Raw genomic sequence first — 65,150 nt, forward strand, 5'->3', positions numbered from 1 at the left:
GGGTGGTTAAGAAGGCAAATGGCGTGGTTGTCTTTATTAGTTGAAACATTGAGTTCAAAAGTCGGGAAGTTGTGTTCCAGCTGTTACGAGCCTGCGGTCGTACTGTGACTGTTTCTTTAAGAGCGCCGGCGTGAGGAGGCGGGACTATGACGTCAGTCACAGGCTGACAGCGCTGACTGTGAACTGAACCATAAGAGAGAGAGAGAGAGCGATCTGCAGACAGGCAGTCGGGAGAGAGAGAGAGAGAGAGAGAGAGAGAGAGAGAGAGAGAGAGAGAGAGAGAGAGGAGAGAGAGAGAGAGAGAGAGAGAGAGAGAGAGAGAGAGAGAGAGAGAGAGAGAGAGAGAGAGAGAGAGAGAGAGAGAGAGAGAGAGAGAGAGAGAGAGAACCACAACGAATGTGTGTGGCTGTCACTTCGTATAATCCATAGGAGTGGAGTTTGGAATATCTTGTGTTAACCCTTGCCTGGGTATGTTGTGTGGTAACCCCTGGAAGACGGTATTCCTGTGACAGGTCACTTTCGCTGATAACTCGTATGTGGACGGATTCAACGGATAAGAACTTCGTCGACGGTTATTTTGAAGTAACCGCCTTTTCTCTACATTTCACTCTGGATCACAAATATCTCTCTCCCATCATTTATTCCGTGGATTTCTGAACTTTCCTTCTTTACCATTTCAAGACTCTAAGCTTTGTTTCCTCAGGCTCGATAGTCTGGGGAATTATATTTACACATATATCCAATTAACACTGTTAACTTTCGTTAACTTACTATGTTATAAGTAGAGACCAATAAAGAGAGTGCTTTTAACATCAAAAACAGACTCCAGTGTGAACTCTATTGCTGCTGGTTCGTTTCTAAAACGTTACAGTTCGTAACACAGTTTTATAAAATTAGTTAGACCACATCTGGAGTGTTTCATACAGTTCTGGTCGCCCCCATTCTCGGAAGGATGTCGGGGCTTTGGAGAGGGCGGGGAAGAGGTTTAGCAGGATCTTGCCTGGATGAGAGAGCGAGAGCTATAACGAGAGGTTGGACGAACACAAAGTACACTGCTGATGCTGTGGTCAAATCAACACGTACATCCACGCTGGACGAACTCAGGAGAGACGAAGGGTCTCGGCCCGATACGTTGTCTGCTCGTTTCGACGGATGCTGCCCGACCTGGTTGGACAAACTTGTGTTGTTTTCTCCAGAGCGGCGCAGGCTGGGGTGAGACTGGATGGACGTTTATAAGATTACGAGAGGAATAGATAGAGTGGACAGACGATATATTTTTCCTGGGGGTTGAAATGTCTAACACATTTAAGGTGAGAGTAGATGTGAGCGGCAAGTTTACTTCTTTCCACAGAGTAGTGGGTAACTGGATCTCTGTCTGGGGTGGGAGACCAAAACCGGTCACGTGATGCAGTTCTCTCCCCCCCCCCACCCCATTAAACCGCAGGAGGGCAACATCGCGCAGCCGTTTCTGAGGCCCCGCCCTACTGATGACGTACCACACCGCGCATGCTCACTGTCTCCGGGTGTTTTCCTTAACGCTCGGTGCTGAAGTCTGCCGGATCCAGAAGGCTTCTCATCTCGTATATCGCGGAGCCGGGGATCTGGATTACTGTGTCCGGGCTGAAGATATAACTTTCCTATTGGTGAGTATTGAGACCGATCCCGAGCAGGGAGGTCCGATGTTGGCCGTGAGCCCCGAACTTGCGGCCAGTTACTCATTTATTTTCCAGTTATCTGGGCTCGTCAAAAATATGTCGACTTCACTTAATCTGCTTTGAACGATTCAAACCAGGAGCCCAGGCTGTCTATTTCCGCAGAATTGAAATGGGAGACCAACCAACAGGTCACGTGAGGCTGCGTGCCGCAGATCCGCCCCGCCCTCCGCTTTGTGACGGAGGATCACGTGGTGTGTTGATAACAAGGTTGACATGAATAATATCAGGAACGATCGGCTTCATGTATGAGGAGCATTTGATGTCTCCGGACCTGTGCTCGATGGAGTTCAGAGGGACGGTGGGGGGTTGTGAGGGCGATGTATGATTAAGTAAACATTCCGAATGCTAAAAAGCCTGGATACAGTGTACATGGAGAGGATGTTTCCATTAGACGGAGAGTCTGTAATCTGACAGCACCGTCTCAGAATAAAAATGCCTCCTGTTAAAATTCAGCTGAGAAAAATCTTTTGGCCAAAAGGTGTCTGAAGTGTGGAATTTGTTGCCGCAGAGTTTGGTAGAGGCTACCGTTTGGGTATATTTATGAGGGAGATTAATACATTAAAGATTGTTAAGTAGCTACAGGGTTACAGGAGGAAGGCAAGAATATGGTGTTGAAATAAAAATCAACCATAGTTGAATGATGGGGCAGATCAGAAGGATTGAATCATCTGAATCTGCTCCTTCTGCCTGACCATGACTGAATGATGGCTCCTTCTGATTCCATATCGTTTTGTGACGTGTGTGGGACAATAAAAGATTGCTCACTGAGATCATTACTGTATATTTGCCTTCAATATTTAAATTTCAGTGAGTTTTGTTCTTAATAACATGAATCTGAAATTTTTGGTTCTCTTTTTTGTTGTTAATATGCTTCATTATCTTTCAATTTAAAGTTAGACCTGCAGTGAGAGATTTATTGGAAGAAAAACCCCAACTGGAGGAAAACCACGACTGATGACGAGGGAGCAGCAACAAGTGAACCAACCCGAGGACTGAGAGCATCAATCAGAGAGAACCCAACTGACTCGGACATTCCAGTGATTCAGTCAGGAGAAATTTTGGTGAGTCTTACTTCCTGTTCTTTAGACATTTCATACCTGTACAGTGGAAGGTAGCAAATAGCTGGAGTGAGGCTGAACATGTCCAGAAGTACCAGTTATGCCTCCGTCAGACCCAGTTGCAATCACTCCAGGTCTGGTAATGTGCATCCAGCAACCCTTTGAAACCACTCCCATTATGTGGAAGTCGAATCTGGATAAAGTCACTGAGAGACTGTATAAGTACAAACTCTTTATTCCAAGCATCGGGCTTACTCAGTTAGTCGCTCAAACAGGAACAGTTGATGACTGTTCCCGCCCAATCCACTAACTGACTAACAATTCCCCTTACACCACTGATATATCCGTCCAGATACCCTCCACACAAGACATGTTGGAGCCAAAGTTATTTACTACATGACAAGCTGGAGCCCCTAAAGACAGATTACAAAACAGTCATAATGGCTTACACACACAGAACAGACTGAAGCTGTCCTATCTCTAGATGTGAATGTGCAAGGAGATAAGCATCCTGAAACCCTAGCTAGCTACCCTCAAGAAGAAATATGGCTCAGCATGGCTTAGCACATCTGTTGATTATCAGCAGTTTCTTTCAGAAAAACAGGCTGCTATTTTTTAACAAAGTGTTAACCCTTTTATGCATTTTATCATTCCCTCCTTTTGATCATTACATGATCAACAAAGCAGTAATTTTTTGCAGGGAAAGCAAATGAGTACAACATTGACTTATCAGTGGGAAAAAAAAACAGTGTACAACAGTATTTATAACAATGATATGGACAACTATTAGGTCATAATGCAATATCCTGTTACATTATTACTGAACATACCTTCAAAGACCACCACTTCGATCCTTCAGTGAACCGATATAAATCATGCCCTGCTTTCTATCTAGTAGCTATCAATCACCTTGGCAGTGTGCTTGGAGAGGGATGTAATGTTAGTAGATTCATCAGGGATATAGGTGCAGCATTCTGTATCAATAATAGCACAGGTGCCCCCTTTCTCAGCTGGGATAAAGTCTACAATTTTGTAGGACTGTTTGCCAGATTGCAATCATTTCAGTAGATATTTCTGTTACTTGGGACTGTGTTTCTGTCAGGGCCCCTGCAGTGTTGTGGCCAGCTCCTCAAGTGCTGTAGGTAAATTGATTGTCTCTCGTGAATTCCTGGCTACACCTTAGGCGAGAAAAGCGATCATCCAAAAGCACTCAATCTGTTATTCCTCTCTGCTGCTGGGCACCTGCAACTAAGACCAGGATTCATGTTTCCCAGTGTAGGAAATTCCATTTGATGGGAACTTGAGATACCATCCCTCAAAACACTGACAGCCACTGTCATCTCTGACTGGACCGCAGTTCCTCACTTCACTTCCCCGGGTGTTATTTGAGAAATCCCAGGCTTAGAGTTCCTCACTCTGGTTGAGCGGAATTACTGACATTGGAACCATAGTTTTACCATGCTGTGAAATTGCAGCACAAACGCAGCAGGCCCCTAGTTCTGCCTGTATGGCATAGGTGTGACAGAGAGACAGAAAGGTGTTAACATGGGGGCCCACGGATATCGTTTGAGCAATAAGGCAAAACACAAAGACCACTATCAACGAATACATTTTCCTTCAGTCTGAGAGAGCCCTTCTACTCAGTTCCTTCTGTAACACATTTTCAGTCTGTTCAATGTGTCCATCGAGATTGCCCCTTCGGTTTCACAGCCGTGGGAGTGGTCAGTAGCACCTGATATGGTCCTGTCCACTGAGGTCAGAGTTTTCCTCAATCACAGTTCTTGATTAGGACAAAATTCCCAAGTTCTATGGTGGGATAGTCACTCCTCTCTGTGGGGTAGTTCACTTCCTTGTAAGCCTGTCATACCTGTGAATGTAATTCTTGGAAAATTTTGGTTAGTTGGCATACATATTTCCCAATCTCTTCCCTTCAGATATGCATATCCAATTTTGCTGGTAGACTTTCTGGGAGCAATGGTACACAAGGCCTTAGTTCCCAGGGTGTCTTCATGGGCCATCTGGAAATGATTTCAGCTGGTGATCAACCCTGTTTTCCCCTGTGGGGTAACCCTCATGTGGAATCAGGCTAATGGTAGGACCTTCAACCAAGTGAGTCCAGTCTCCGCTGTTAGTCTGGCCAGTTTACTCTTCAGAGTGCCATTGGCTCTTTCCACTCTGCCAGCGGCCCGTGGGTGGTGTACACCGTGGAATTGTTGCTTGATATCTAGTTCGTTTGGTACCCCTTCATATACTTTCACCACAAATTGTGGGCCATTGTGAGAGCTCAGCATCTCTGGCAGGCCATACTTGGGAATTATTTCCCATAATAATAACTTCACAACAGACATAGTAGTATTATTGGTAGTTGGAATAGCTTCAATGCATCTACTAAACACATCTATAATATCTAAGCAGTATCTATAGCAATGTACTCTAGGCAATTCAATAAAATCAACTTGTAGACACCTGGCAAGGGACTCGTACCCAGTGTGCAGGGTACAGGTTACCAACCATTCCCCCCTTTCCCGGGTGTGTCAAATCATGTATATGATCGACCAATATTGGTAAAAACTGTGTAGGAACACAAACCTGTCCCGCTGAAGTAATCCAAATAGCTAGGTTGGGTTCTTTCTAGCACCCCATCTGGGACCACAATTTGCGCTGCTGCTCAGAGATGTCCCCATGAAAAGTATGTACCTCCCACATGTCTGGCAAACCTGTTCTGCTTATGACACAGAGGGTTGCCTGATGGGAACCCGAGGAGACTACAACTACTAGGATTGTGCCACACTTTTCGCTGTCTCATCCGCTAAAGCATTGCATTTAGTGACTCAGTCAACATGTGGGTGTGGGCCGCTCATTAAATAACAGCCAAAGCTCGAGGTAGCTGTAGAGCGGTGAGTAAGTTGTTTACAAAGGTGACATTACTAATGGGGTGGCCAGAGGAAGACAGGAATCCCCATGTTCCCAGAGAGCCCCGTAGTCATGTACAATTCCAAATGCATAACGGGAGTCTGTGTAAACGTTCCCACTTTAGTCTGTTGCTGGGATACAGGCACGAGTCAGAGCAAACAGTTCAGCCTTCTGGGCAGAGACAGCTGCTTCAAAAGAGGCCTTCTCAATTACTTCACTGTCCGTCACTATTGTATAGTCAGAATATCGTTTTCCTGCTGGATCCACAAAAGAGCTTCCATCCTCAAGGAACGTTACCTTAGGCTAGAGGGGGTTTTGAGGAAGGGATGGGAGAGTCTGTCCTTCTTTCACGGTGATCCAGACAGGGGGCAGTTGGTGCAGTCAAATTCATTGCCTGAAATTGAGCAGAGATTGTGTGCAATGTCTTGGGTTCAGTCAATTTTAAAAGAGAGTCTTACCAGATGTCCCGTCTTCACCTCAATGTCCTTCCAGTATCGGAGTTGGCCCACGGCCAAGTCTTGCCAGTCTCCCTTGCTGCTGGAGGCTTGTTTCCTCAGGGTGAAGGCAAGGAACTCTGGGCTCTTTGACTTGAACCCAGGGCAAACCCTAACGATGGTACGGGGAGCCACCAGTCCTGTCTGCCACCAAAGGAAATCCGGAACTTCGGCCAGTAATGTGCTGCCCTCTTTTCCTTAATCCTGTCCAATCACCATGACTGGGAACTTCTCTCGCTCGAGGGGTGCATAATATTGGCTTTCCTCAATGAGCACCCCCTAGTGTCATAGCACAGAATCACATGAGGGTCGGCCGCTGACGGAAGGGGTTCAAACGCGGTGGAGTCCAGATTAAGTGCCCACTACTGGGGATTCGGAAACTGGGGAAGCTGTCGTTTGGTCACTGGTCCCAGGGTGATGCCCTTATCTGTGTCTCCACACCTCCTGTCCTCCACAATCAGCTCCTTTGTTTTTGTGATAATGAGGGAGAGTTTGTTTTCTTGATACCAGTCAGATATTGTTCAGACCTCAGACAGAGTCAGCAATCAAATGGTTGAGCATGGTGCGATGAATGTGCTGAGCTGTGTATAGCACAATGCAAGAAGCATTGTAGGAAAGCCAGATGAGCTCAGGACAGGGAATTATGATATTGTGGCCATTATAGGGGCTTGGTTGCACCCAACAGTCTGAGGGATTTAGAGGAACAAATTTGCAGAGCGGTCACAGACCATGCCAAGAAACAAAGGTTGAGATTGTAAGCGATTTTAACTTTCCATATATTGACTGGGACTCCCATACTGTAAAAGGACTAGATGGGGTAAAGTTTGTCAAATGTGCCCTTAATTGGTACGTAAAATTCCCGATGTAGAAGTGTGCAATAAGCTGTTAGGCAATGACCAGGGCTGGTGACAGAAATTAGTGTTCATAATGCCATGAAATTCAAAATAAAGATGAAAAAAGAGAGGTCTGGACCATGGGTTGAGATTCTAAATTGGAGAGAGGTCAATTTTGATGGTATCAGAAAGGATCTGACAAGTGTGGATTGGGACATGCTGTTTTCTGACAAAGGAGTACTTTGTAAGTGGGAGGCCTTCAGAAGTGAAATTTTGAGGGTGTAGAGACTTTATGTGCCTAACAATGTAACAGTTGAAACGTAACTGGTGCAGGGAATCTTGGCTTTCTGGCTATATTGAAGCCCCGGATATTTCGTTCCTTTAAATGCCTCAGACTTTTGGGTGCTACCAAGACTCATTAATCATCATCCATGCCCTGAGCTCATCTGAACATTTTCATTGTCTTCTGTTGGTTTCTCGCTTCCCAATAGCTTTTGCTCTTTTGTTTGCCCTCTCTTTGGCTTTTATGTTGGCTTTAGCTTCTCAATTCAACTATGGTTATGTACTCCTGGTTTCCAATGTTTTCACTTCCTTGGGATATGTCGATCACTCAGCTCCTGAATTGCTCCCAGAAATTCCAGCCATTGCTGCTCCGTTGTCACTCCAACCTTTTCCCTTCCAAACAAGTTTGTCCAGCTTCTCTGTCATAGAATAATGGAGACGTTCAAAATAGAAACAGGCCATTTGGCCCATCTAGTCAATGCCAAAAAAACATTTAAGCTGTCTATTGCAACTAACTGCACCGAGACCATCGCCCTCCATACACCTACCATCCAGGCTTCCATCAAAACCTCTTTGAAATGGCGAAACCGAGCTCGTATTCACCACTTGTGCTGACATGTCATTGCACACTCTCACGACCATTTCAGTAAAGAGCTTTTCCATATGTTCCCATTAAGTTTTCACCTTCCCCACTTACCCATGACCTCTGGTTGCCATCCCACCCAACCTCAGTGGAAAAAGCTGCTTGCATTTACCCTATCTACACCCTCATAATCTTGTATACTTCTGACAATTTCCCAAAGCTATGTACAATGTCCTTGTTTATGTTTAGAGCCTTTTTTTACGTGTATAGGATGATGAGGGGCATTGATCATGTGGATAGGCAGAGGTTTATTCCCAGGGCTGAAATGGCTAACACGAAGGGGCATAGTTTTATGGTGCTTAGAAATAGATACCGAGAGGATGTCAGGGGTAAGATTTTTACCCAGAGAGTGGTGAGTGCGTGGAATGCACTGCAGGCTATTTGTGTGAGAGTATTTCAGTTACAGTGGGGCCAGGAGCCCGTGCTGCTCAGTGGGAAGAGGGAGCAATACCAATGGCGAGAGTCAAACTGAGCCAGGTCACAGATTGGAGATGGGAGAGATGCCCCATTCTTAAAGAGACAGGAAGAGCATCAGAGAGTTCGATGGTCATTCCAGGTACCAGCACTGTGCCCAGTTAGAAGATGATTTCTCTCTCCAACTTGGGTTGAACTTCACTGTAAGAGTGTGTTGCCAGATCACACCGTGACAACTCAAGTGAACTCATATGAAAAGTTGCCCCACACACATTGATGGATTTTGTAAATCTTTTTACAGGCTAAAAACAAGGAATTTATCTACGGGAATTTCGAACACAACATGCCAATTTTGCTGTCTCTGTCCAGATATTTAAGAAGTGGAGCAAGGGATTCACTCGATCATCCTTCCTGCTCAGGCTGTGGGGAGGGATTCACTTGGTCATCTGACCGACTGGCAAAGCGGAAATTTTACACGGGGAGAGGCCGTTCATTTGCTCAGACTGTGAGAATGGATTCAGTGGGTCTTCTCAACTGAATGTACATCAGCAAATTCACACTGGACAAGGCCATTCACCTGTTCTGTGAGTGAGAAGGGATTCAGTCGTCTTCCCACCTGTGGACACACCAGTCAGTTCACACTGGGCAGAGGCTGGTCATCTGCTGAATTTGTGGGGAAGGATTCACTCGGTCATCTGACTTCATGGCTCACCAGCGAGTTCACACTGAGGGGAGGCCGTTCACCTGCTCGGAATGTGGGAAGGGATTCACCTACTCATCCCAACTGAAGATACATCAGCGAATTCACACTGGAGAGAGGCCATTCACCTGCTCAGACTGTGGGAAGGGATTCACACAATTAGCTGGCCTACAAGCACACCAGTCTGTTCACACTGGGGAGAGGCCGTTCACCTGCTCAGACTGTGGGAAGGGATTCACTTCGTCATCTCAACTGAAGGTACATCAGCGAGTTCACACTGGGGAGAGGCCGTTCAACTGCTCAGACTGTGGAAAGGGATTCACACAGTTAGCTAACCTACAAGCACACCAGTCAGTTCACACTGGGGAGAGGCCGTTCTCTTGCTCAGACTGTGGGAAGGGATTCAATTCATCATCTAAACTGAAAGTACATCAGCGAGTTCACACTGGGGAGAGGCCATTCACCTGCTCAGACTGTGGGAAGGGATTCACACAGTTAGCTAACCTACAAGCACACCAGTCAGTTCACACTGGAGAGTGGCCGTTCAACTGCTTAGAATGTGGGAAGGGGTTCATTCGGTCATCTCAACTGAAGGTACATCTGTCAGTTCACTCTGGAGAAAGGCCATTCACCTGCTCAAACTGTGGGAAGGGATTCACTTTGTCATCTCAACTGAAGGTACATCAGCGTGTTCACACTGGGGAGAGGCCGTTCACCTGCTCAGACTGTGGGAAGGGATTCACACAGTTATCTGGCCTGCAAGCACACCAGTCAGTTCACACTGGCGAGAGGCCGTTCAACTGCTCAGACTGTGGTAAGGGATTCACACAGTTATCTAGCCTGCAAGCACACCATTCAGTTCACACTGGTGAGAGGCCATTCACCTGCTCAGTCTGTGGGAAGGGATTCACTCTATCATCTTGCCTACTGACACACCAGTCAGTTCACACTGGAGAGTGGCCATTCACCTGCTCAGACTGTGGGAAGGGATTCACTCGGTCATCTCAACTGAAGGTACATCAGCGAGTTCACACTGGGGAGAGGCCATTCACCTGCTTGGACTGTGGGAAGGGATTCACTTCGTCATCTCAACTGAAAGTACATCAGCGAGTTCACACTGGGGAGAGGCCGTTCACTTGCTCAGACTGTGGGAAGGGATTCATTCAGTTAGCTACTCTACAAGCACACCATTTAGTTCACACTGGGGAGAGGCCATTCAACTGCTCAGACTGTGGGAAGGGATTCACTCGGTCATCTCAATTGAAGGTACATCAGCGAGTACACACTGGGGAGAGGCCATTCACCTGCTCAGACTGTGGGAAGGGATTCACACAGTTAGCTGGCCTACAAGCACACCAGTCAGTTCACACTGGGGAGAGGCCGTTCACCTGCATATTCTGTGGGAAGGGATTCACTCAATCATCTCAATTGAAGGTACATGAGCGAATTCACACAGGTGAGAGGCCATTCACCTGCTCAGACTGTGGGAAGGGATTCACTCGGTCATCTCGCCTACTGACACACCAGTCAGTTCACACTGGAGAGAGACCGTTAACCTCCTGTTAATGTGGGAATGTATTCACTCAGTCATCTAACCTTATGTAACTCTCACTCCGGCTAGCAGCTTAATATAGGGGGTGATAGCCCCCTAGCTCGGCCAAATGTGTGTGGATGCTGCGCCGCGTCCCCTGTTACATATCAATACCCCAAAATAACAAACAGTACACAAGATGTGATTCATAATTCTTACTTTGACTAAAGGGTTAGTAAAGTAAAAAAAAAGGGCCCACTCTCCCCATTTGTGGCTTCTCATCTCTCCACAACAAAAGCCCATGAAATTCTCTCATTCAGACTCACAAGAAAGAACATTTCTGTCATTGGATAGCCCAGCACTACAAAACCCTGTTATCTCTAGTTGTATCCTAAACATTGCTGCTGCAGAGAAACCACTACCTCAGCAGTGAAACATTACAGAGAGGTCATTACATTAGCAGTGAAACCTTACAGTGTGTTACACTTACAACACACTACCGGATTCACACAGGGGAGAAAGTTTCAATAAGCTTCATGCTGGATATTTGTCCATCACCATTGCTGAATGCTATTTTGAGAGTGATTGTAAGTGTTGAACTCTGCAATTATTGCTGCTGCTCACCACACCCAGTTCTGCACCCTGGTCACTGGGCCTGGGAGGAGTTTCTTCTGCTGCATATTCACCTTTAATGGGACTAGATCTGTGACAAATGAATCAGTTCTATCTTAAGCACTGTCTCTGTTACTTAGTGAATTTATAACACACCTAGTGTACAGTAGAGAGTCAACTCAGGCTGGCTGAACCCTGCCAGTGATTCTGTTCCACAACAGATCTTTCAAATCCTCCCCTGTTGTTCACCTCTCACTCTCCCTGGGATGAGGTCCAAATAGTCATCACTCTGTGGGTGAATATGTTTCCCTTGAATTTCTTGCAGACTGAAGAAGTCGAGCTGACTGCAGTTCTGTCTGAGATGTTCTTTGCCCCTCTAATCTCTGGGCTGAGGAAGAATGACATTGGGAGTTAACCTCCTTAATCACGACTCATGTCCACATTATGGGTCACTTTCCCCACTTCTAAAATGTTGTTAGCGAACACCACTGTCCTCTAAAGACTGAAAGCAGAGTGGGAAGTCATCAATTGGATTTTCAATGAAGCTGGGTCAGAAACCAGAGGGAGGTCTGCACAGAGCAGAATTTGGGGCCCTGGACGATGTTCGGGGTGAGAACGTATGATGAGGAGAGGGGATTCAGCAACAGGGCATGTCAACGAATGACATTTGGAAGCAGATTGACAGAGAAAGTAATTAGGTTATCTGACTGATGACACAAACACTACCTGTGGTGAGGTGTTCCACTGGCTGAGGAACATGTGTGTTAGGAATGGTTTTATCTATTGGGGGAGTTGTTCCTGCTTGTTTATCCTGTAATATTATAACCAGATGGATTGACCTATCTGAAATAATGTATTGATGATCATATAATTTGCAAGATTTTGGCTCTAAAACTGGATCAGGCTTGAATTTATGGTGTTTTCATGAGGTGATGGAGGGCATTCATGAGTTTGTATTTTAAAGCAAGATTTTGGTGAAAGATATTTGCCACTTGATTGTACCTGCGTAAGTAATCAGATTGAGTTAAACTGCTGCAGGATCCTAGAATGTGTTGGACTGTGTCTGGTTTCTCTTGGCCTTTTCTGCACTTACTGCTTCGTTTGTTTGTATTTCATGAAGTTTCGATTTGTTTTACTTTTGTTACCCACCTCGTCCTGTATTTCCGCAAGGAACTCCTCTGTTTCTGGGAAGAAGTCTCCAACTCTCAGTCAGGTGCTCGATGCTTCCTTGTCACCATCTCGTCTGCTCAGATCATTGGGATGTCTCCCATGGAGGGTCATACACATTTCACTGGTTAATGTTTTCATCCAGAGTGATGATTTATTTTTCTGAGCCAGCTTGTCATTTAAGTTTTATGGTCTGTATTTCTTATCATAATTGCATATACACACATGGAGTCAGTTCAGTTCCTCCGCCATATCCTTATCTCCATTTACAATTTCTCCAACATCATTTTCTTTCAGTCCTATATCTACCTCACCTGTTTTTTTACTCCTTATATACTTGAAAAAGATTTTAGTATCCTTTTTGATATTATTTGCTATCTTTCTTTCATAGTTCTTCTTTTCTCTATTAATGACCTTACTTTTCTTTCGTAAGTTTTTAAAAAAAACTTCCCAATCCTCTGTCTTCACACTAAGTTTTGCTTCCTTGTATGCCCTCTGCTTTGCTTTTACTTTGGCTTTGACTTCTCTTGTCAGCCACGGTTACATACTTTATCCATTCGAAAACTTAGTTTTCTTTGGAATATATCTGTCTTGCACTTTCCTCACTTCTCGCATAAACTCCAGCCACTGCTGCTCTGCCGTCCTCCCTGCTAGTGTCCCTTTCCAGTCAACCTTGGCCAGTTCCTCTCTCATGCTACTGTAATTTCCTTTACTCCACTGAAATACTGACACATCTGATTTTGGCTTCTCTTTCTCAAATTTCACAGTGTACTCAATCATGTTGTCATCACTAAGGGTTCCTTCACTTCCATCTCTCTAATTACCTCTGTTTCATCACACAATACCCAATCCAGTACAGCCGATCCCCTAGTGGGCTCAACAACAAGCTGTTCTAAAAAGCCATCTCATAGACATTCTAGAAATTCTCTCTCTTGAGATCCAGTGCAGAACTGATTTTCCCAATCCACTCTTCCAGTAGCGATCTGATTTTCCCAATGATTTTCCTTGCTTTTGACCCCCTGTCAAAAGTTCTGCTAATGTGAATAGATCAGCGAGTAAAAGACAACCTGATTTCCAAAAGGCATAAAGTTAGAGATGACACATTTCTTTAATATTTAAGCAAGATTACATTTTTATTTCAATCTATTACAGTTTCAAAATAACAAAAAAAGGAAAAGGGCCAGAAGCAAATGTTTGGGCGCCCTACATTTTCAGTAGCACCCCCTTTGGCAAGTATCACAGCTTGCAGACACTTTTTTTAGCCAGCCAAGAGTCTTTCAATTCTTGTTTGGGCAAATTTCTGGGTTCGGACATTAGTAGCAATGTACTAACTGTGGAAATTACAAACCACAATATTATTAGAATCACAGAGCCAAGCAGCAATGAAACAGGCCTATCAGCCCTTCTAGTCAATGCTGACCTGTTTTTGTTGTTACTGCCCATTTCCAGCTACCTGCATCAGAGCCTCCATACACCTCCCACCCACGTCCTCACCCAAATCCCTCTTTAGTGTCTAAATCAAACCCACATCCTCCACTTCCACTGGCAGCTCATTCCACACTCTCACCAACCTTTTCACCAAAGTGAAGAATTCCCCTTCAGATTCCCTGAAAATAATTCACTTTCACACGGAACTTATGTGAAATGTCAGGATGAGAGAGTGGACGGGGCAGAGAGGGAAGACAGTAAAGGGAGGGGTGGTTGAATGTGGAGAGGGAAACAGAGCGGAGTGTTTATACTTAATATTTTTTGAGAAAAATTAATCGTTTTAACTTGCTGCAAACCTACTCTCCATATCCTGTATATTCTTAACCAGATTACTGATCCAGATGACAAGTAGCAATGGTTGATGTTCAAAGTAAATTTTATTATCAGAGTACATAACTTTTATATAGTCAGATACCACATAAAACCATGAGATATCTTTTCCTACAAGAATACTTAGCAAATCTTTAGAATAGTAACATGATCGATGAAAGATCAAGTAGAGCACAGAATTCAACCAACTATGCAAATCCAAATATAATTAAATATCAATGAATAATGAGAGCAATGGGGTGTAACCCTGAGGAACCTCATTGGGCTCGGGCCTCGAGTCCAATAAACAGCCTCCCACCATCACTCTCTGCTTCCTACCATCAAGACAACTGTGCATCCAGTTAACCAGCTCTCCCTGGACCCCGTGTGATCTAACTTTCGACAGCAACTTACCATGCTGAACCGTATGAAAGAACTCACTGATGCCCATATCGGCCACGATCCTGGGACAGAGATGTCACCGATCAGAGGGCATGGATTTAAGCAGAGGATGAAGTGGTTCAGAGGGATCTGAGGAGGAGATTTCTCACTCAGAGGGTAGCTGAAATCTGGAACTCACTGCCCGAGGTGGTGGTGGAGGCAGGTCCCTTCACAACATTTACGAAGAGGATGAGCATTGAAACTGCCGAGATACAGTCGGCTGTGAACCAAGTGCTGATAAATGGGACCAGTGTAGACAGTGAGTGGATGGTTAGAACAGGTATGGCCGACCAAAGGCCTGTTTCCGTGCTGTTTGATCCACCACTCCGGACATGCTCAATTAACGATGGTGGCACCGCAAGGCATTGATTGCAAAACTCCACACCCCTCTCCAACCTAAAATAATCCATACTGAACCCCTTTGTCACCATTGGAAGTATCTGTTTCTGTCAAGGTAGCATTGAGATTGGTCACTTTTGCTGAATAACTGGCAATTGATGAAGTTCCTGTGTCTTCCATTAATGTTGCTGCCTTACAGCAAAACTAACCCTCTCACAGTCTCACAATCAGTGATTAAATCCCGCATCAAACACTGTGCTTTCAACCCTGCACTTGATCCATCTCACTGAGGTTCTGTAGACACAAACCCTGCTCTCTGCATATGTGATCACATCTCCCCTGCTTCTGACATTTCAAATACCCTCGGAATGGTTTTCTGATTCAGTCTGAAGGTTATGGTACATTCAGCTCATCGTCAGACCTGACAAACCATGTCTTCCCACAGCTGGTTCCACCTGTTGGTGTGTCCTCTTTCCTCCACCTCCAGGGAAGCTGCATCTCCACACAAGCTCCTCACTTGAGACGACTGTCTATACCCGTGACATAGGAAATCACATCTCTGTCACTCTATTCCAGCTGCTACCACCATAAAAGCATAAAAGCCAGGACCAACAGGCTCTGGGACAGCTTCTTTCACCAGGCCATCAGACTGATGAACTGACGCTGACTTGAATGTACTCTATATTACATTGTCTGTTTTAATTATTATAAACTCTTATAAATTACTATGATTGCACGTTGCACATTTAGATGGAGACATACTCCTCATGAATGTATGAAATAGAGTCAATTCAATTCAATTCTTGATTCTGTGCCTGACCTGCTCGCCTCTGGGTATCCTCCGTCAACAAGCTTCTTCCTCAGTCACCTTCTGTGAGTTCACACAAACAAAAAATAAATAAATAAAACGATCTATTAGACAGCTCCTGTACCCCTTTACCCCTGAACATGTTCTTCTGTTAAAACTCTGTCCTGAGCCCCTTACTGATTCCCTTTCCCTTTCAGACTCCCGATATGCCAGCATATCAGAATTCACTGTAAGGACATTTATACCTCACAGGAGGATGTAGAAACCCGTGTCACTGACACACCCTCCCCCTTCCCAATCTGCACTCGCAGCCCATGACGGAGACAGCTGTCCTGGACTCTGGGGCTCTGTAACACATAATCTTGTAACTCATAATCTTGTGAACAGCAAGCTTAGACAGTCATTAATATGAAGAGAGAGTTGTTTCCTGAAAGGACACGCGAGCTAAGCTGTCTGATCCAGTTCACCAGATCATCCCTCGTTTACAACTTAGTTTGTCTTGGTACCCTCCTCCCTCTATCACGGAATGTCCAATCATCCCACTTTCTCGCAACAGAACCCAACACGCTTACAACCCCACTCCCACGCTCCACTGATAACCTCTACCCACACACACGGACAGATCCCCTTCACCCCTTGGAGAACCACAAGGAATTGATCCCACAGCCCGGGCTCGGTCGCAAAGTTAAAACCGGGGCTGAGGAGTGCCTGGAGCCCACAGCCACCCGACAGAGCTTGGGCCAGGCCCTTTCTCACTGCTACCGGCCCCCGATTTACACAAACCCGACATCGGCCCCGGCTCACCGCCGCTCGGAGTTGCGAGGCTTAGTGTCGGCAGCGCGCCTGCGCGTCTCCCTCTGCTCAAGACACTGGCCGGTGGTCCCCACAGCGCCACCACTGGCCGGAGCCGGAGGGACAGTGCAGAGAGCTCGGCCGTTCGGCTGTTTCACGGGGACACGCCGAACTCCCCATCAACTCCATCCAGCTGGAATGTAATGACCAACAAATATAATTCCTGTCAGCGATTAGCCGTCTGAGTGATTCGATGACTTTTAGAGGAAGGGGTATCCATGGTCCACATTGTCAGGCTGTCAGTTTACCAGGATACAAAGACGCTGCCTGAGGAACTTAGTGGGTCGGGCAGCATCTGTGGAGGGAAATGGACCGTCAACATTTCGGGCCGAGACCCTCCCTCTGGACTGAGAGTAGACGGGAAATAGTCAGAGAAAAGAGGAGAGGGGTGGGGATGAGGCAAGAGCCGGGGAGTGAGAGATGGATCCAGGTGAGGGGGGAGGTGGGATGGTGGAAATAGTGACAAGGGTGGGAAGTAAGTGGTTGGACCAACACGGTGCTGCAGAAGATGGAAATTAATTCCACAGAGGATGAACAGAGAGGTTAGAGAGTATTTGTTATAAAGCGTGCAATGAAGCTGCACCAGACTAATCCCTGGAGTGGTGGGGTCATCATATGAAGAACGATCAAATGTGATAACCCTTTCATTTAGAGAAGCGAGGACTGAAAGGTGAACACATTGAAATGCACAACATCATTACCGGTTGAACCAGGGATCCCAGTCTCTGAAACAGGGATGGACTGTCCGGGACTGAGATGAGGGGAAATGTCTCCACTCTGAGGGTGGTGAATGTTTGTAAATCCGCACCACAGAGGGTGGTGAAGACTCAGTGATCGTCCTCACATAAAACAGAGAAAAGCAGATGTGTGGAGACCGAGGGGAATCGAGGAAAAGAGGATCGGGCAGAAGTTTGTGGCTAAGAAGGAGAGCAGCCGCCATTTTGTTGATGGTTAGAAGGGCTGAATGGCCTCCTGCTGCTGTTTCTCACTTAATGATTCAGTGTTCCTGATCAGTGAGGCCGGAGGAATGTGAATAGAAATTAGTGTTTACTGACATAGACTGATTTAAATGAAACCTGCACACTTCCGGTTTGGGTCTGAGTTCAGTTTCTGACTGGGATGGGAATCGAAACTCTAACTCTGAGCGCTCTGTGACTTGGGGCTGGAGGGAACGGGACCGGGGAAGATATGGTGGGAAAAACTAAATACGTATCTGGTTTAAATTTGGAAATAATATAGGGAAATAATAAAATAATGTGGAAAATGCGGCGGTGGGAAGGGCAGGGTGTGAAGGGCGAGGAACAGTCAACGGGTGACTTGAGAGACCCTCCACTCGTCACGTGATCCCGTTTTACCGCAGATCGGAAGCATCTTCAGGTTTGTTTCCGAGGCCCCGCCCACCGCCTGATGACGCAATTAGCACATTGCGCATGCTCACATTCCCGGGCTTGGCAGTGCTGTTTTTTCGTTCTTTGTGAAACCGGGTCGGTGGTGAGATCGGGATGGGGAGTAGGTTCTCGCCCCCTTGGACGGGGAGCCGGAGACGGATTATTCTCTGCGGGGCAACACCAACAATTTTCCTTCGGTGAGTATTGAAGCGAGTTCCGATCGGGGAGTTCTGACGTTGGGTAGTGAGTTAACTTTCCTGAACTCAAACAAAGAAAATCTGCAGTTGCTGGAAATGCGAGCAACGCGCACAAAATGCTGGAGGAACTCAGCAGGCCGGGCAGCATCTAGGAGAAGAGTACAGTCGACATAACCGGCCGAAACCCTTCGGCAGGACTGGAGAATAAAAGGTGGGGGTGGGGAAGGGAGAGAGAAACAGAAGGTGATCGGTGAAACCTGAAGGGGGAGGGGATGAACTTTCCCGGACTGGCGGCCTCGCCTCGCTTCCTTCACAGAATCTGCCGGGGTCGGTTCGGTGTGAAGGTCTCACAAGGTCTCTGAGATGAGCCGCCGCTCAGCCCCTGTTGTTCTGGTCCTATTAGCAGGATGACGTAAACATATTTCTATACTGTTACTGACAGAGAATCGTATAATTTGTGTTCCGTGTGTTATCTGAATATACTTGTCTGTGATGCTGCTACAAGTCAGTGTTTCTCTGTACCTGTACCTTCCCCTGCTTGTGCACTTGGCAATAAATTCAACAGGTCCTGAGAAATCTCAGTGAGATTTGATTAGTGATGATCATCTTCGCAGCTCGGTCGGTGGAATGTAAAGAGACAGTACACTGTTAAATGCAAGACCCTGAATAGTGTTGATGATCAGAGGGATCTTGGAGTCCGAGATCATCGCTCCCTGAAAGCGACCGCACAGATTGATCTGCACAGATTAAGAAGGCAAATGGTGTGGTTCTCTTTATCATTGTGTTCAAAAGTCTGGAAGTTGTGTTGCAGCTTTATAAGATTAATTAGGCCACATCTGGAGTGTTTCATACATTTGTGGTCGCTCTCGTTCTCTGAAGCATGTCGGGGCTTTGGAGAGGGCGCAGAAGAGGTTTACCAGGACACTGCCTGGAATAGAGGGCCTGAGCTATAACGAGAGGTTGGACAAACTTGAGTTGTTTTCTCTGGAGACGTGCCGGCTGGTGTGAGACTGAATAGACGTTTATAAGATTACCAAAGGATTAGAAGCAGTGTCTCAGAAAGGCAGCGTCCATTATTAACGAACTCCAGCACCCAGGGCTGCCCTTTTCTCAAAGTTACCATCAAAGAGAGAGAGAGGTACAGAAGCCTGAAGGCACACACTGAGTGATACAGGAACAGTTTCTTCCCCTCTGCCATCTGATAGCCAAATGGGCATTGAACCCTTGAACACGACCTCAATATAAATATATAATATTTCTGCTTTTTGCATGATTTTTAATTTATTCATAGAACAATAGAAACCCTACAGAACAGTACAGGCCCTTTGGCCCACAAAGTCGTGCTGACATATCCCTACCTTAGAAATTACTATAGTTACCCATTGCCCTCTATTTTTCTAAGTTAGTTTTTCTCCAGTGCCGCCAGGTTCCTATCCAAAAATCTCCGAAAAGACCCTATTATGCCCACTTCCATAAACATTGCCGGCAGCCCATTACACCACTCCCCACCAATCTCTGGCAAAAAAAAACTCACCCCTGATATCTCCTCTGTACGTACTCCCCAGCAACTTAAACCTGTGCCCTCTTGTGGTAACCAATTCAGCGCTGGGAAAAGGCCTCTGACTATCCACATGATCAATTCCTCTCATAAACTTATATACTTCTATCAGGTCACCTCTCATCCTCTGTCGCTCCAAGGAGAAAAGGCCGAGTTCACTCAACCTATTCTCATAAGGTATGCTCCCCAATCCAGGCAACATCCTTGTAACGTGCCTCTGCACCCTTTCTAAGGTTTCCACATTCTTCCTGTAGTGAGGTGACCAGAATTGAGCACAGTGGAGTGTGACCAGGGTCCTATATAGCTGCAACAAAACCTCTTGGCTCCTAAACTCAATCCCACGATTAATGCACCGTTTGTCGTCTTAACCACAGAGTCAACCTGCATAGTAGGTTTGAGTGTCCTCTGGACTCAGACCCCAAGATCCCGCTGATCCTCCACACTGTGAAGAGGCTTACCATTAATGCTATATTCTGCCATCATGTTTGACCTAATAAATTGAACAACATCAAACTTATCCAGATTGAAATCCATTTGCAACTTCTCAGCCCAGTTTTGCATCCTTTCGGTATCCTACTGTGACCTCTGACAGCCCTCCACACTATCCACAACACCCCCAACATTTGTGTCATCAGCAAATTTACTAACACATCGCTTCACTTCCTCATCCAAGTCATTTATAACAATCACGATGAGCAATGGTCCCAGATATACATATACTGTAATTCTTATTATTTTATTTTGTGTTTTCTTTTTCTTCTATGTTATGTCTTGCATTGAAATGCTGCTGCAAAGTTAACAAAGTTTACACCACACGCCAGTGATAATAAACCTGATTATGAATCTGTGTGGACAGATAATATATTTTTCCTGGGGGTTGAAATGTCTAATACATTTAAGGTGAGAGGAGATCTGAGCGGCAAGTTTGTCTCTTTCCACAGAAGTGGTGGGTAGCTGGACTCTCTGCCTGGGGGGGGGGGGGGACCCCACCAGTCACGTGATCCTGTTTGCCTCTCCCATTTATCCACAGATGTAACTAACTCTTCGCGCATGCTCACTGTCTCCGGTTGGGTGGTGTTTTCCTTTCTGCTCAGTGCTGAAGCGGATCGTCTGCGGGATTGGGAAAGGGTCCTCCCCTCCTAGGTCAGGAAGCCCGGGATCAGATCACAGTCTGCGGGCCGAAGATATCGTTTTCCCATCAGTGAGTATTGAGACCGATCCCGAGTGGGGAGATCCAATGTTAGCCATGAGTGCTGAACTGAGGGCCAATTACTCATTTATTTTCCAATTATCTGGGCTCTTCAAAAATATGTAGATGTCACTTAATCTGCATTGAACGATCCAAACCAGGAGCCCAGGCAGTTTATTTCCACAGAGTTGAAATGGGAGACCCACCAACAGGTCACATGAGGCTGTTTAACACAGATCTACCCCGCCCTCTGGTTTGTGACTCAAGATCATGTGGTGTGCGGTCAGAGTCCCCGGATGTGAGGTGATGCTTCCTCCATGTTGTGTTGGGGAATCTGATGTTGGCCACTGAGTCCCGTTAACTTCCCCCAACTTGTCTCACTTCCTGAGCCTCCTTGCATTTGTCTTTGAGCTTTTTGGCTGGTGGGTGAGGAAGGAGAATGCCCCAGCTTGTGGGGATCTTTGATTTCACTACCTGCTTTCCTGAGGGACTGGGAAGTCTAGTGTGAGAATGGTTTCTGTGAAGTGCTGATCTGGACCAAAGGTCTCTGCTGTTCCTCGCAGTCACGGGCAGAGCAGTTACCATGAAAAGCATGAAGTGTCTGAATGGGAAACTTTCTATGGTGTGTTGATAACAATTTGGTGAGGGTTCAAAGTATATATGGCAAAGTTCTTGTTGTTTGTTCTAACTTTGTCATTTTAAGATCCTTTATACAGTAGTGTGTACTATTAATTCAGTATCTGTGTATTGCTGGAGAACCATAATTGATCGTCCTTGATTTCTTCTCCACCTCATTCTATCTGCTCATTCCCTGCCCATCTTGTTCAACCTCTGTCCAGTCTCTCTCCCACCAACATCAGTGACATGCATCAACCATCTGGGTCAACCTTGGTCCACCCTGTATCACACCTCTTCAATGATATATATCGGCAATCATTCTTGTCTTCATTGTGAGGTATTCTTTTACACCTTCGGCCTCGCTGAGTTATTTCCAGAATCAGTTCTTGTCAGCTGGAAAACCAGAGGTTCATCAGGTACCAGTTCTGTTGTGCATTGGTGTGGGAGTGCTATTTTGTGAACTGTGACTGCCTGACACACTTCATCATATTACAGTCAGCAAAGAGTACTGGGAGGGTTTTGTTTGGCTCTAGTCCTGTGATCAGTGTTCCAGCCATATGGAACTGTCGGTGTTTTGGATTTGACTTTGGTTAGTGCTTCTACAGAAGGGGCTGGATGGATGTCCTTCTTCGAGCAGCTGGACATTGGTTGTGGGGAAATCCTGGATTAAACTACCCAGTGTGAGATGTGGGAACAAAGTGTGAGACTCTCAGGGTCGGTGAGTGGCAGATTAAGCTGTGTGAGCCTGTGATGTTGGGTCCTGAGATATCAGTTTTTGATCCAGGTAAAGTGGACCCAGGGATCGAGCTGCTTGGGCTTGTGAGGTGTTGAGTGAGTATTTCTGGTCTGGGATCAGATGTTTGTTTCTGGAATTCCTTTGGAAGCAATGACTGCCAGTCTGAGGAGAGGATGTTCCCATTCCATCCTCACAGGGAGAGGCTGTGAGTAAATGGGCTGTTCCGTGTTTACAACAGTAGAGATAGACCCTGAGTTTGGTGTTCAAACTGTTCTTCGAAATCCCCCCCTCACTGTCTTCTGTCTGTCACTCGGTGGAAATCAGGCAGAATCCCAAGTTGCTGGAGATCTGCAATAAAAACTGAAAATGCTTGAAGTCATTCTGACAAAACATTATTACCCTGAATTGTAAAGTTTGTTCCTCTCCCAAAGCTGTTCCTTACCTGCTGAGAATTTCTGATAATTCTAGTTTCTTTTTATTACATTTACCTTGGAATGGTTTATATTTCCTGAAATTAACCTGGAAATGGAAATGGCACATTCTGTGCTAGTAGAAAAATAAAGAAATCTCAACTTACCCTGTAAATTATCCTGGTATCAATTTATCTCTTATTCCTGGAAATGTGTTCAGTACAATTGCTGCTAACATGGTTTACAAAAATAATCTCAGGAATAATCGATGTTATGTATGAGGAGCATTTGATGGTTCTGAACCTGTGCTCAATGGAGTTCAGAGGGACGGTGGGGGTGGTGGGGGGATGTATGGTTAAGCAAACCTTCCGAATGCTGAAAAGCCTGGATACAGTGGACATGGAGAGGATGTTTCCATTAGACGCAGAGTCTGTGATCTGACAGCACTGTCTCAGAATGAAGATGCTTCCCTTTAAAACTGAGATGAGAAGAATTTTTTGGCTAAGAGATGTCTGATCTGTGGAATTTGTTGCCGCAGAGGTTGGTTGAGGCTGCCATTTTGTATATTTATGACACAAATTAATATATTCATGATTGGTGAGTAGCTCAGGATTACGGGAGGAAGGCAGGAACATGGTGTTGGAATAAAAATCAGCCATGGTAAATGGTAGGGCGGACTAGATGGATCAAATCACATAATTCTGTTCCTGACTGAATGATGGCTCCTTCTTATCCCATATCATTTTGTGATGTGTGAGGGACAATAAAAGATTGTTCACTGAGATCATTATATCTGCATTCATCATTTAAATTTCAGTGAGTTTTTTTCTTAGTAACATTGAGCAGAAATGTTTGGTTCTCCTTTTTAATGTTAACATACTTCATTATCTCTCTGGTTAAAGTTAGACATGCGGTGAGAAGTTTATTTGAAGAAAAACCCCCACTGGAAGCAAACCACAGCTGAAGACTAGGGAACAGCAACAAGTGAATTGGCCCGAGGACTGAGAACAGCAACTGGAGAGAACAACTTTTCATCAAGAGACTCAGATTTCCCAGTGATTCAGTCAGGAGAAAGTTTGGTGAGTCTCATTTACTCATAAACACGTCCTTTGGACATTACGTACCTGTACAAGGGAAGGTAGGAAATAGCTGGAGTGAGACTGAATGTCCCCAGAAGAACCAGTTATGCTTCTGTCAGACCCAGTTGCAATCAGTCCCGGTCTGGTAATGTGCTTCCAGCAGCCCAGCCCTTTAAAACCACTCCCATTCAGTGGAAGTCGAATCCGGATAAAGTACAAACTCTTTGTTCCAAGCACCCGGGGCGTACTCAGTTAGTCACTCAGACAGGAACAGACTGTGAAAGCTCCCACCCTATCCACCAATTCCCCTTACACATTAGATGTATCTGTCCAGATACTCCCCCACACAAGACCGGATGGAGCCAAAGTTATTTACTGTGACAGCCCCTAAAGACAAATTACAAAATAGTCATAATGGCTCACACACACAGAACAGACTGACGCTGTCCTATCTCTACACATGAGTGCACAAGGAGATAAGCATCCTGAAACCATAGCTCGCTACCCTCAAAAAGAAATATGGCTCAGCATGGCTTAGTACATCTGTTGATCATCAGCAGTTTCTTTCAGAAAAACAGGCTGTTATAGTTTAACGAAGTGTTAACCCTTTTACATACTTTATCATTCCCTTCTTTAGATCATTACATGATCAACAAAGCAGTAACTTTTTTACAGAGAAAGCAACTGAGTACAGCTTTGACTTCTCAGTGGGGAAAAACAACATACATCAGTAATTATAACAATGATATGTACAACTTTTAGGACACAGGATTAGGACTTTGCCCCACATATTACCTTACAGGCCTTTGAAGATCACCATTTCAACCCTTTGGTGAACCCGTGTAAATCCTGCCCTACTTTCTTGATGCTGTCACTCCTTTGCAGTGTGCTCGGAGAGGGATGTAACGTTAGTAGACTCATCAGGGATGCAGGTGCAGCATTCTGTGTCAATAATAGCACAGGTTCCCCCTTTCTCAACTGGGATAAAATCTAAAGTCGTACGATTCTGTACGACTGTTTGCCAGATTGCAATCATTTCAATGGATGTTTCTGTTACTTGGGCCTGTGTTTCTGTCACAGGGCCCCTGCAGCCTTGTGGCCAGCTCCTGAAGTTCTTATAGCCAAATTGATTATCCCTCATGAATTTCTGGCTACTCCATAGGAGAGAAAAACTATCATCAAAAATCGCTCAGTCTCAGTTATTCCTCTCGGCTCCTGGGCTCCTGCAGATATGGCCAGGATTCATGTTTCCCAGCATAGGAAGTTCCGTTTGGTGGGGCCCTGAGACACCATCCCTCAAAACACTGACAGCCACGGTCATCACAGACTGGACCACAGTTCCTCACTCTCTTCCCCGGGTGTTATTTGAAAAAGCCCAGGCAGATAGTTCCTCACTCTAGTTGAGCAGGATTACTGACATTTGAATCATACTTTTATCATACCGAGGAATTTCAGCACAAACCCAGCAGGCCCCTGGTTCTACCTGCTTGGCATAGGTGTGACAGAGAGACAGAAAGGTGTTAACATGGGGGCCCCTGGGCGCTGGGGTGAGCCCTCTTAAAGACATAAACACGAGCAGCACTGTTACGTACCCAATTGGTTTAAATGAACCAGCAGCTATAGACCACACCTGGAGTCTGGTTTTGATGTTAAAACCACTCTCTTTATTCGTATCTACTTATAATATAACAAATTAAGCAAAATAATCAAAAGTTAAAAAGTGTTATGAGTACACATACGTGTAAATATAACTCCCAAACCTTTGAGCTCAGGGAATACCAAGCTTAAAGTCTTGAGATGGTGAACTATGAAAGTTCAGTTCAGCCATGGAATAAATGACAGGTTAACAGTCGCTGTAGGTTCTATCCGTCGTCGTTCTAAATCTACATACAAATTATCACCAGAAGCAGCTTATCACAGACGTACTGTCTTCAGAAGGAACTACCACACAAGCAAGGGTTGACACACAGGTAGATTCCACAAGGTACTCCCAATCCAGATCCAATACACAAAGTATTACCGACAGTGATTTCCACAGAATATCCCTTCTCACAAGTGGTTACCACATAACACACCCGAATCCGGCTAAGGGTTAACAAAAGTGGTAGCCGCGAGATACTCCAACAACATCCCCATATGGATTATACGAATTATCACCAACAGTGATTGGTCACAAGGGTACCTCTTCAAGTGAATTACCACGCCCAGGCAAGGGTTAGCACAAGTGGTCTTCACAGGATACTCCCAAACCAACAGATCCACTCCTATGGATCAAAGTGACAATCACACATTCAGTACACGCTGGATCAATAGTCAACACACCTTGTGGGCATAGGAGAGTCCAAACAGTGGCCTTTGGCCACTAGGCCCTTTGTTTCGAACCTTCCATCTTCTTTCTTTCTCTCTGGCTGACTGTGTTTGTGACTGTCCTTGCTTAAATAAAACAAACTGTGAGCTATATAAACACAAGCTGCGAACAAGTGTAAACATGCTGCATAGTCAAATAGTTCTGCCCCCCTCTCTCTCTTAGTAAGAATCAAACAGGAGAATATTAGTTTCCTTCGGGGTTGATCGGGATTCGAAAGTTGGGTCCCAAAAATATGTCGAAGCTCGTCACATTCGATTTCGGTCATTGTCAGGCCAATCCATATTATTTGTATTAATAATGTTGGCTAACTTAGTTGGTAAGCATTGGAGCAGTAAGTCATTAATAATGGGTATTTGTCCCCCCAGTTTAAAGGCTTGGTCTCCTGTGAAACTGCCGTAGCAGGCCACAAGTCACATCCAGCCATTCACGCTCCACTTTTAGCGGCTCCCAACCTTTGGAATTCCTTCTGCAGTACATACCTCTATCCCATTCCATTATTCCTCCAACTTGCTGATAATATACTGTTCCACTTTAAACGTATGTCACATCCGGAGCTTTTTCCAGTTAGCCGAGGATTTCCTTCCACGCCGCTGTGCGGTGTTCGGAAATCATGTACAAGGCAAGTTACAGCAGTAGTTTGCCATTGCCTTCTGCTGGGTGAGTTGTTTTGTTTAAGAGATCACCAGCTCTAACCCAGCACGGATGAAAGTGTGCAAGGGAGTCAGCTGGATTCGAACTCGAGACCTCTCGCCTCAAAGTCCAATTCTGAAGCCAGTAGGCCATCAGTGGCATAGCTGGCAAACTTCCATTTTACATCTGCCTTTTCCTTCCATTTCCTTTTCAACGATTTCCACTTCTTTCCTCAGTTCTTTTTCCATATCAGATTTACTGCTTGTTCTCATGAGGTAATAACCCAGGCTCCTCCCCCCCCCCCCCATCCGAGGCCACATTTTGTTCCCCAATTTCTTACTCAGTGCTGCACTGAACATTTGAAAATCATTTTCCTTGTCCAGAAAACTCTCACACAAAATTGTGTCGGGCTGCTCCTGGCACACTCGTATCAATCGACTGCAATTAACCGATTATCTCTAAGTAATTTATCAGGCACAAAGCCTCCAGCTCAATTAACAATCAGATAAATTTACCCAGCAGGCACCTCCTGCTCAATTGATGACTTTACCTGACATGTCTACTTCCTGCCCACTTAGTAAAGTTTACCCAGTACCGCCTCCTGGCCACTTAGTAAACTTTATCCAATACTGCCTCCTGCCCACTTGGTAAAATTTTTGCCTACCTTATACTAGTCTCCCGACAGATTTTTTTCCCGATCCTGTCAAGGTATGTGATCAGCCTTGGGCAAGGCACCATACATCCAAAGGAACTAACAGTGAGCGACAAATTTAAAATACCTATTGGGCTCCCGGTCAGTCCCCACAGTCCCCAGAGTGGTTCAGCTGCTTACTCAGCCCATCTTCTCAGTGCTCTGTAGATAGAGATCCTGATCATGATGCCAAATGTTAAAGCTGAATCTGAATAAAACTCGAGATACAAGCTTCTTATCGACACCACAGTTTATTGCACATTCTCCTGCAGGAGTTTGAGCCCCAGTTGTCACAGGGAAGGCACGTAAGCACTTCCACTATCTGACAAGTCGACTGACTTAGGTTACAGCCGTATATTTATACACAGTACACCCCATGCATCACTATTTCAAGATGTTATTTGAACTGGTATGCCCACCAAGTGTGTTGCTGCAAATCTTAATTACTTAGATAACAGAGTTTGTTATATTGAGGTTTTAATTATGGATGGATGTACTGTCCACTTATTCCCTTTGCAAAGCCCTGACTTAATTACAAACAGATGTTCATTCCTGTCCTTATCAGTGAGTCCTCCGCCCCTTACTCAAATGAGGGTAGAATGTATAATGGTATCAACTAACAACGGTACAGTATACAATGTTATCAGCTCTCAGTGTGTCTCTCTGCAAGCCACAGAGAACTGGCAATGAGCCTGCCTTAGCTAACCACTGAAGACAGTGTTTACTTCGGTTCAAATATTCATATTTAGTCCCAATTATTCTTTTAGCCAGAGATTACATAGGTTACATAGGTTTTTTTTTATATATCCTCAATTCCTCAGGAGGGTTCAGGGGAAATATTTATGTCCAATATAGAAACTGGTGTTACCTGTGTGTATTGAAGAATGAATTGGGAGAAATTGTTATGGGAAACAGGGAAATGGCAACAGAATTTAATGCGTACTTTAGATCTATCTTCACCAGGGAGGACACAAGCAATCTCCCAGATGTATGGATGGGCCATGGTCATAAGATATCAGAGGAATATCAGAGGGGACAGATTGACATTAGGAAAGAAACTGTGATGAGTAGACTGGTAGGACTGAATCCCCGAGTCCAGATGGTCTGCATCCGAGGGTTCTAAAAGAGGTGGCTCAGGAAATTGTGGATGCATTGGTAATCATTTTCCAATGTTCCTTAGATTCAGGATCAGTTCCTGAAGATTGGAGAGTGGCTAATGTTATCCCACTTTTCAAGAAGGGAGGGAAGGAGAAAATGGAGAACTATCGCCCTGTTAGCCTAACGTCAGTCGTGGGGAAGATGCTTGAGTCCATTATTAAGGATGAAATAGTGGCACATCTTGATGGCAGTAATAGGATTAGGCTGAGCCAGCATGGATTTACCAAGGGCAAATCATGCTTGACTAATCTGTTGGAGTTTTTTGAGGGTGTAACAAGGATGTTAGACGAGGGTAAGCCAGTGGATGTTGTGTACCTAGATTTTCAGAAGGCATTCGATAAGGTGCCACATAGGAGATTGGTGAGTGAAATCAGAGCTCATGGCATTGGGGGCAGGGTTTCAACATGGATAGAAAACTGGTTGGCAGATAGAAAGCAAAGGGTAGCAGTGAATGGGTGTTTCTCGGACTGGCTGGAGGTGACTAGTGGGGTACCACAGGGCTCTGTATTGGGACCACAGCTCTTTACGATTTATGTCAACGATTTAGATGAGGGCATGGAAAACTATATCAGCAAGTTTGCTGACGATACTAAACTGGGCTGCAGTGTGACATGCGAAGAGGACGTTAGGAGAATACAGGGAGACTTGGATAGGCTGTGTGAGTGGGCAGATACTTGGCAGATGTCATTCAATGCGAACAAATGTGAAGTTATCCACTTTGGAAGCAGGAACAAGAGGGCAGAGTATTGTCTGAACGGTGTAGAGTTAGGTAAAGGAGAAATGCAAAGAGACCTAGGAGTCCTAGTTCGTCAGTCAATGAAGGTGAATGAGAAAGTGCAACAGACAGTGAAGAGGGCAAATGGAATGTTGGCCTTTATTACAAGGGGAATTGAGTACAAGAGCAAGGATGTCCTTTTGCATTTGTACATGGCCCTGGTGAGACCACACCTGGAATATTGTGTACAGTTTTGGTCTCCAGGTTTAAGGAAGGACATTCTGGCAATTGAGGAAGTGCAGAGTAGATTCACTAGGTTGATTCCTGGGATGGCAGGGCTGTCTTACGCAGAGAGATTGGAGAGATTGGGCTTGTACACGCTGGAATTGAGGAGATTGAGAGGGGATCTGATTGAAACATATAAGATTATTAAGGGATTGGACAAGATAGAGGCAGGAAATATGTTCCAGATGCTGGGACAGTCCAGTACCAGAGGGCATGGTTTGAGAATTAGGGGTAGGTCATTTAGGACAGAGTTAAGGAAAAACTTCTTCTCCCAGAGAGTTGTGGGGGTCTGGAATGCACTGCCTCAAAAGACGGTGGAGGCCAATTCTCTGGATGCTTTCAAGAAGGAGCTAGATAGATATCTGATGGATAGGGGAATCAAGGGATATGGGGACAAAGCAGGGACTGGGTATTGATAGTGAATGATCAGCCATGATCTCAGAATGGCGGTGCAGACTTGAGGGGCCGAATGGTCTACTTCTGCACCTATTGTCTATTGTGACAATGCAAGAGGTGCTGGAGAATTTGCAAGTGGAAAGACTTGGAGTAATCTTTGCAAACCTGACTTTTTAAAGCATAATTTAGCAAGCAAACCACATATGAACAATGTGCAAAAGCTCTGGTGAGATGATTCTTCATTACTCGTTACAGGCCTGCTACATAGTTTGTGTGAGAGTGCAGATGAATTCCATCAAACCCGGGGTATATCAAAGTATTTATCGACAGTGATTTGCTCGCTGTGAAAATGATTACCTCTCTGTATAAAATTCACTGTGCACATGTCACTGGGCAAAAAAATGCACGGTACATGATTTATGTGCACACTGGTCATTACAAATTAGGGGGGACATTGTGGGAAAGTGGGGAGACCTCCAGTGTCCCTTATGCCCCCACCTACAAGGTGTGCATCCAGCTGCAGCTTGTAACCCTGCACTTTAAGGAGTTGGAACTGGAAATGGATGAATTCCGGATCATCCAGGAGTTGGAGCAGGAGATAGATATGACATGAAGAAAGGTGAGTTACACACAAGGTGCAGGACACAGAAAACTGGGCGAGAGTCAGGAAGCGGAATAAAGTTAAATAGCCATCACAGAGAACTCTTGTTGTCATCCCACAAAACAACAGGTGGAACACTTTAGAAACTGTTGGGGTGGGGAGGGTAGATTACCTGACAGAGAAAAGTCAAAGGGGTGATAGTAAATTCATTAGTTAGGGGAACAGAACAGGAGGGGACTGATATCCTAGTGGTAAGGCTTGCTAGTGCTAGTGTGGGTGGAGAGTGTGATGTGGTTAAAATAAGTTGCTGGGGAAATGGGAGCCAGAATGACAGAACAGATAGTGGAGAGGGTGAATTGAATTGAATTGACTTTATTCGATACATCCTTGCTGCACATGAGGAGTAGAAATCTTTACATTACATCTTCACCAAAATGTGCAATGTGTAATTAATAGTAACTTATAATAGTTAGTTTGTACATAGGACAGTCAGTATAACATTGAAATGCAATTGTATCAGCATGAATTAATCAGTTTGATGGCCTAGTAGAAGATGATGACCCAGAACCTGTTGGTCCTTTTTCTGTGGTACCGTTTCCTGGATGGTAGCAGCAGGAACAGTTTGTGGTTGTGGTGAATTTGGCCCCCGATATCCTTTGGGCCTTTTGACACACTTGTCCCTGTAAATGTCCTGAATAGTGGAAAGTTCACATCTACAGATGCGCTGGGGTGTCTGCACCACTCTCTGCAGTTTCCTGCGATTAATGGAAGCACAGTTCCCATACCAGGCAGTGATGCAGCCAGTCAGGATGCTCTCAATTGTGTCCCTGTAGAAAGTCCTTAGGATTTCGGGTCCCCGTCCCCAACTTCTTCAACCATCTGAGGGGAAAGAGGTGCTGCTGTGCTCTTTTCACAACACAGCCAGTATGTACAGACAATGTGAGATCCTTGGTGATGTTTATGCTGACAAATTTAAAGCTGTTCACCTTCTTAACCCCAGATCCATTGATGTCAACAGGGGTTAGCCTGTCTCCAGTCCTCCTGTAATCCACAATCAGCTCCTTTGTTTATGTGACAATGTGGGAGAGTTTGTTATCTTGACACCAGTCAGATGTTGTTCAGACCTCAGATAGAGTCAGCAATCAAATGGTTGAGCATGGTGCGATGAATGTGCTGAGCTGTGTATATCATAATGCAAGAAGCCTCGTAGGAAAGCCAGATGAGCTCAGGACAGGGAATTATGATACTGTAGCCATTATTGGAATTTGGTTGCTCCCAACAATCTGAGGGATTTAGAGGAACAACTTTGTAGAGAGATTGCAGACAATGCCAATAAACAAAGGTTGATTCAGTAAGTGATTCTAACTTTACATATATAGACTGGACTCCCATATTGTAAAAGGACTAGATGGGGTAAAGTTTGTCAAATGTGCCCTTAATCAGTACGTGGAATTTCTGATATAGAAGTGTACAATAAGCTGTTAGGAAATGATCCAGGGCTGGTGACAGAATTTGTGTTCATAATGCCATGAAATTCAAAGTAAATATGGAAAAAGAGAGGTCTGGACCATGGGTTGAGATTCTAAATTGGAGAAAGATCAATTTTGATGGTATCAGAAACATCTGACAAGTGTGGTTTGGAACAGGCTCGTTCCTGGCAACACAGTTCTTGTAAGTGGAAGGCCTTCAGAAGTAAAATTTTGAGGGTGTGGGGTTTGTATGTGCCTGCCAAAATAAAAGTTGAAAAGTTACAGGTGCAGGGAACCTTGCTTTTCAAGAGATATTGAGGCCCCGGATATTTTGTTCCTCCAAATGCTTCAGACTGTTGGGTGCTACCAAGACCCATTAATGACGACAATATCAGGATTCCACACCCTGAGCTCATCTGGCTTTTTTTTTTAAGTTTTCTGCTGTTGGTTTCTAAAAGCTTCCCAATAGTCTTTGCTCTTTTGTTTGCCCACTCTTTGGCTTTTATGTTGGCTTTGGCTTCTCATTTCAGTCACGGATATGTCCTCCTGCCTTTCCAATGCTTCCACTTCTTTGGGATGTATCGATCACTCAGCTCCCGAATTGCTCCAGAATCTCCAGCCATTGCTGTTCCGTTGTCACTCCTACCTTTTCCCTTCCAAACAAGTTTGGCCAGCATCTCTATCACAGAAACATGGAGAAGTTCAGTCCAGAACCAGGATATTTGGCCCATCTAGACAATGCCAAAAAACATTTAAGCGGTCTAATGCAACTACCTGCACCGGGACCATCACCCTCCATACTCCTACCACCCAGGGTCCCATCCAAGCTTCCTTTAACTGGTGAAACTGAGCTGATTTTCACTACTTATATTCATCTCATTCCACACTGTCATGACCAGTGAAGAGCTTTTCCACATGTTCCCATTAAATTTTCACCTTCCCCACTTACCCATGACCTCTGGTTGTCATCCCACACAACCTCAGTGGAAAAAGCTGCTTGCATTTATCCTATCTATACCCTCATAATGTTGTGTACTTCTAAGAAATCCTCAAACCAGTGTACACTTTCCTTGTTTATGTTTCGAGCCGTTTTCAGGTGTATAAGATGATGAGGGGCATTGATCGTGTGGATAGCCAGAGTTTTTTTTTCCCCAGGTCTGAAATGGCTAACACGAGTGGACATTAGTTTTAAGGTGCTTGGAAATAGATACCGAGGGGATGTCAGAGGTAAGTTTTTTACACAGAGAGTGGTGGGTGTGTGGAATGCACTGCTGGCTATTTGTGTGAGAGTGTTTCAGTTACTGTGGGGCCAGGCACCCATGCAGCTCAGTGGGAACAGGGAATAATGCCAATGGAGAGAGTCAAACTGAGGCAGGTCACAGATTGGAGATGGAAAAAATGCCCCATTCTTATAGAGACAGGAAGAACATCAGAGCATTCAATGCTCATTGCAGATACCAGCACTCTGCCCAGTTAGAAGATGATTTCTCCATCCAACTTGGATTGAACCTCACTGTAACAGTGTGATGTCAGATCATACCTTGACAACTCAAGTGATCTCATCTGAAATGTTATTCTACACCCACTGATGGATTTTTAAAATCTTTTTACAGGTTACAAATGACAAGAAATTTGTCTACTGAAATCTCAAATACAGTTTTGCTGTCTCTGTCCAGATATTTAAGAAATGGAGCAAGGGATTCACTCGATCATCCTTTCTGCTCAAACTGTGGGGAGGGATTCACTCTGTCATCTGACTTACTGGCATGTCCATCATTCTAATCAGGGGGGAAACCATTCATCTGCTCAGACAGTGGGAATGGATTCAGTCAGTCATTTCAACTGAATGTATGTCAGCAAGTTTACACTGGCAAGGCCATTCACCTGTGCTGTGTGTGAGAAGGGATTCAGTCAGTCTTCCCACCTGTGGACACTCCAGTCAGTTCACACTGGGCAGAGGCTGGTCATCTGTTGAATTTGTGGGGGAAGGATTCACTCGGTCATCTGTCCTAATGGCTCACAAGCGAGTTCTCACCAGGGAGCGGCCGTTTACCTGTTCGGACTGTGGGAAGGGATTCACTCAGTCATCTGAACTGAAGGTACATCAGAGAGTTCACACTGGGGAGAGGCCATTCACCTGCTCAGTCTGTGGGAAGGGATTCACCACATCATCTCACCTACTGATTCACCAGTCAGTTCACACTGCAGTGAGAGATTTCACCTGCTCAGTCTGTGGGAAGACATTCACTCGGTCATCTAACCTACAGAGACACCAGCAAGTTCACACTGGGGAGAAGCTGTTCACCTGCTCAGACTGTGGGAAGGGATTCACTCGATCATTCAACCTACAGAGTCACCAGCGAGTTCACACTGGGGAGTGGCTGTTCACTTGCTCAGACTGTGGGAAGGGATTCACTCAGGCATCTCACCTACAGAGACACCAGTCAGTTCACACTGGGGAGAAGCCATTCACCTGCTCATTCTGTGGAAAGACATTCACTCAGTCATCCAACCTACAGACACACCAGCGAGTTCACACTGGGGAGAAGCCGTTCACTTGCTCAGACTGTGGAAAGGGATTCACACAGTTAGGTAGCCTACAAGCACACCAGTTAGTTCACACTGGGGAGCGGCCGTTCACCTGCTCAGACTGTGGGAAGCGATTCACCACATCATCTCTCCTGGTGACTCACCAGTCAGTTCACACTGCAGTGAGGGATTTCATCTGTTCAGTCTGTGGGAAGAGATTCACTCAGTCATCTAACCTACAGAGACACCAGCAAGTTCACACTGGGGAGAAGCTGTTCACCTGCCCAGACTGTGGGAAAGGATTCACTCGATCATTCAACCTACAGAGTCACCAGCGAGTTCACACGGGGGAGAGGCTGTTCACCTGCTCAGACTGTGGGAAGGGATTCACTCAGGCATCACACCTACGGAGACACCAGTCAGTTCACACTGGGGAGAAGCCATTCACCTGCTCAGTCTGTGGAAAGACATTCACTCAGTCATCCAACCTACAGACACACCAGCGAGTTCACACTGGGAAGAGGCCATTCACCTGCTCAGACTGTGGGAAGGGATTCACCACATCATCTCACCTAGTGACACACCAGTCAGTTCACACTGCAGAGAGGGATTTCACCCTCTCAGATAGTGAGAAGGGATTCACTCAGTCATCTGATCTGCAGGCACACCAGTGAGATCCACTGGGGAAAGGCCGTCGACCTGTGAATGTGGGAAGGCTTTCACACGATCATCTCATCTATTAGAACACCAGCGAGTTCACACCACTGATCGTCTGCTCAGACTTTGGGGAGAGATTCTCTCAACCGTCTCCACCAAGGCTGCATCATTATGTTCCACTGGGGAGGGGCCATTCACCTGTTGTGAATATGGGAAGGGATTCACTCAATAATCTAACCTTGTAACACATGACCGGGTTCACATTGGGGAGAAAGTTTCAATAAGCTGCAGGCTGAATGCATCCCCATTGCTGAATGCAATTTCGAGAGTGACTGGGGGAGTCTAGTACAAGAGGGCATGACTTGTGGTTTGCAGGGGACCCATTCAGAACAGAGAATCAGAGAATTTTTTTTGTCAGAGGGTGATGGATCTGTGGAATTTGTTGCCACGGGCAGCAGTGGAGGCCAAGTCATTGGATGTGTTTAATGCAGAGATTGATAGGTATCTGAGTAGTCAGGGCATCCAAGGTTATGGTGAGAAGGTGGGGGAATGGGACTGAAGGGCAGATTGGATCCACTCATGATGAAATTGTGCAGCAGACTCGATGGGCCGAATGGCCAACTCTGCTCCTTTGTCTTATGGTCTTATGTGATTATTTTTTCTCATGTGCGTTATTCCTCTTCCTCCTTCTGTCCAAGGAAGTGTTAATCTAGGTGGGTTTGAGTGTAAGTAGTCTTTTCTAAACTTGTCATTTCTGTTCTTACTTATCTTTGTAAAATTTACTGATTGAAATGGGACTAAGATATTTTCATTAAAAAAAGTCAATGTCGGTATTGATGGAAGTGTTTATTGCCTTTGTTGTATTTGTTGAGCATAGAGCTCTGTTCCACAGTTTTTTAAAGCCTTGAAATAAATTTTGTCAAAGGTTTTCCCAATATTGCACTACATTCTGTTGTTTTTGCTTGTTGATTTTCCAGATACGTTGTTATCACGAGTCCCAAAGAAGGGTCACGGCCGGAAATGTTGATTCCCATCCATAAATGCTGCCTGACCTGCTGAACTTCTCCAGCACTTTGTGTGAATTTCTCTTGATTTCTTGCATCTGCAGGTTCCCCTGTTTCCCAGATATTTATATGTTTAGTGAAATAACAAGCCAGTAGTGGGGTTGTGTGGCTCTGTTGGTAAAATATTAAATAAAATCATTAGATAAGAGGAGGCCATAGGGTTGGGTAGAGTAGAATCTGTGGGTAGAAATAAGGAACAGCAAACGTACAAAAAAATCCTTGAATGGAATTGTATAGTGGCCCCAAAACATCATGTGGTCCACAATTTACAATGAGAGATAGAAAATGAGTGCCAAAAGAGCAATGTTACAATATTCATGGGGGATTGTCATGCAGGTGATTAGGAAAATCAGGATGGTGTTGGTCTCAAGAGGAGGAATTCCTAGATTGCCTACAAGATGTTTTTTTAGAGCAGCTCGTGGTTGAGCCCACTTGGGGATCAGCTATTCTGGATTGGGTGATGTAACAAACCGGAATTAATTAGGTCACTTAATTTCAAGGAACCCTTTGGGACAAGTGATCTTAATATGATCAAATTCACCCCGACATTAGAGAAGGAGAAACTAATGTCAGATATGAATAAAAATATAATTTGAGAGGCCTGAGAGAAAATTTGGTCAAAATTGATTTGGAAAGAACATGGGCAGGGATGAAAACAAAGCAGCAATGGCTGGAATTTCTGGAAGTCACGGGATATACACATCACAAAGAGGAAGTAGTATTCTAAAGGTAAGGTGACAAAACCGTAGCTGCTAAGAGAAACCAAAGACAACATAAAGACGAAAGAGGGCACAGAACAAAAGTCACCAGGCAGTTAGAGAATTGGGAAGTTTTAAAAATGAACAGAATGCAACTAAAATCATTAAGAAGGAAAAGATGGAATACTTAGGTGAGCTAGCCAGTAATATTAAAGAGGATACCATTTTTAATTTCAGGTACATATAATGTAAAAGTGAAACAGAAATGGATATCAAGCCACTGGAGAATGATGCTGGAGAGGGAATAATGGGGAGAGGGTGAAAGGTGATGGCTGATGAACTGAATAAGTATCGTACTCTTTGGAAGACACTGGCAGGAGTATGGAAGTCCCAGATGTCAGTGGTCAGAATGTGCAATGTCACGTTACTCAGGAGTAAGTAGAAGGAAAGGCAATGGGCTGTGATTTTTTTTAATGGAAGGAGAAATCGATATTCATGCCTTCAGGTTGGAGCTATGCAGTTGGAATATGATGTGTTTCTCTTCAACCCTGAGGGTGTCAAGTGGATCAACTCCTGCCATTGCTATTCTGCCATCATCCCTGCCAGTGTAGCCTTCCAATCAATTTTGGTAAGCTCTTCTCCAGTGCCTCTGTAGTTCCCCTCACTCCACTAATAATGATGCATCTTGTTTTACCTTTCCCCTCTCAAAGTGAAGGGTGAATTCAGTCATGATATTATCATTATCACCTGCTCCCTTTACCAAAAGCTCCCCAATCAAATTTGGTTCATTCCAGAATTAACTTTTCCGCAGTGGGCACAATTGCAAAGGAAAGGTAGGTCACATCCGGGATTTTCAATTTAGCGGGCGATTTCCTCTGACGTATTGGGAAATCGTGTGCGAGGCTAGTTACAGCAATGGCTTCTCATTGTTGTATTTGCCTTCTGCCGGGTGAGATATTTTTTAAGAGATCATCAGCTCTTAAACCAGCATGGATGTAGAGCATGCAAGGGTGCCGGCTGGATTCGAACTCAGGACCTCCCGCCACTGATGCCACTACGCCACCAGCCAGCTGCACAATCCCAAGCTGTTCTGAAAGGCATCTCATTGGTATTTTCCAAATTCCCTCTCTTGAGATCAAGCACCAATCTAATTTTCACAATCAACCTTCACCCATCCGACTCATGGACTATTTGTCTCTCTTCCATCGGGGGTAGATATGCAGCGTCCTCACCAGGACTACCAGCCTCCGGGACAGCTACTTTTCCCAAGCAGTAAAGCTGATAAATATCTCTACCCTCTAACCCAGCCTTCCGCAACACCAAACACCTCTGCTTTATCGTTTCCTGTCTGTCATCTTAAATGCAGGCATCCTATGCCGAGCATCACTTTATGAACATACCATCAATCCGTGCACAGTATATAAGCCGTGGATATATGTTGTTACTGTTGTGTTTCTGTGTTGCATTGGAACCGGAGTAATAATTATTTCGACCTCATTTACATGTGTCTGCTGGAAATGGAATTAAACAACCCTGAATCTTGAATAAACATTTCAGCAGGCTGAAGCGTCACATTTTTGTCTCTCAGCGTTATTGCGGCAGAGCACCACCTGGTGACAATGGAGTCCACTGTTACGAATGTGCCACAACTCTGAGGGGCCGAAGGGTACAAAGTAGCCCCCTCATTTTTGAGAATCGCAAGATCGCTATTAATTCGGGTCTGGGACCCAGGAAATGAGAGAGAGACGTCCAGAATACACACGGTTTGGAATGTGTCCTGGCCTCCACAAGACAAAGCCACGGATAACGGCCATTGTCTCTGGGAGACGGAATTGTGTATTGAGTACTGAACTATTCATTGAAGCCCTCAGGGAATGACCAGAGTGGGCTGGTTGAGGGATTGCATCATCCCAACCTGATTGACATCTGAATCCCCGTGAGTAAGGATAAAAGAGGGTCTGGGGAACAACCCCTTCAGACGCACCAGGAGAAACGCTAGGAATCCCGTGACAGCGTTTAATAGCGACAGCCGGTGGGGCTCGCGTGCGTCCTTTCCCTTGCCTGGGTTGGCGGGCTCACCACGAAAGAACGGCTTAGCTAAACGACTGGCTACACCAACGGAACTCTCGATGGATCGAAATCATAAAAAGGAAAAGCTGGCAAGTTTCTAAAAATCTCTCTCTTGACTCCAACCAAAGGCTGCAGCCTGAATGAACTGAGTGACTTTTATATTTCCATCGGACAATACATTATCCCCTAGACAACGAAAGAGCTATTTCTTAATGATTATTATTATACCCGCACTTTTAGATTTAGTATTGACGACGTATATTATCTGTATGTTTGCATTGATATTATTTTTGTGTATTTTTTTCTAATAAATACTGTTAAAAATAGTACCATCAGACTTCAACGGAGCTCTCTATCTTTGCTGGTAAGTGACCCAGTTACGGGGTTCGTAACACCGCAAATCAGGGGGTCCTGTTATTGTGGTAAATCACCACGATAAGAAGGGGTGTCGGGGCTGGACGCCAACTGCAAGTAGATGAAGTGCCAGAGATGTACCTAACCACTCTCCTCACCACTGGTCAGGGTCCTAAACAGTCCTTCCATTTGAGGCAACTTTTCAACATCGTGCTTGTTGGGGTCATCTACTGTTTCCAGTTTTGCGGGTGTGCCCTCCTCGACATTAAAGAGACCAGATGTCGTCTCTGCTTTCTGCACTCTGTCCCGATGAGATTCTGCAGATGTTGGAGATGCAGAGTAACATACACAAAATGTTGGAGGAAGTCAGGAGGTCCGGTAGCTTCGATAGAGGGGATAAAGCAAAACAGAGATTTCCTGCCGAGACCCTTCATCAGGACTGGAAGTGGGGAGAAGCCGGAATAAGATGGTGTGGGGAATGGAAAGAGTCCAAGCTGGTAGGTGATAGGTGAAGCCTGATAAGAGTGAAGGTGAGTGGGTGGGGGAGGAGGGAGATGAAGCGAGACGCTGTGAGGTGGTAGGTGGAAAATTCTAAGGGCTGAAAAGAAGGAATCTGATACGATAAGACAGCGGACCATGGGACAAAAGGAAGTAAAAGAGGAGCCAGAGGGAGCTGATCCGCAGTGGAGAAGAGAGAAGTGGGGAGACAGAATGGAAGAGACGGGCGTGTGGGCTGATGAAAAGAAAAAGTGGAGGTAGTTGTTAAAGACATCGTCGTTCATGCCATCAGGTTGTAAACTACCCGGATGTAATATGAGTTGTTTCTCCTCCAACCTGACAGTGCACTCATCGTGTTAGTTAAACAATGAACCGGAAGGGAGAGTGGATTAATAATTGTCCCCCGGGATCACTATTAAATCAATCCTCTCTGACCTTAAACCGGTGCCCTCTGGTTGTTGATTCCACAAAAATTGGGTAAAAGAAAAGTAAACAGAAAAACATAGAAAACGTACAGCACAATACAGGTCCTTCAGCCCACCAAGTTGTGAGGAACATGTCCCGACGTTAGAAATTACTGGGCTTACCCATTGCCCTCTATTTCACTAAGCTCCATGTACCTATCCAGTAGTTTCTTAAAAGACCCTGTTGTAGCCGCCTCCACCGTCGTTGCCGGCAGCCCATTCCACGCACTCACCACTCTCTGTGTAAAAAACTTACCCTTGACATCTCCTTTATACCTACTCCCCAGCAACTTAAACCTGTCCTCTTGTGGCAACTATTTCAGCCCTGGGAAAAAGCCTCTGACTGTCCACACGATCAATACCTCTCATCATCTTATACACGTCTATCAGATCACCTCTCCTCCTCAGTCGCTCCAAGAAGCAAAGGTCGAGTTCACTCAACTGCGCACATTCCCCATTTCTACACTCATAGTTTGGAACACCTGCATAAGGTCACCTCAATCTCCTGCACTTCAAGGTGCGAAGTCCCAACCTGTCCAACCTCTCTCCGGAACTCAGTGCCTCAAGTATCAGCAGCATTCTCGTAAATCTTTTCTGCACTCATTCTAGCTTAGCGTCCTCTTTCCTATAACTGAATACAATAATCCAGGCGTGGATACCCTAACAATATCCGAACCCTAATGCAACCTCACTGGCCTCTTCTTCAGACCATGAGCCATGAGATATCATACAGGGGCTGCTCAGCCAATCGAGTCTGCTCCGCCATTCCTTCGTGTCCAATTGATTATCTCTCAACTCCATTCTCCTGCCTTCTCCCCATAATCTTTCAACATCCATTTAAAATACACTCAATGACTTGGCCTCTACTCCGTCCGTGGCAATGAATTCTAAAGATTTACCACTCCCGGATTAAAGAAAATCCTCCTCATCTCTGCTGTCAGTAGATGCCCGATACGTTGAGGTTGTGACCTGTGGTCCCAGAATCACACAGTACAGGGTCCATCTTCTTCAGAGCCACGCTGTCGAGGCCTGTCAATATTTAATAGGTTTTAATGAGATCCCCTCTCTGTCTTCTAGACCAGCGAGTACAGGGTCATAGCTATCTATCGCTCCTCATTCGTTACTGGAATTATTCCCGTGAACGTTCTCCGGACCCGCTCCAATACGAGCACATCTGTTTTCGCAGGTTGTAAACTGTTCACAATACACGAAGAGCAATCTGACCAATGCGTTTTAAAGCCACAGTGTCACATCCTTGTTCTTATATGCTAACATTACAGTTGTCATCCTTCATCAATCTGCAAGCAAACCTTTAAGGACTCCTGCTCAAGGATTCCCAAGTACTTATGCACTTCTGATTTTTGAATTTTCTCCCATTTATTTTTTTTCTCTACGCCCTTATTCCTTCCACAATTGTACATGACCGTACATTTGCATACACTGTACATTTCCGTACATTTCATCCACGACTTCGTTGTCCGTTCTCCAAACCTATCGAAGACCTTTTACAGACTGCAGCTTTGCTCTAAACTATCTGTCTGTTATCAGTATCAACTGCAACGTTCTGTGGATGCTGGGAATCCAAGCAACACATACACAAAATGCTGGAGGAACCTAGGAGGCCAGGCAGCATAAATGGGAAATAGTAAACAGTCGACGTTTCGGGCAGAGACCCTTCATCAGGACTGGGAACAAAAAAGATGAGACGTCAGAGGAAAAAGTGTGGGGGTGAAAAGGGTAGAAGAAGTGGTCGGTGATAGGTGAAACTGCGAGAGGGGGAGTAGTGAAGGAAAAAAATAACTTCTTAGGATTTTATTTCCTTAACGATCCTCGAAAAATCATTGCTAATGCCTCCACATCTCTTCAGCCACCTCTTTCCGATCTCTGGGGTGTATACTATACTGTATAGGTGACCTGTTTACCTTCAGACCATCTCTGTTTCCAAGAACCTTCTCCCGAGCAATGTAACTTCACACATTCTGACTACTAACATCTGGAACTTCCGTATTCCTGTCGGTGTCTTCGAGAGATAAGAGTGATGTACAATACTTATTCAGTTCATCTGCCATCACCGTGCACCCCGAGTCCATTAATACCTCTCCATCATCATTTTACAGTGGTTCGATATCCATTTCCGCCTTTCTTTTACACTAGAATTACCTGAAGAAACATTTGGTATCCTCTTTAATATTACCGGCTAGCTCACTTAAGTGTTCCATTTTTTCCTTCTTAATTATTTTAGTTGCATTCTGTTGGCTTTTAAAATCTTCCCAATCCTTCAACATACTAGTGATTTTTGCTCTATGGCCTCTCTTTGGTTTTTATGTTTTCTTTGGTTACTCGTATAAGCCACGGTTTTGTCACCTTAGCTTTAGAATACTAGAGATTTGAGGGCGAAGAACATCTCAAACAGAACTGTAGTCAGCTCGACTTCTTCGGTCTGCAGAGAATTCAAGGGGAACCTCTTCACCCACAGAGTGGTGACTATTTGGAACTCATTCACATGGACAGTGAGAGGTGAATAACAGGGGAGGATTTGAAAGATCTGCTGTGGAACAGAATCACTGGCAGGGTCCAGCCGGCCTGAGTTCACTCTCTGCTGTACACTAGGTGTGTTATAAATTCACTCAGTACCGGAGACAGCATTTAATATAGAAATGATTCATTTGTCACAGATCTAGTCCCATTAAAGGAGAATATGTGGCAGAAGAAACCCCTCTCATGCCCAGTGACCAGGGTACAGAACTGGGTGTGGTGAGCAGTACCAATAATTGCAGAGTTCAGCACCGACAGTCACTCTCGACATTGCATTCAGCAACGGTGATGGACAAATATCCAGCATGCAGCTCATTGAAACGTTCTCCCAGTGTGAACCGGTAGTGTGTGGTAAGTGTAACACGCTGTAAGGTTTCACTGCTAAAGTAACGGCCTCTCTGTAATGTTTCGCTGCTGAGGTAATGGTTTCTCTGTAGCAGCGGTGTTTGTTAGGACTAGAGGAAATAGGATTCTCGAGTGTGGGGCTATGCAATGACAGAAATATTCTTTCTTGTGAGTCTGGAAGAGATATTTTCACGGTTTTTTGCTGGCGAGAGATGAGAAGACGTGAATGGAGAGAGCGGGCCCTTTTTCCTTTTTTATTCATTTTCTTTACTAACTCTATAGTCAAAGTAAGAAATATAGAGCTGAATCGTTTAATTGCATATTGTGTATCGTTTGTAATTTCAGGGTACTGATCTGTAACATGGGACACATCACACAACATTCACCCAAATGAGATTTCTTAAGTTTGGACGGGCTGGGGGTGGGGGGGGGGGGGAACTATCACCCCGTATATTAAACTGCCAGCTGAAGCGAAAGTTACGTAAGGTTAGATGACTGAGTGAATCGCTTCCCTCATTCACAGCAGATGAACAACCTCTCCACAGTGTGAACTCACTGATGCACTTTTGGTTGATTTGGCTGTGAAAATCTCCTCCTAAAGTCTGCGCAGGTGATCAGTCTCTCCCGAGTGTGAACTCGCTGGTGTCTCTGTAGTTGAGATGGCCAAGTGAATCCCTTCCCACACATTGAAGCCTGAATTATTCTTCTCCGTCGAGGCTACGTCGAAAGCTCTACGTAGCCGCGTACCCGACGCTGCACCCTCTGCTGTACAGTATGCCGTAGCCTAACGTGCACATTCCTAAACATGTAACTACGCGTCGCAGCGACGCAGACGACAAGAACTGTGAGTGGCCCACCTGGTAGCAGGCAATTCTCTTTTCCTTTTCAATCTTTTTATTAAGTTTCAAATTTAATAATCATAGCAATAATAGTAATGATATAAAGAGGTCGGGATTACATTAATAACGGTTAACATGTAAAAACACCAATTCCAAATGACAAATATAATTTAACCTCCCAATCTCACAGCAACTAACCATGAAAAAGATATTCTATACAGGGAAAACACACTAAACTAGAAAAAAAAAACTAATCTAAATAAAAAGAAATAGACAAAGGTTGGGCTGTCAAATCACAATGGCTGAAATTATTATTTGTCATTAATTCCGCTCCTCTATACATGAACAAAACCTTATTACACAAGATTCGGAAAGGGTCAACTTACATCATATGAAATTATTGAATAAATGCTCTCCGAGTCTCTTCAAATTTAACCGAAGGATCCACTGTACCACTCGTATTTTTTTTTCTCCAAGGTTAGACATGCTACAGCTTGGGAAAACCTTTACAAGGTAGTTGGGGGATTGGAATCCTTCAAGTAAAATGGGTCTTCTGGCTATTAATGTAACAAATGCAATTAGACGACAAGCTGATGAGGATAGTTGACTAGAATCTATCACTGGTAGTCCAAATATTGCAATAATAGGATGTGGCTGTAAATCAATACGCAGAACTACTGAGATAATATCAAATATATCTTTCCAATATTATTTTTAGAAGAGGACAAGAGCAGAACATACGTTTCAATGAAGCTACCTCGGAATTACATTGATCACAGACAGGATTTATATGGCAGTAAAAATGAGCTAACTTATCCTTGGACACATGTGCCCTTTGACCCATCTTAAATTGCATGAAGGCATGTCTGACACACACTGAAGAGGTATTTTCTAATTGAAGTATTTTCTCGCATTTCTGCACAGGTAAATGTATCCAAAGTTCTCTTTCCGACCCATTCTTAATTTTATCAGAAGTATCTAAGCGTATTTTCATAATTAAATCATAAATAAATGATGATAAACTCTTTTGATATGGATTTGAACTTTTTTTTTCCCCCGTAACTTCAATTTGATGTGATATCGGAACAGAAAGTAAAATAACATTCAAAAAGTTTCTAATCTGTAAATATCAGAAAAAGTGTGATCTAGGGAAATCATATTTATTAGAAAACTGTTCAAAAGACATAAAACAATCAGCCATAAATAAGTTACGAAAACATAATTTTCCCTTTGTTTTCCGTAAAAGAAAAGCTTGATCAATTTAAACGGTTGAAAGAAAAAAAAGATATAATAGAACTTGAGAGTATATATTTATTGTCCAAAAACTTTACAAAATTGAAACCATATTCCTATTTTACGTTTAATTATTGGATTTACCATTTGTTTATTCAATTTAGTAAGTGCAAAGGGGAGCAAAGCCTCTAAAATAGAAGCCAATGAAAACTCCTGTACAGACTCACGCTCGAGGTTCATCCATTCTGGACACTAAGTTTCAACCATCTCTTGTGTCCAAAACGTTAAATCGAATATTAATTGCCCAATAATAAAATCTAGGATCCGCCTTCCTGTTTTGACTGCTGTAAATATTTCTTCCTTAAGCAGGAATTTCTATTCTGCCGTATATATGAAGAAATTTTAGAATCAATAATATCAAAAAGAAAGATTTAGGGATAAAAATTGATATTGCATAAAATAGATACAGAAATTTAGGTAAAATAATCATCTCAATAGCATTAATGTAACCAATCAAGGATAAGGACAATGGGGACCATTTAGTAAACAATTGTTTAACATGATCAATTAAGGGTAAACATTAACTTTAAATAAATTGTTGCGATTCTTAGTAATTTTAACACCCAAATAATTAATCAGCAACCAATCTAAATGATGACTGTCTATTCATCGAGAATTGCATATTTAATGGATAAAGCACACTTTTATTCAGAATCAGTTTATAGGCAGAAAAACTACTAAACTGAGGAAGTCGTGTTATTACTGCAGGAATGGATTTCTCTGGATTAGAAATATATAGTGACATATATCTGCATATTGCGATACTTTATGCGTCCCATTCCCATGAGTAACACCAAATAAGTTGGGTGAATCACAAATAGGGATGCCAAGGGCTGATAGTAAGAGGCTCAAAGGACAGCCTTGTCTAGTACCTTGGAAAAGCCTAAAGAAAGGGGATCTCTGATTATTAGTGAAACAGACGCCAAAAGTATATATCAATTGGATCCAAAATATAAATTTTGGGCTAAAATTAGATTTAACAAATATAGTAAAAAAAAATTCCCATTCAAGTGTATCAAACGCCTTCTCGGTTTCGAGCAAGATAACATTTTGGAGTCTTAGATAAAATAGTGTATACAATGTTCATTAATCTCCAAACATTAAAATGTGAATAATGATTTTTAATAAATCCTGTCTGATCCTCAGAGACAATTTGTGGCAATACCTTCTTCAATCTAATTGCTAATATTTTAGAAAGGATTTTAGATTCCGCATTCACCAAAGATAGAGGTCTGTATGATGCACATTCAGTGAGATCTTTATCATTTTTAGGAATTAAAGAAATAGATGCTTCATAAAAGGATTGTGGTAATTTACCTATAAATAAAGCATCTTTAAAATTTTTACCTAACCAGGAGAAAGTAAATCAGAAAAAGATTTGAAAAATTCAGCAGTATACCATCCAGACCAGGTGCTTTACCAGAATTCATTGACTAAATTGCTTACTTCCCCTTCAGTAATGGGTGTGACTAACACTAAACGTTCATTAACTGATAATTTCAGAATATTTAATTTCTTTTAAAATTCATGCATTATTGTAGAATCATCAGGAAATTCTGATTGTTACAAGGGGAATTGAATACAAGAGCAAGGATGTACTTTTGCATTTGTACAGGGCCCTGGTGAGACCATACCTGGAATATTGTGTACAGTTTTGGTCTCCAGGTTTAAGGAAGGACATTCTGGCAGTTGAGGAAGTGCAGCGTAGATTCACTAGGTTGATTCCTGGGATGGCAGGGCTGTCTTACGCAGAGAGATTGGAGAGATTAGGCTTGTACACGCTGGAATTGAGGAGATTGAGAGGGGATCTGATTGAAACGTTTAAGATAATTAAAGGATTTGATAGGATTGAGGCAGGAAATATGTTCCAGATGTTGGGAAAGTCCAGTACCAGAGGGCATGGATTGAGAATAAGAGGTCAGTTATTTAAAACATAGTTGAGGAAGAGCTTCTTCTCCCAGAGAGTTGTGCAGGTGTGGAATGCACTACCTCGGAAGACGGTGGAGGCCAATTCTCTGGATGCTTTCAAGAAGGAGCTAGATAGATATCAGATGGATAGGGGAATCAAGGGATATGGGGACAAGGCAGGGACTGGGTATTGATAGTGCATGATCACCCATGATCTCAGAATGGCGGCGCAGACTCGAGGGGCCGAATGGTCTACTTCTGCACCTATTGTCTATTGTCTAAAAGATTTGTTAACTTCACCATGGTCAACCGTCAAAATACCTTCCCGTTTGCAAACCCTATTAATCTGAAGTTTTGCCAAATCACTTTTAATTGGTTACCTAATAATTTTCCTGATTTATTACCATATTTATAAAATAGACTCTTAGTTTTAAGTAACTAATCTTCAATCGGGGATGTTAATAACAAATGATGTTGCATCTGAAGTTCAATTCTCTCTTTATAAAGATTTAAAATGGGAGCAAAAGAATATTTTCTATCAATTTCTTTAATATTATTAACCAATGTACATATTTCATTAAGAATTTTTTTTCAATCCAACAGAGTATGAGATAATTTGCCCTCAGATGTATGTTTTAAAGGTATAATATCCCACTGAAAATTTCTTCCATTGAGTTAGTTGAAAAGAAAAAGGCAATCTGTTCTTTAATGAAATTAACAAAACTTGTGCCCTGAAGTAAAATGGAGATGAACCATCATTCATCATAGGATTCAGACAACAATTAAAATCTCCACCCAATATTACCATATATTCATTTAAATTGAGAAAAAAATACAAAAACATGCTTAAAGAATTCAGGATAGTCAGTATTCAGTGCATAAATATTAACCAAAACTAATTTATCTTTATAAAGTTAACTAGTGTCTAATAGAGATCCAGAATATGGGTCTGAAATTGTATCATAGTGAAGAAATAAGTTCCAGGAGTCTAGAAAAAAGAAACACCTTTCACCTTAGTCAATGAGTGAAACTGCTGGCCTTTCCAAAACCTAAAGAAGTACTGATTATCCTCCTTCCTCACACGAGCCTCCTGCACAAACATAAGCTGAGCATTCAGTCTATGAAAAACTCTACAAATCTTCTTGCATTTAATTGGATGATTCAAATCATTTGTATTCCATGAAACAAAATTAATAATTCCAAAATAATTAATGATATCTATTTTCCTTAAATAAACAATGTAGTATGTAAAGTGTTAACCATTTTGCATAGGAAACTCATGAATCAGGAAGAGGGAAAGTTTAAAGAGGAACCAGAAGATATGACAACAGAGACATTGTTGTAGCTTCAATTCAGCCCAAAAGAAAAATCCTAGACTAATAGCCCTATCCCCCACCCACAAAGACCAAAAACCTGGCCAATAGAGAGCCAGAGAACTATCTAAGAACCTCTCTACCCCCATCTCCCATGAGGAAAAATCTCCAAATTACAAAAAAAAATATACAAACCATCCATAGTCAAAAAATTACGAGGAATGTCAAACACTTTTTGGAGAAAACAGCCTATTGCAGACCGTTTTAAATGACAAAGGTCTTTAAAAATGACACAAAATACAATCTTAATAATACTTCAAGAAAAAAAAATTCAACAAATCAAAGACTTAATAATTTTCAAAAGCAAACAATTAAAAATAAAAAAGTAAAACAATGAAGGTAAAAGAAAGGAACTTTAACATGGAAACATAATAAACATCCGTACATCAGAACACAGTACGACTGTAATCAACCCAAGGGCAAAGTTCTAAAGTGTCCAAATCTATAAGCTAGTTGTTAACTAATAAACCAGATATAAACAGACACAAAGGAATGGTAAATTTCATAGACATCCAAACACAAATATTGATCTTCAAAATATTAGACATCTGCATTCAAGCTTAGATCTTCGAGAAATTGTTTTGCTTCATCCATGGATTTAAAGCATTTGAATGATCTATGAGGCAGAACAACCCTTAGGTGAAAGGGATATAACAAAGCCGGATGAAGATTCCTCTGATATAATTCTGACATCACCATTTTAAAATGCGATCTTTCTTGCATAACCTGAGGACAACAATCTTCAACAAAATGAAACTTAAGATGCTGATGCTCAGTAACTCCTTTCTGACGAGCAATCCGAATGAAGAGCTCCTTAGTATTCATATTGTGACATCGAAGAATTACATGACGCGGTTTTAACCCTTTCGATCGTTTTGGTTTCAGCGCCCGATGTGCACGGTCGAGCGCATGAAGAGAAGAAAAAACCTCCGAGCCAAAGACCTCCATTGAGAATTGAGAAAAAAACTGAGTAAGATCCCAGCTCTCAATGTCCTCACTGAGTCTATTATTCGCAAATTCAGTCTGTGGCTTCGACTCTCCAAATCAATAATCTTGACTTTATTCTGCTCCAATGTATGAGTGGTCGAAGTTTGTTTCTTTTCCAAAGAATTCAATTTGTGATCTCTCTGTTTTCCAGCATATAAGGCACTGAAATTTGTCACTGCTGTTTTTCATTCTTCTTTTCAAGTGTTGCCAATCCACCTTAGCTCTCCTTGAACCATACTTCCAAGGTACTAAACCTTTTATCAAGTTTTTCATCCAAAAGATTCGAGATAGCCTGTAAAGTAAGTTGAAACTCTTTAGGCTGTTCAAAGACATCTTCTTTCTTCCCATTTCCATTGCCAGTTTCCTCGCCTTCAGCTAATACGTTTCTTCCTCTATAAGCCATTTCAGTCGATTAAAATTCAAATTCAAACATATAAAATTGTTATAAACACTTTGGTAAGGATATTAAAGGGGTGGTAAGTAAATATAAAATGAGTGGAGCAAGGCCCGAAAGCTACCCACTCCATGTAGCGCCTCCAAGAAAGACTTTTACCTAATGAGGCCTAACGTGCACATTCCCAAAAATGTAGCTATGCGTCGTGGTGACACAGACCGCAAGAACTGTGAATGGTTCACTTGGCAGCAGCCAGTTTCCTCCTATGAATTTCCAGTTGCTTCGAAGTTGGGAAGTGGACCAAGTCGAGGAAAGGTTAAGTGATGTAGTCAGAAAATATGTACATTTGCATGACTCTTCAACGGCAGAGAATAAACACTTGAAAATGGCATCAAATTCGTGCAAAGAAATTTCCACAAACATCGGTTTGGACATTGTGGACTGCACAAAGTAATGGGAAAACTTCTCTTTCCTGCGCTGCAGTAATTCCAATAAAAATAACTCTTGTTCAACATCGATTAGCTCCAACTCCAACAAGATGTAGTCAGCAGTCGCCATCGTTCCCAACTCAGCACGAGTCACTGCAACACAGTACCACAGAACCCCAATGCCAACTAGCGTTTTGGCAGAGTGACACAGGCACAAGAACACACAAGTAGCATCTATGCAGAGGTAAAATTCAGGCTTCAGATGGTGAATGGCTTCTCCCCAGTGTGAACTCGCAGGTGTACCTTCAGATTAGATGACTGACTGAATCTCTTCCCGCAGACTGAGCAGGTGAATGGCTTCTCCCCAGTGTGAACTGACTGGTGTGCTTGTAGTTGGGATGACCCAGTGAATCCCTTCCCACAGTCTGAGCAGGTGAATAGCCTCTCTCTGGTGTGAACTAGCTGATGTGCCTTTAGATGACATGACTGAGTGAATCCCTTCCCACATTCTGAGCAGATGAATGGCCGTTCCCCAGTGTGAACTCTTCGATGTACCTTCAGTTGAGATGATGTGATGAATCCCTTCCCACAGTCTAAGCAGGTGAATGGCCTCTCTCCAGTGTGAACTCTCTCATGTAGCTCCAGTTTAGATGAGCAAGTGAATCCCTTTCCACAGTCCGAACAGGTGAACGGCCGCTCCCCGGTGTGAACTCGCTGGTGAGCCATTAGGTTGTATGACTGAGTGAATCCCTTCCCACAGTCTGAGCAGGTGAATGGCCTCTCCCCACTATGAACTGACTGGTGTCTCAGTAGCTGAGTTGACAAAATGAATCCCTCCCCACAGTACAAACAGGTAAACAGCCTCTCCCCAGTGTGAACTGACCTGTGTGCTCGTAGGTGGGCAGACTGAGTGAATCCCTTCCCACACTCTAAGCAGGTGAATGGCCGCTCCCCAATGTGAACTCGCTGATGTACTTTCAGCTTAAATGACTGAGTGAATCCCTTCCCACAGTCTGAGCAGGTGAATGGCCTCTCTCCAGTATGAACTCGCTGATGCACCTTCAGTTCAGATGAGCAAGTGAATCCCTTCCCACAGTCCGAGCAGGTGAATGGCCGCTGCCCGTTGTGAACTCGTTGGTATACCATTAGGGTGGATGACCGAGTGAATCCCTTCCCACAGTCTGAGCAGGTGAATGGCCTCTCTCCAGTGTGAATTCTCTCATGTACCTTCAGTTCAGATGACTGAGTGAATCCCTTCCCACAGTCCGAGCAGGTGAACGGCCTCTCTCCAGTGTGAACTCTCTGATGTACCTTCAGTTGGTATGACCAAGTGAATCCCTTCCCACAGTCCGAGCAGGTGAACCGCCACTGCCCGGTGTGAACTTGTTGGTGAGCCATTAGGGTGGATGACCAAGTGAATCCCTTCCGACAGTCTGAGCAGGTGAACGGCCGCTCCCCGGAGTGAATTTGCTAGTGAACCATTAGGTCAGATGATCGAGTGAGTCCTTCCACAAATTCAGCAAAGGACCAGCCTCTGCCCAGTGTGATCTGACTGGTGTGTCCACAGGTGGGATGACCGACTGAATCCCTTCTCACACACAGAATAGGTGAATGGCCTTGTCCCAGTGTCAACTTGGTGATGTCCCTTCAGATAAAATGACCAACTGTATCCATTCCCACTGTCTGAGCAGATGAGCAGATTTTAACAGGGTTCCTCACCTGTTTAAAATGACCGGTGTGCCAGTCGTTCAGATGACCGAGTGAATCCCTCCCCACAGTCTGAGCAGGAAGGATGATCGACTGAATCCCTTGCTCCACTTCTTATGTATCTGGACAGAGACAGCAAAACTGGTGTTTTGTGTTCGAGATTCCCGTAGACAAATTCCTTGCCATTTTTAACCTGTAAAAAGATTTACAAAATCCATCAGTGTGTTTAAGACAACATTTCAGATGAGATCACTTGAGTTGCCAAGGTGTGATCTGACATCACACTGCTACAGTGAGGTTTAACCCAAACAGGAGAGAGAAATCATTTTCTGACTGGGCAGAGTGCTGGTATCTGGAATGACCATCAAACTCTCTGTTGTTCTTCCTGGCTCTGTAAGAATGGGGCATTTCTGCCATCTCCAATCTGCGACCTGGCTGTTTGACTCTCCATTGGTATTATTCCCTGTTCCCACTGAGCTGCATGGGTGCTGGCCCCACAGTAACTAAAACAATCTCACGCAAATATCTGGCAGTGCATTCCATGCACCTACAACTCTCTGTGTAAAAAACTTACCCCTGACATCCCCTCGGGATCTATTTCCAAGCACCTTAAAACTCAGCTCCCTCGTGTTAGACATTTCAGCCCTGGGAAAACAAACCTCTGGCTGTGCACACGATCAATGCCCCTCATCATCCTATACACCTAGAAAAGGCTCTAAACACAAACAAGGAAATTACACATTGCTTTGAGGATTTGTTAGAAGTATAGAATATCAAGAGAGTATAGATAGGGTAAATGCAAGCAGCTTTTTCCACTGAGGTTGGGTGGGATGACAACCAGAGGTCATGGGTCAGTGGGGAGGGTGAAAATTTAATGGAAACATTTGGAAAAGCTGTTTACTGAAATGATCGTGAGAGTGTGGAATGAGATGCCAGCACAAGTGGTGAATATGAGCACAGTTTCACCATTTAAAAGACGTTTGGATGGGAGCCTGGATAGTAGGGGTATGGAGGTGTGTAAAAAGAGCCCAAAGAATATCGGGGACCAAATTCACCACAACCGCAAACTGTTCCTGCTGCTGCTACCATCCAGGAAATGGTAAACCAGCAAAAGGAACAACAAGCTCTGGGACATCATCTTCCACCAGGCCATCAGACTGATTAATTGATTTCTATGTTTTCTTGACTGTCCTATATATAAACTAATTATTATAAATCAATTTAAATTACACATTGCATATTTAGATGGTAACATAACGTAAATATTTCTACACATCTATATGAAGGATGTACATAATAAAGTCAATTCAATTCACCATCTCCACTATCTGTTCTGTCATTTTAGCTCCCATTCCCCCTACAACTTACTTTAACCATATCAACACCCCCCACTACCTCTAGTAAGCCTTACCACTAAGATATTAGTCGCCACTTGTTCTGTTCCCCTAACTAACAAATCCACTTATCAGCCCTTTGAATTTCCTCCCCCCAACAGTTTCTAAAGTGTTCCACCCGTTGTTATAGGGCATGGTCACTAGAGTACTCTCGATGGCTATTTAACCTCATTCCCCTTCCTGACTCTCAACCAGTTTCCTATGTCCTGCACCTTGGGTGTAATTCACTTCTCTTCATGTCATATCTATCACCCCCTTCCAACTGCTGGATGATCTGGAATTCACCCATTTCAAGATCCAACACCTTAAAGTGCAGGGTTACAAGCTGCAGCTGGATACACATCTAGTAGCTGAGGGCATCAGGGACACTGCAGGTCTCCCCTCCTTCCCTCCAATATCCCCTATCATTTGTAATATCCAGTGTGCAGATAAATCTTGTACTGTGCATTTTTTATCCTGCGACAAGATGTGCACAGTGAATTTTATATAGAGAGGTATTCATTTTAACATCTAGCAAATCACTGTCAATAGGAACTTTGATCTCCTCTGGGTTTGATCCAGTTCATCTATGTAGCAGGCCTGTAATGGATAATGAAGGATTTTCTCACCAAAGCTTTTGCATATTGTCCATATGTGGTTTGCTTGCTAAATTACGCTTTAAAAAGTCAGTTTCCAAATATCACTCCACTTCTTCCAACTTACAAATTCTCCAGCAACTTTTGTATCACCACAATGCAACAGGTATCACCAGTTTCTGTATTCTACATAAATATTTCCCCTGAACCCTCCCTCAGGTGACTGACGGTGGTGAACTCAGTGATGGCAATCCCAATGTAAATGAAGGGAAGGACAGTAGTTTGTCTCACTGGAGTCTGGCACATTTGTGATCTGAAAGTTACTTGTTGCCCAGGCCAAAAGTGTTTGATATCATTATGTACCCAGAGAGAATGGGACAAAACATGCTCTCACCGGTAGAAAAGTCCAGAACAAGAGGAGGTAGAGAAAGCAACACACACAAAATGCTGGAGGAACTCAGCAGGCCAGGCAGCATCTATGGAAAAGAGTACTAATGCTGAATTCCGCCGACATTGCGTGTGTGTTGCTTGGATTTCCAGCATCTGCAGTTTTTCCTCTTGTGTTTGGAGGCAGAACAAAGGTGATTTTCTCAACTGCGGATGTAAAAGATTTTGTTCCCTTTCTCCGAGTTCCTAATCCTTGCATTTAGATGGCTGGAGCTCAGCTCTGTCTGAGAGATCCATCGGTTCCCATTCCCTCATCAGCCGGAAGCTCCCCGGGACCCGTGTACGGATCGTGGGGCTGAGAGAGAGGGAAGAGGGCAGGACTGTCCCAGGATTGCGGGTCATGGTGTTGGGATTTCTCAGGAATTACCCGAAATCGGTGTTTAAGACAAAAAGTCAGAGGATCGCTCTTACCTGCTCTGATATTTCCAAGGCTTTCTGTGTACTGCGCGCATGCGTGAAACTTGGAGACGTCACAGCGCTGACGCCTCCGCATTTCATCAGTGTTTCAACGCGGGTCAATTTTTTTTCGCGCAAGCCCTTATGGGTAGTGAGGGTGCCATTAAAAATTTCTGCAAGCAGCGGTTCAATGTCCACACCTCATTTTTTTTCTTGTATGTATAGAAAAATCTGCAGCTATTTTAACGCAGAAAGTGGTTTCCAGAAACAATATACTCAATATCAACATGTATCCCATAACAGCGACGGTGGCAGATTCGGATACAATAGGGGCTTTTAAGAGACTCTTAGATAGGTACATGGAGCTTAGGAAAATAGCTGGCTATGCGGTAGGGTAATCCTAAGCAGTTTCTACAGTAAGATACATGGCTGGCACAACAGCGTCTGTAATGTGTTGTGGATTTATATATTTCCATGAAATTCAAGAGAAATCTCCTGTCCCACAGAGTGGTGATTAGTTACAACCTGTAATCTCCGGGAAAGCGAGAGGGGAACGGCAGGGGTAGATGTACTGAAATGGAACAGAAAAATGGGCAGCGACCAGATCGGCCGAGTTGCCTCTCTAGTATATATTGTGAATACCTGAGACACGGGATCTGATTCAGAACTGATTTATCTTTAACAGCTCCACAATATTAAACATCAGTCTAGTTTAAGGCTAACATCAGCAGAACAGACTCCTCCAATGCTCAGTTACCAGGGTTCAGTCCTGGGTGCGATGATCAACCGCAAGAACTGCAGAATCTGACAGTAACAGTCCCTCATGAACCCGCAGCTGCCTTCAGTCACCGTGATAGTTAAACATTTAACACGGAGCTGATTTGAACTTCCTCCCTGATGTGAAGTTGCTGGTGTTGCAGCATCTGGGATGATTGAGTAAAACACTTTGCTCACTCCGTACAGAAATGTGGCCTCTATTTAGTGTGAACTCACCGGAGCATCACAAGGTGGGTTAACTGAATGAGTCTCTTCACACACATGGAGCAGGTGAACGGCCGCTTCCCAGTGCGAAGCTGTTGGTGAATCTGCGATGGCCGACTGAATCCCTTCCAAAATGAGAGCCAGTGAATGACGTCACACTGCTATTAACGTCATGGCGATGTATCCAATCAGATCACGGACATGGACACGTGTTCGGGCTCTCCTTGTAGCGAGTTAGGCGCTGTCTTCTCCCGCATCTCCGCCTCCACATTCAAGAATCGGCGGCATTCAAGCGCTGGTGAACTGACAGATATAGCGGAAATAACGAGCTGCTGTGTTTGTGATTCCTATACACAAATCCTTTGACTTTTCTACACTGTTAAAAGTTTACAAAGCATATCAGTGGGCGAAGGACAAAATTTCAACTCAGATAATTTTAGTCTCCATGGTGCCTTCTGATATAAAAAAAAACACTGTCACAACTCTAAACAATTTGGACGAACAAGATTTCACCTTCTAACTGGCCACAGTTCCGGCATCAGCCACAACATCAAACTCTCCGCTTCCCGCTCTGTATCAAAATGGATCATTCCTCCCCTACATCAGTCTGTGACTTGGCTCAGTCTGTCTGTCTCCTTCGCATTCTGAGCATGCGCCACACACCCACTGAGATCACATTTTATTTACACGGCTGTGATTGGAGACTTTCTGATTATTATGTCCCTCCCGGCATTTGACGGTGGTAAACTCAGAGTCAGCAAGGGTATTGAACCTCAGGAGTAGGTGATTAGGCTGTTTCGCTGGAGATCGATAAACTGCTGGTAGTGTGTGGCTGGATGAGTGGGTCGTTTTCAGACTGGAAGGAGGTAGCGTTTGGAGTACCCCAGAGATCAGTCCCTGACCACAGTTGTTCACAGTTTAATGTCCTGGCGGAGGCAGCGAGATGTGAGATGTCCCAGTCTGCTGGTGACGCAGAAAGAGTGGAGTTGGTGGAGGGGAGGCTATTCACATGCAAATTCGTAGATTTGCAGTCAGAACATAGAGCACTGTGGGGCTGCAGTGGTGGGTTCCATTGCTGGAATCACCGTATATCATTGTGGGCAATGAGGATTTTTTGAATAAAGCGGCATTCTCCAATTTGGAATCTCAAGTCAAGGAGCAGGCCTATCAATTCTATATCTAATTTGTATTTATGGCATTGTGATAACCAAATACTATAGCCCTCCACGACCTCTCTATCCAGTCCTTTCAATATTCGACTTCATTCGTAAATTTGGCCACAGGACCATCAATACTGTCATTCGATGCATTGACATAGAGCATAAAAAGAAACTTTGCCAACACAGCCCCTGTGGACCTCTGGGGTAGTAATCTCGGGATTGCTGCCTGCGCCACGTGCTATCGATGAAAGAATAGCATGATCAGGCGTATTCATATGTGGGTGAGAGACTTGAGTAAGGGGTAGGGCTTCAGGTTTGGGGAATGGGCAAAGAAGTGGCAAATGAAATACAAAGTTGTAAAGTGTATGGTCTTACACTTTGGGGGAAGAAAGAAGAGGGCAGACTATTATTGAGATGGAGAGATAATTCAAAATGTAGAGATGCAATTGGACTTGGGAGTCCTTGTGCGGGATACCCTAAAGGTTAACTTCCAGGATGGGTCTGTGGTGAAAAAGGCAAATGCAATGTTGGCTTTAATTTCTAGAGGTATACAATAAAAAGAGCAGGGATGCCATGGTGACGCTCGATATGGCACTCCTGAGGTCACACAGACTATTGTGTTCAGTTTTGTGATAATTATTTTAGAAATGATATACTGACGTTGGAGAGGGTTCAGAGAAGATTCACGAGAATGATTCCAGGAATGAAAGGGTTACCATAAGAGGAACGTCTGGCCGCTCTTGGGCTGTATTCCCTGGAGTTCAGGAGAATAATGGGGATCTCATAGAAACATTCTGAATGTTAAAAGGCCTGAACAGAGTAGATATGTTAAAGTTAATTTCCCATGATAGGGGATACTAGGACAAGAGGGCATGACTTCAGAATTGAAGGACGTCCATTTCGAACAGAGATGGGAGAAATTACTTTAGTCAGTGGGTGGTAAATCGGTGGAACTTGTTGCTATGAGCGGCTGTGGAGGCCAAGTCACTGGGTGCACTTAAGGCAGGGATAGGTAGGTTCTTGATTAGCCAGCGCATCAAAGGGTATGGGGTGAAGGCAGGGAAGTGGGGATGACTGGAAGAATTGGATCAGCCCATGACTGAATGGCGGAGCAGACTCGATGGGCCGAATGGTCTACTTCTGCATCAATATTTTATGGTCTTATGGTCTATTCCACTGTTTCGACCTGCCAAAGTGCAGCCAATACTTCTGGGTATATGACCCATTCATATGAGAATTTAGCCTTTTCTATTTCTCTCAGCTTCTCATAAATGTGTAAAGTTTAGTTAAGCTTCACTCCACAATTTCCAAAGCAACAACCAGGTCAGTCAAATTGTTTCACACAATTAAAATAGTTCATTACACTTTTAAAAAATATATATTTTTGCACAATTTATATAATTTAACTATTTAATATGTATACTCTTATTTTAAACCACAATTGTTAAAATCTATGGTTATGAATTAGGTTCTACTGCTGCCGCAGGGACAATGAATTTTATGACATATGCCGGTGCTGTTAAACCTGATTCTGATATGGGAGACCCACCACCAGTCACCTGATCCCAGTTACCGCAGATCGTAATGTGAGATTGAAGCCCTTTCCATTTATTTGCATTCCACAGAAATGACAACAGTTCAGTTTCCTTCTGAGGTTCCAGAGCAGACGCTCAGTCCGTGTAATATTTCCACACAATTAAAATGGGGAATTTGTTTATTCTTATCATGTCCCGAGATACAGTGAATATCTTGCCTGACGTACCACCCACACAGATCGATACATTACAACAGTACATTGAGCTGATATACGACAGAACAATCACTGTAACAAAGCATTCCGTCTGCAGAGAAAGTGCCGTGCAGATAGACATATGGTGCAGGGTCACGTCGAGTTACATTGTGAGGCCGAGTCCATTTTATCATTCATTTGGCTTATAGACACAGACAGGAAGCCGACCTTGAGCCGGGTGGTTCGCGCTTTAAGGCTTTTGTATCTCTTCCCCGATGGGGGAGCGGGTTTGCAGCTAGAATGTCCAGGTTGTGAGGATCTGAGTATGTGGCCTGCTTTTCCGAGGCAGGGGAAGTGTAGGAAGAGTCCATGGAGGGGAGGCTTGTTTCTCTGATGTTCTCTGCAGTTCCTTGCAGTCATGGGCTGAGCAGTAGCCATACGAAGGCGTGAAGTATCGACAAGAAGCTCAGAGACCTCGGCCTTCACCCTGCCTTGTGCAGCTGGATCCTGGACTTCCTGTCAGATCGCCGGCAGGTGGTAAGAGTGGGCTCCCCCACCTCTGTCTCTCTGAACCTCAGCACACATACTCCACAGGGTAGTCTCTTAGCCCCATCCTTTACTCTCTATATTCCCATGACGTGTCGCCATCCACAGTTCCAATCTGCTAATTAAATTCGCTGACGACACCACATTGATTGCCCTAATTTCAAACAATAACGAGGCAGCCTACAAAAAAGAAATCATCACCGGGACACAGTGGTGTCAAGAAAACAACCTCTCCCTAATTGTGACAAAAACAAAGGAGCTGGTTGTGGATTACAGGAGGAATGTAGACAGGGACCAAATTCAACATTTCCAAGTCTGGTATTGACACAAAATGCACATTTTAATGTTGATCATGACACAATGTATATTATGTATCGTTAATGACATATTTATAGATTGTTACTGACAGAGAATCGGATAATTTATGCTCCGTGTGTTATCTGAATGTACTTGCCTGTGATGCTGCCACAAGTCAGTGTTTCTCTGTACCTGTACCTTCCCGTACTTGTGCACTTGGCAATAAATTCAACAGGACCTGAGAAATCTCAGTGAGATTTGATTAGTGATGATCATCTTGGCAGCTCGGTAGGTCGAATGTATCCGACAGTCCACTGTTAAATGCAAAACCCTGAACAGTGTTGATGATCAGAGGGATCTTAGACTCCAAGTTCATCGCTCCCTGAAAGAGACTGCACAGATTGATCGGGTCGTTAACAATGCAAAAGGCATGGTTGTCCTTATTAGTTGAAGCACTGAGTTCAAAAGTCGGGAAGTTGTGTTGTGGCTGTTACGAGCCTGCGGTCGTACTGTGACTGTTTCTTTAAGAGCGCCGGCGTGAGGAGGCGGGACTATGACGTCAGTCACAGGCTGACAGCGCTGACTGTGGACTGAACCATAAGAGAGAGAGCGATCTGCAGCCAGGCAGTCGGCCAGTCTAAAGAGAGAGAGAGAGAGAGAGAGAGAGAGAGAGAGAGAGAGAGAGAGAGAGAGAGAGAGAGAGAGAGAGACTGGAAAAGCTGATCGCTTCAGTTCGTCGCAGCTGAGGCTTGGAAGTCTCCTATGCCCACAAGAGTGGGTTGATCATCGGTACACGGAACCACAACGAATGTGTGTGGCTGTCACTTCGTATAATCCATAGGAGTGGGTTTTGGAATATCTTGTGTTAACCCTTGCCTGGGTATGTTGTGTGGTAACCCCTGGTAGAAGGTGTTTCTCACTTTCTCGTGGAACTAGACAGGGATGTCCATTAAGCCCTTTTTTAGTTAATCCTGTATTGGAGCCTTTAGCTATAACACTACGTGAAGCTAAAAATATTCGTGGTATCTCTATGAATGGAACCATACATAAGATCTCTCTTTATGTAGATGATCTTTTGGTTTTTATTTCAAGTCTTGAGGAATCAATTCCTAATCTTTTGGAAGCACTTAAAGATTTTGGTACATTTTCAGGATATAAACTTTACTTGAATAAAAGCGAATTGTTTTCATTAAATTTCCATGTTAGTAGATATGATGATATTCCTTTTAGAATTGTTAATACACTTAGATATCTCGCTATTTTAATTACTAAAAAATATAAAGATCTTTATAAAACAAATGTAGTTCCTTTAATGGACTCCATGAAGCAACTATTTTCTAGATGGAATCCACTTACTTTTTCTTTAATAGGTCGTATTCATGCTGTGAAGGTGATGATTTTACCTAGATTTTTGTAGATTTTCGAAAATATACATATCTTTTTAACTAAAAATATTCGATCAAATTGACTCTCTTATTTCTTCCTTTATTTGGAACAATAAGAGACCAAGAATTAATAAGTATCATTTACACAAAGCTAAAAAAGATGGTGGACTTGCACTTCCTAATTTAAGACTATGAATTTAATTGGTCTGTGAATATTAGACAATTATGTTTTTGGTTCTATTGGCTTGGTAAGAACCAAAAGTCATTATGGGCTGATTTGGAATTAAAAGCTGTTAAACAATTTTATTTAACTTCAATTTTACGAGCTCCATTACATATACAGCTCTCTAAAATTCCAGATTTAAATCTTTACCCGGTTATTAAACAATCCCTACGGATTTGTTCAATATTGTGTTTTTAAAATTTTGAACAATTTAATTTGTCTAGTTTTGTATATCGAAAATTTTCATTTAAACCTTCAACAACTGACGCCATTTATAAAAATAAAGGGATCCATTCTTTTACAGATTTATTTTGTAATTGTCGATTGATATCCTTTGAAGAGCTTTTTAACAAATTTTCTCTCGCTCATACACATTTTCAGCAATATGTTCAGTTTGGGCATTTTTAGCAGCAATATTTACCTAAGTTTCCATTTTACAAGAATCTGATTTGTTGGATACCATGTTGAAATTGAATCCCTTAGGGAAAGGTTCCATGAGCAGAATTTATAATTTATTTTTGTTACATAAAGAGAACCTATCACTAAAGATTAAACAAGATTGGGAGAGAGAACTTAATATGGCCTTTGATAATGAAGATTGGCTTCGAGTTTTGAAAAACGTAAATTCTTCTTCTGTATGTGCCCACCATCGTTTAATTCAATTTAAAATTGTTCACGGTTATTATTTAACAAAGGAGAGACTATCTAAATTATTTCCTTGTATAGACAAATGCTGTGATAGATGTAAAATGAAGTAACTGCTTTGTCACATATGTTCTTGTCATGTTCTTCATTAAAATCGTTTTGGAAATCTTTATTTTCTACATTTTCTAAAGCTCTGAAAATTAATTTACAACCTAATAGATTGATTGTTCTATTTGGAATAGTTCCGCATCATATTCAGGGTATTTCATCTTCAGATCAACATGTAATTGCATTTGTTACACTACTGACAAGAAGGGCTATTTTATTAAAATACAAAGATATTTCTTCCCCTACATTAATTGAATGGTTTTCTCAAGGAATGTTTTGTCTTAGTTTGGAAAAACATAGAAGTAGAATTATTGATCCTCGATTCGATTTTGAGAGAAGTTGGGGTTCTTTTGTAAAATATTATCGTTTAATTTGAATTACTCTATATGGTTTCCTTCCATTTTTTTATATAAATACGAAATGACGGTTGATGCTTCTTATTTTCATACATAGATGATGGCCAAATGTGTGTTTCTTATGTAGTTAGTGTTTTTTTTCCTAGTTAGATGAGGTTCCTTTTGTTCCACGTACATATATAATTTCCCATTTTATATTTTACGATCAGTTTTTTTCAGCTTTATTAATTGCATACATATTAATCTATTGAAGTTTTGTATCATTTTATAGCTGTAGAAGATTCTATACCAATAAAAAAGATTCTAAAAATTTGAAAAAAATGAAAACGGCGAAACAATAACTGTAACAAAACATTAGGCTGCAGAGAAAGTGTACTGCAGATAGCCATATGGCGCAGGGTCACGTCGAGTTACATTGTGAGGCCGAGTCCATTTCATCGTTCATTTGGGTTATAACCACAGACAGGAAGCCGTCCTTGAGCCGGGTGGTTCGCGCTTTAAGGCTTTTGTACCTCTTCCCCGTTGGGGGAGCGAGTTTGCAGCAAGAATATCCAGGTTGTGAGGGTCTTTGAATACATGGTCTGCTTTTCCGAGGGAGGGGAATGTAGGAAGAGTCCACGGAGTGGAGGCTTGTTTCTCTGATGTTCTCTGCCGTTCCTTGCAGTCATGGGCAGAGCAGTAGCCATACAAAGGCGTGAAGTATCGACAAGAAGCTCAGAGACCTCGGCCTTCACCCTGCCTTGTGTAGCTGGATCCTGGACTTCCTGTCAGATCGCCGGCAGGTAGTAAGAATGGGCTCCATCTCCTCTGTCTCTCTGACCCTCAGCACACATACCCCACAGGGTTGTCTCTTTGACCCCCTCCTTTACTTTCTGTGTACCCATGACTTGTGTTGCCACCCACAGCTCCAATCTGATAATTAAATTTGCTGACAACAGTACATTGATTGGCCTAATCTGAAATACTGATAACAATCAATCAAATGCCTTCTGACAAGGCTCGGTCCAAACAAACTTTTCACCCTTCTTCAGGAGATTGGTCAGAGGAAGAGCGATAGCAGCAGAGTTCTTACGATAATATCCATCCATTCCCAGAAACCTTCTAAGAGCCTTCTTAGCAGTCAGAATAGGAACCTGAGAAATTGCCTGAACTTTTGCCCGAACAGGAGCCAACTTGCTTTGACCTACAACATAACCAAGACAGGTCACACTGGCATGGCCAAATTCACTCTTAGCCAAGTTAACTGTAAAGTTGTCCTAGGAAAGCCTGTCAAATAGCTTTTCTACTGCAGAGATATGCTCTTCCCAAGTGCCACTCCCTGTGACTAAGTCATTAATATAGGTATCTGTGTGTTCTAACCCTCGAATTACAAAATCAATCATTCTCTGGAATGTTTCTGGAATATTTTTGTATTAAAATATTGTATTCACACAAACCAGATGGTGTCACAAATGCAGAAATTTCTCTACCTCTGTCCGTCAATGGAACACACCAATACCCTTTTAACAGAACAATCTTTGTAAGAAATTAGCTATTCCCACCTTATCGTTGTTTTTGTTACTGCATTTACCTTCCTATCATCAGTGCAAACTCTAACACTACCATTAGGTTTGGGCACAATAACGCAGGGTGACTCGAATCTGATGCTGAAGGATTAATAATACCATTTTCCAACATATATACAATTTCTTACTCCGCCAATTTACACTTTTCTACGTTCATGCGATATATGTGTTGTTTAATAGGTTTGGCTTGACCAATATCTACATCATGTACTGCGACCGTGGTTTGCTTGGGAACACCCGGAAATAAATCTTTAAACATCGGAATTAATTCCTTCAGCTGTTGTTGTTGCTTTGGCTGCAGATGAGACAACTTGTTAGCAATGTTTTCTGGAACAACCGAGTTCATTAACCTAACTGGGACCATGTTTGGCTTGTGAAAAGTCTCAGACGAGTCAAATGCTTCATTCTCAGGGTTGCCAGATTCATATGTTTTAACAACAACACTCACAGATGGTGCCTGCTTGTCAAATTAAGGCTTTGTTATATTTATGTGTACCACCTGTGTTAGGTTACGTTGGTCGGGGGTTTTAATAACATAATTCACATCATTAATTTGGGAGACTATTTCATACGGTCTATTGAATTTCACTTGAAGTGGATTCGTCAACATAACGTAAGCACCTTATCTCCCACCTGGTATTTTCTTTCTCGAGCCCTGTTTATCAAACCAACACTTCATTTTGTCTTGAGAAATCTTTAAGTTTTCTCTACAGGATTGGTGTAATATATTTTTGAACTTCAAAACATAGCCTAACAAGTTAATATGTATATCGCCATCAATCCGCTGTTCCTTTAACAAGTTCAAAGGTCCCCTCACTCTATGACCAAATACCAGTTCAAATGGGCTGAAGTCCAGTGAATCCTTCGTCACAGTTTTAGCTTTAATATTTCTGAGAGGCATTGCCTCTAGGAATCTGGATGCAATACACATAATAGTTAGCAAATACTGATGGCCAGCTTTAGCCTTTGGCAATGGGGCAACACAATCCACTATAAATTTTGAAAAGGGTTCATCAAATGCAGGTACAGACCGCAGTGGGGCCACTGGCGTGACCTGAATCGGTTTACCCAGAACTTGACAAGTGCGACAGGTTCTGCAAAAGGTCACAACAT

The 65,150-nt window shown here is 43.5% G+C and overlaps 2 protein-coding genes across 10 annotated transcripts; both read left to right on the forward strand.

Moving 5' to 3' along the window:
- The first annotated feature begins 1,530 nt into the window (after positions 1 to 1,530).
- On the forward strand, positions 1,531 to 15,701 carry LOC132386963 (zinc finger protein 226-like). Of its 2 annotated transcripts, XM_059959321.1 has the most exons (4): positions 1,578 to 1,643; positions 1,793 to 1,906; positions 2,609 to 2,776; positions 8,654 to 15,701. In XM_059959321.1, exon 4 carries the CDS (start codon positions 9,056 to 9,058, stop codon positions 10,616 to 10,618), a length of 1,563 nt encoding a protein of 520 aa, XP_059815304.1. In that variant the 5' UTR covers positions 1,578 to 1,643; positions 1,793 to 1,906; positions 2,609 to 2,776; positions 8,654 to 9,055; the 3' UTR covers positions 10,619 to 15,701. The 2 variants fall into 2 exon arrangements, with proteins under 2 accessions (XP_059815305.1, XP_059815304.1); XM_059959322.1 differs by lacking the exon at positions 1,793 to 1,906 and having other exon boundaries at positions 1,531 to 1,643.
- A 2,322-nt stretch (positions 15,702 to 18,023) lies between these two features.
- Positions 18,024 to 39,434, forward strand: LOC132386962 (gastrula zinc finger protein XlCGF57.1-like). Of its 8 annotated transcripts, none has more exons than XM_059959317.1 (5): positions 18,024 to 18,184; positions 20,773 to 20,943; positions 23,598 to 23,774; positions 33,243 to 33,314; positions 33,701 to 36,220. In XM_059959317.1, exon 5 carries the CDS (start codon positions 33,854 to 33,856, stop codon positions 35,288 to 35,290), a length of 1,437 nt encoding a protein of 478 aa, XP_059815300.1. In that variant the 5' UTR covers positions 18,024 to 18,184; positions 20,773 to 20,943; positions 23,598 to 23,774; positions 33,243 to 33,314; positions 33,701 to 33,853; the 3' UTR covers positions 35,291 to 36,220. The 8 variants fall into 8 exon arrangements, 5 of the variants coding, with proteins under 5 accessions (XP_059815300.1, XP_059815301.1, XP_059815298.1 ...); XM_059959318.1 differs by having other exon boundaries at positions 23,602 to 23,774; XR_009509721.1 differs by lacking the exons at positions 20,773 to 20,943; positions 33,701 to 36,220 and adding an exon at positions 36,251 to 39,434.
- The last annotated feature ends 25,716 nt before the right edge of the window (positions 39,435 to 65,150 follow it).

The sequence above is a fragment of the Hypanus sabinus genome, unplaced genomic scaffold, assembly GCF_030144855.1.
Source record: "Hypanus sabinus isolate sHypSab1 unplaced genomic scaffold, sHypSab1.hap1 scaffold_1433, whole genome shotgun sequence".
Lineage (NCBI taxonomy): Eukaryota > Metazoa > Chordata > Chondrichthyes > Myliobatiformes > Dasyatidae > Hypanus > Hypanus sabinus.

Bases quoted from the DNA above. Each gene is read 5' to 3' on its own strand.
- LOC132386963 (XM_059959322.1), top strand. From the start codon at position 9,056: ATGGCTCACCAGCGAGTTCACACTGAGGGGAGGCCGTTCACCTGCTCG.
- LOC132386962 (XM_059959317.1), top strand. From the start codon at position 33,854: ATGTCCATCATTCTAATCAGGGGGGAAACCATTCATCTGCTCAGACAG.